Genomic DNA, 60,948 nt, shown 5'->3' on the forward strand with positions numbered 1-60,948 from the left:
ATCTGCCTTAATATTCAGTCTTAGTGAGTATTATGTTTACATTGTGTTTAATATTATCATTATATAAAGAAGTGAAAAACAGTGGAACAATATTATATTTACATGTAAAATTGGGAGAATATATAATTATTATTATTACATCTAGTGTTTAAGTGAAATAAAGGCTCTATATTTCATGTTCATGGACATTGCTCAATAAGATTTTTAACAAAAAATGAAATGTGGGCAAAATATTTAAGATATTTCGAAAATCTAAATTTTTGGCCAAACTATGTCGGCCATCTTGAATTGTGCCGGCCATTTTGAATATAGTCTTTCCAAATCTTGAATTTCCGAAAAGATAAAGATATAAATACCCATTCTGCTTACTGCCAACATAAAATATTACTTTATAGTCATTTTAATCAAGTCTAAGAAAATTGGCGGCCATCTTGGCGGCCATTTTGAATTTCAGACGCCATGTTGGTTTTGACGCTAGGGTCTCGATCAAAAATTTAGCGTATGGTTTCAAACAATTAACATGCAAAGTGATTTTTTTTGATTTTTTGTATTATCACTCTAACTAAGAGGAAGCTTAGTAGGTTAAGAGTAATGATAAACAAATTTTATTTATAGCACAGCTGTCATGTATCCGTGTTAATTGTCACCGGATTGAGATATAAAGGGCTCATTAACAAAAGATAAAATATCGCATATGTACTGATGATTATTTTATATAGGCACACGCCTAGATATCCGGTAACAGCAGCTCTATTTACTCTATTTATCCATGAACGTTTCATTCCCGTGTCAGTCAAATCTACAGGAAGACTCCTTGCATACCAAAATAGCATCCTAAAAATGTCCCAATGATCAGAAACTTTTGTCACTCAAAATAACTGATTTTGAGCTCCAAGTTGCATATAATAAAATTTTCTGAAAATCATCTTTTAGCTTTTAGGTTGTGACAGAGCAGGTTTTGACAGTATGATGAACTTCTACGTGAGGTTTAATATACAGAATTAGACAGATTAAAGCTGTCAAACAATTAATTTAAGATAAATTATAGCTACCTATTTTTGCAAAATGTAGGATTAGAGTAATGTATCCAAAATGACAATCGGCAATTTCCGTGCAATTTCGTTCTCTCGTCTGTGTTTTTGGCATTATTCGGTCGTAAATGTTGTTCATAATGTTGTTTCCGTAACAACCGGAGAATGCCGAAATCATATACGGAGAAAACATTATCAAACGGAAATTAACGAGTGTCATTACAAGTCCACAACTTCAAAGGTTTTACCACAGCGAACGTGGACTAACACACCACCGCCCTTCCTATTTATAACAGGACGTGTAATGTTTTACAACATGTCTGACGTTCGCGAGTGCAAACGAAACAAAAAAAAAAAAAACAAAAAAAACTCATAATAAACTTAATCATGGCATCAAATCTGGTAATAATATTTTGACGCTGTCTTTGTTTTAATTAAAAGAGACGTTGGCTGAATTGACTTTGTCTGGAATAGGTAAACGAATTTAAAATAGATGACTGGTAGAAAATTGATAGTTTGCTTTCGTAAAAATGTATGAGACATAAGACACTAATTTTATTGACCACGTAACGTAGTCAAATGGACTAAGAATGAGGCCTTCATTTATTCTCGTAGCATACGACCAGCGTTATAATGATTAATTCTGCTATACATATATTGGAAAATAAGTATGAGAAAGTGTATAGAAAAAGCAGCAAGTGATAAATTGGACGACAAAATGAATAACTAAATATCAAGTAAATTTCACTGACTGTATCAGTTGATTATAAAAAACATCCATAAAATAGTCTATATATTTAAAATTTTCATTCCAATGTTTTCCATTATTATCTTTTGATAAAGTCACTGCTATAATATTATATAGCCTACATCATGTTCAAAAGATTGTTAGCAGTGATTGAATAGACAACGACTGGCCATTGAAGGTTAATGAAATAATAATTAATGACCGCTGGGCAATAACATTATGATTCGATTTTCATGCATAAGACTGCAGTTTGCCTTAGTAATATGATGATTTTAAAGATATTTTAGACCAAAATTAATTCCCGAAAATACGAACAATTTCTTTATTGTATCACAGTAAACATGAAATTAAAATGTTTTTCTTTTGTGTACGTGCATAAACAGTACCGTGTGATGGGTTCAAAAATTGCACATCTGTACTGATGGGTTTAAAGATTGAACACCTGAGTCTTTATAGCTAAGCACAGTATACATGTGTATTACCACTAAAACCCGTCAGTTCCTTTAAACAAATGGCTGTCATACATGACATATAAAAATGTGAATGCAGCTTTACAGATGCAGTAGGTTTATGTATCTAGCAAAGTTTAATTCATTTGATACGGATTTTCTATATTTAAATATAAAAATAAATTACTAGTGATAGATGGACATTACATAGCTTTTAAAGAATTGAGAATAATATGAAGAACTCGTAGCTACGAAAGCTCTGGCTACTGTACATTAGCATTTATTTGCACACACGAAAAGTTTGCTTTTTCTTTGTCTTAAAAAAATAAAAAAAGTTATCAAAATTGGCGGTAACATAACACAGCCGTGACTGTATCTAAAGGTCGATACTTACTATAGATAAAGCAATGCGGGCTAAATTTATGTTTAATTCTGATATTCCCGTCAAAGGAAAAAATACTTTGCAATTACTTGAAAGTTTTACTGTACATGTAGGGGATAAATATTTCTTCCGCTAAGGGTTAAAATTATCAATCCAGAATAAGCATAATAGATTGACATTTTAAACTTTGATTAAAAACATATTTTTGCAACTTTATGTTGTAAAAAAATTGAAAGATTTAGTTTATATTTGAAATGAATGTTTGTATATTAAACTAAACGGTAATTTGCAAATATTTTTGTCAAAAGAAGCCAATATGTGTTCGTTCCTGGGCTATTATATTTAAAAACGTAAATACCGTTGATTGACTTAACACCGTTATGAAACGGATTTCTCTATAAAATGTGGTTGACTGTAAATAATCTAGAATTGATATTACTTTTACAATACTGATCATATTTAAATAAATAGTCATTAAATAACATACTAATTGCATAATTAAATTGGTAAATATCCAAGACTATTAACTTCACCAGGGTGAAATTTATCGCTGCCATTTGGCCTCGGAGAATATCATCTCGATCAAGTCAATAAACTTAGATATCCATCTCATAATCTTACAATAACTGTCTTTACTTCTTTTGGGACTACCTTTCATACATTCATATCTATTTGAAAACAGTTTCTTTTTGAACTTGATTTATACCAGTTAATATCATAGAGTAATAGCAGCGTTGGCCAGTGTGAGTATTTGAAAATTTCACTATCTTTAAGGCAAAGAATCCCGTCACTCTAAAATGATTTAGAAATCCATTTTGGTGAAATTTTGCACCATGGTATCGAAATATGTTGGTTGCCCGCAACTAAACACCGAGCTGTAGGCTTTCGGATATAACTCATCCGTACACTTTATGCAAAGAGGGCCATATACATGTAGGTGCAAGCGCATACGCGTATGTGCATGCACGTGTTATCTATCGACAACTGTGTCTGCTCTGGGCAATAAACAGTCCTACAAGGGAGGTAACTGTAATGCAACGAGTTAAAAAGAAAAGTATCAGTATTCTCCATTTAAAAAGTCTTATTAGTGTTTATAATTATTCCGTGTTTATGCCTTTCTTCAAATATAGCACCCAAAGAGCTTTATTGGTATATTCATAACTCTTGACGAGCTAACATGTGTTATTCAATAAAGTTTCATATACATATATATTAAAATGCTCTTTTATTATCATGGTGATACAAAATATGTTTTTCCCACACATTTTTGAATTTTTCGCTTGTGCAGGATTTGGAACCTTGTCGTGCTTAAGTCTAATGTGTCTAAGAAAATGATCTTGTGCGAAGCGGATCTTTATGTTTTAGTGCGATGGTACTAGTTGTGTCTAATTTCAAGGAGTAGCAATTCTGCTAACACTGAACTGAACTGTCATATGTTTTGTTTCCGTCTCAATCTATGAAATGAATGTTTCAGCTACTTTAGAGAAATTTACTTAAAGATGTCATGTAAATGAGAATTAGATTCACGACTTATGAGTTTCAAAAGGAAAATATTAATTCATAGTTTTACTCAGTTATGATTAATCAGTTGCTCAAAAATCATTGTTCGGGAAATATAGAAACGGAGAAATTCATCTAAAATCTTTTAAATAGTTCTCCAATCCATTGTGTATTATTACTTTTTACTCAGGACTTAGATTATAGATTTTATTATAGAACGATATGTATTGTTTGGTTTTGTTGGGTTTAACGTCGCACCGACAAAGTTATAGGTCATATGACGACTTTCCAGCTTTGATGGTAGAGGAAGCTTCCAGGTGCCCATCCGTACATTATTTCATCACGAGCGGACACCTGCGTAGAACCACCGACCTTCCGTAAGCCAGCTGGATGACTTCCTCACATGAAGAATTCAACACCCCGAGGGAGGTTCGAATCCACATCGGTGAGGGGTAAATGATTTGAAGTCAGCGACCTTAACCACTCGGCCACGGAGGCCCCAGAACGATATGTAATATTTTATTTTGTTATGCCATATCTCGTTGCTGTTATTGTATGTTTGATATTTATATTCAATACTTCGTTATTATTATCGAATGGTCGTGATCTTTATTCAGTGGTTCGTAATATTGTAGCAATACATTGCTTGCAGTTATTACATGAGTACCTATAAACAGTAACAATTTTTTACTGAAAACGCTCCTATTTTCGTATTGCTTTATTGCTTCATGCATTATCTCATTATCATAATTGGCCCGGGGTCATTATCTATGATGGCCCTGACGTTAGAGTTTGAAATTAACGTCCATAAAATGTAATGACGCCATGACGTTTCATAGAAGCAAAACAGTGAGTACACTAAACCTCGCTTATAAGGAAAAGCTTGGGACCTCTAAAAATTGTTCCTTATAACCGAGGTTCCTTATATCCGTATAGCAAACTAGTTCCTTGTAACCGAGGTTTGTATAACGAACACAATTTGTACAGCGAACATTATTTGACTGACGTTTGATAAAGGCCAAGTGTTCACACTCCGGGCCGACCTTTAATCTTTATGTGAGGAAGTTGCTTTTCTAGTACCGGTCCTATCCTGGAGAGATGGTAAGGTAAACTGCCTGCATGTATATGACTAAAATAGTGTTTAAACGCAGCGTTACACCTAAACCAAGCCAAAATGTTCGTCGGTAAGGATGACCGTAATTTATGTTTATTTTTCTGTCGGTTATTTCTATCTTCTTTTTGGAGAGCGCTACATGATGACTATAAGATATGTTGCAATTACTCCCCTTACCTTGCTTGGCAGCATGTTACGTGAATAGACATCGATACTAATATTAAACAAAAGTTGTTTTTTTTTTTTATTACAAAAATGTTAAGTTAGACTACCCATTAAAATTTAAGATGTTTATGACATACAGTGTATTACGACTAGACAACGGCGCCATACATATGGATTAAAGTGTAAATTATACCTATACTTTTGCTATTGTCCCTTTTAGCACCCGCTATAATTTTACAATTGGAGATTTGGTAAATTGGAGTGTTTGCCATTGTTAATCACGTGTAATTAGCACATTTATTTAGGATAGTATGACCATGATCGTCACTATTGTTAACATGAAATATCCAATACATGTAGCTGTCGAACATAATTTTGAGTAAATATTAATCTACTATCGTCTAGTATTTGGTAATTTGATGATATTATATATATTGTTTTATCGTATCCGTGAAGTAACAAACTAAAGATCATAGAAATGAAATAATTTGTGTTTATTCATGTGCATGAAAGCGCGTGATAGTGCCGACGTTACTCTGACGTCATCAGCGATTCTCATGTTTATATTCGGTTTTCAATATTTTTTATTCTTTATGTCTGTTCGCTATAACCGAGGGGTTTTCCATTGAATTTCGTACTTTGGGACTGGAAAAAGTGTTCCTTATAACCGAGTGTTCCTTATAACCGAGTTCCCTATAACCGAGGATTTTTACATTGAATAAAGAAGGAATTAGATCGGGGAATTGTAAACTGTTCCTTATAACCGAGTATTCCTTATATCCGAGTTCCTTATAAGTGAGGTTTACTGTAGATCAATTTAATTTTTATTATCTAGACCGCAACGTCGTTTATTTTTCATGTAATAACTTTTTCAATTTCAAATACAACAACAATACGGCATTCGATAATATACAGTATAAAACAGAAATAAAATAAAAACTGAAAAGCTCAGTAGATCCTAGTATCCATAAAATGGCACACTAAACTGTTCTTACTATATTATAGGTAAAAAAGTAATAAATAAAAAATGGGTCACCAAGCTTTGAACATACCCACTGTTGCTGAAACTGCTAGCGATTTTTCAACATTTTCATAATTTACTGCTTTTTTATAAATACCATCAAAAACATGAATCAAGACAGCACAATAAGGTTTTTATAATTATTTCATATTATAGTAATATTTGTAATAAAATAGCATTACAATGATGGGTTCAAATGAAAAAGAAAATTTTGTTTTATATTCACATTTGTGAACTTTTTTCAATGCAAAATACTCAAAGTAAAGAATATATTTTTTAATTTGAAAAAAACAAATTTTTCATAGAATTTTTTTCTGTTTTCCTTGTGTATAGATAATTGAATTATGAACATAAAAACGGCCAAAAATGTATGGGTCACAAGGCTTAATTGTATGTTAAGACCGCTTGAATACAACACCTGTTCAGACGAAACAAATTGATTATATCTGCTAGAAGTTAAAAGATTTTTTTAACCCTTTCTATAATTGAATACTAAATGATTTGAAAGGAGATATTGTCTTATCAATACAAAGTTAAGTGTCTAACATTATATGAACAATACTGTCTTTGTACTAAAATGCGCTGTCAAAACACAGCCACAAATTGCAAGTTACATGATACATGTCAATACAAAATAGACCAGTATCAACATTTGATAAAAGATAAAACTTATTGAAAAAATGTAATCTTTTAAATATAAGATTCCTCATATTTAAGATTGTCTATCACATGCTTCAACAAATGTTGACTTCACTTCTCTTTTTCCATAGATAGTATTATGACTCAAAGGCATCGCTCTCCCATTTATTAACCGAGAGCTTCTATTGTATAACATAACATAGTAAATTACATACAGATATCTCTATGGACGTTATACTATGAAAAATATATAATGTCGTCGTGATTTCACATTCCACAACTTAAAACATGAAATCGTTCAGTATGAAAGTATGAAAAGGTTAAACTTTATATGCTTTACCGCTTCGCAACAGCTAATTAAACAAACTTATGTTGAATTTTTAACCGTATGACGTTTTTACTATCGACAGACATTTACTTTTTGGTGTGGATGTGTAAACTTCTAAACGGTATTATGGATAGCTGTCCGTAACCTACTCTTGTAGCAACTAATAAAAGTGGAAATGTATTAACCTTCCGTAAATGTAAAACCCATCATCGAGATAATGCAGATTACATTGTTGGGAAACTAACTGCTGAATGTTCGACTTCGTTGTTTCGCCTCGTTAATCATATCTTGTTTTCCAAAAAAGATTCTATGTAAAAATCAATTAATATTTTTACGAAATGGACATACCGAAAGGTAATATGTAAGTGACCGGAGTCTCACTCTGTCAAATTTTATTAAAACGGAGACAAAAACACTAAGAAAAAAAACTTGTTTTCGAGATAACCAGGATTTCGATACAAATTTTTACAAGAAACCGAGTTTGTACTGAATCGTTACACTGTATATTTCTTAATGTTCCGTTTCCATAAAACCACACATTATACGACATGCCACTCGAGTATTTCTATGTGTGTATTGACATATTTAAATAAATTTAAAGTAAAACAGGATATATTCAGTTCTATTTACTACCATATAAAATCAAAATTTCGTGGCAATACTTCACGTTAATAGAAAAATTTAATATACATGTAACGTTTTTGTTTTCAATATACAGAAGCAATTATTGTTATACATGATGATAATAATATACATCGACAAATGCTATCGCCTTGAAAAGATTTTGTCAGAGGCTTTCTTCTGACTGTTACGCCCTATTTCAAATTGTATACTAGCAATTGATTTGATTTATAACAAGAGACCAATACTCTCGAATGCTTTCTGTCATAGAAAATAGCTATAGGCTTTTTGACACCATCTTTCTCTCCAAGGATCACGTCTATCTTCTGTTGTCTAGGTTCCAATTGAACAACTGTGTTACTTTTCTTACCACAGACAAACACTTGACCTTGACCATCTGTACATATGCCTCTACATTTTTTTAATTCCCTGTTGCTGTACGTGTTGACAACTTTACCAGTCAGATCCATCATAGTAATGTTATCACTGCGAAAGCTGGTAACAAGAAGATGCTGACCATCATCTGTGATCGTGATGCGTTCTGGAATCGAAGATAATCTATCTATGGAATGACGTAGCTGACCAAGGCTGTTATAAATTTCTACAGAACCGGACAGTGAATCACGTCTACTACCACAACAGACATACAATTTGTCATCAACATAAACCATTCCTCTACAGTAATTACCTGTACAAAATGACCTCGTCAATCTCAGTTCCTTTTCTACAGATATAAACTGCACTTTCTTCACTTCACACAAAGACAAAGCGATCTCATGAGAACCAGCGTTACAAATGTTTTGTGGTTTATCAGCCAGCCGTAAAGAATCGACATGTTTATAGGAATGGTCTAGCCTCTTCAGTTTTGTGTTGGTGCAGTCAGTAATAATATATTTGCCGTCTGGCAACTGACATATGTCTAATATTTCACAATATGCAGTGTCTTGCTTTTCCACTATACTGACATTCCTATGTATTTGAGTTTCATACATATGATGCGGATAATGATTATCTGGAGACGTCTGTGAGGATGACGTAGATACACGTGGCTGGCTCACATGCGTGTCTATGGCTGCTGATGAAAGTTGACTTGCGTTCCTAGGGATATCTGTAAAGGTGCCCAACGCTTTAATTGAACTAAGGTTTCGGTCGATTTTCGGGTCTACTCTAAAGTTAATAGCTTCTCTTTTTACAGTCTTTGATATATCAAGAACTTCCTGCGTAGCAGTACCTAAGAACTTTTTGCCCGTTTTGACTTGTACAAAGAGATCGCACTCATTATCTCCCTTGAATGATTCCAGCTGCTTCAACATATCCTCAGCTTTTGATTTCATGACAGCAAGATCTTTTTTGTCTTTTCTGCAACTATTTACGATAACTTCCGATTTATCATTCAAAGCATCGAGACTTCTTTGCTCCAGGTCATCAAAGTATTTATTTACTTTCTTTCTAATATCAGCAATAATTTGCTTGACATCTTGTTTTTCTGTTTTAATACGAGACATATCAGCTGTACGATCTGCAAGAACTCTGACGGCATTGTTCAGGAGGGCACGTGTTTCTTGTTTGATAGTTTGGTACTCTTCGCTTTTCTTTATACCTTTAGCCGCGTCTATCAAATGCCTAGTTTTAGCACAGTTGCTGCAATTTTAAATGGCAAAGCGTTAAACGTTTGACCCAGAAAGTAATGAGGACTGATAACATGAGATAATAAAGGAAAGTTGCAATAATGTATATACTCTAAAGTCAGCGTGCAAGTTAGGTATTACTTGATGAACTAGGTAATTCGTGGTTTTATACACAAGAAAAACACGGCAAAGAGGATTTATTTTCAAGTTTGTGTTAAAAGTATCCCTCCAATGACATATAAATTGTCAGGTTTATTTCGACGTCACATCAGAGGCAAACGATTTAGGTACACAAAACAAGTAAAACTGACGTCAAGTTTTACCCAAAATTTTGTGTAAAGACGACTATATTTAAGAATCGGCCTGATCGTGTTTTTCATAAATTTTACCAAGTGTATAAAATTTAAATCTAAATTTTCATTGATTACTTAAAAGAAAAATGGGGGTCACCGTTTTAGATTTCGCTCTATTTGCCGTAGCGCTCCCCCTACCCTCAGTAAATATAACAACGTTTTAATTCTTATTTCGTAAATTTCCATTAATTAAAATTCAATTTCTGTTTGTTTTGGTGGATATAATGATATCAAATCCCTATTATGATAAAACGAAGATGTATTTTAGTGAAATTCTTGAAATAGATTCCTTTTATATCTTATTTCATTATGTCATTCATTCTACTACTGTTCTTCAATATTTGTCAATATCCGTCAAAAACCTGTCAAACCATAAAAGTTTAACCTGATTAAAATGGTTGTTTTCTAAATTGTTACAGACTACACCGATGAAAGTTTGCGTCTGATATCAGAAGAACCATACAAATACATCAGTTTTAAAATTCTCAGTTTAAAGATGTTGAAAGCATGTGCATAGCAGATAGTTTAATTAAGCAAATTTGTCAGAAAATAAAACATGCCTGCAGTATAAAATTGACTTAATAAATATATTAATATATAAAGTCGCGCTCACGTTTTTGAGTAATTTATTTATTTGACTGCATAATTTTAAATAGACGTTTATTATTTAGGGATATATATCCCATGTAAAAACTTATGTCTTCTGAGATCAGACGCAAACTGTCATCGGTGTAATTTTGTAACGTTTTTTTTTTGTAACGGAAAGGTGTTTTGTTAAAGTTCTCAGTAATAATCAAAAGTTTGAAATCGTTTTATTATCATTCACTCAAAACAAAATATAACACGTATGCATTTTTAAACGTGTTGCAGACTGTTATGTCGACACTTTGGCTAGTGGTCATGAGTCAATGTATTTGCACGTCAAGTACCACAAATGAAACCATGCAGTGTGAACGTAATGCCTATAATACGGCCTGTTTGTACTTGTTTGCCATGTTTCTCGAAAACATTCATCTGTTTGAAGATAGAAATGAAATATTATTGTGATATTGTTACATTATATCCACCAAAAATAATAGGTTTTGAATTTATATTTATGGAAATTTACAAGGTAAGAACAAAAATGTAATTAATTTTACAGTGGTTAGAAGCGCCACGGTAAATAGAGCGAAATCTTAAACGTACGGTGACCCCAATTTTTCTTTTAAGGAATCGATAACAATTTAAATTTTGTACACTTGTTCAAATTTATTTAAAAAAAAAACTATCTGGCTGATTCTTAAACACAGGCGTCTTTAGCAAAATTTTGGGTAAAACTCGATATCGATTTTACGTGTTTTGCGTTCATAAATCGTTTGCCCCCAATGTGACTTCAAAATAATGAAAAATTGAAAATCATTGGAGACATAATTTTAACATAAACTTTAAGATAACAAAATTTGTCGTGTTTTGTTAGGTATAAAAGCGCTACTTGAAAATTGTGAAGTAAGCCATTTTGCGCTCTGCTGAAAAAATAGATAAATAAATAAATAAAAGAACTTAGTGGGCATGTTTGAAGATTTACAGGAACAAAAAAGAGAAAAACAGAGAATTGAAAAAAAAAGACCAGTCTGTCCGAAATATTTCCAATTTTAATTTGTGAAAATTTCATAACAGTCCTTTGAAAATCGGTAGGTGGCGTATATAACCTCAAACATTGGACACGTTTTATTCCATGAAATACATTTCTAAAGTCTGGTCCAATGCAAAGTGTATCTTCATATAGTGCTATTTCAACTTTTCACTTCAAACTTGAAAAATGTTTACATTCATGTACTGGCGCAATAATTTAGAGCATTAGAAAGCCATTGAACCCTTTTTAGCTCACCTGAGCACAAAGTGCTCAGGGTGAGGTATTGTGATCGCTCACCGTCCGGCGTCCGTCCGTCCGTCCGTCCGTCGTACGTCCGTCCACACTTTCCTTTAAACAACATCTCCTCCTAAACCAACAGGCCAATTTTGATGAAACTTCACAGGGATGTTCCTTGGATGGCCCCCTTTCAAAATTATTCAAACAATTGAATTCCATGCAGAACACTGGTTGCCATGGCAACCGAAAGGAAAAACTTTAAAAATCTTCTTCTCAAAAACCAGAAGCCAGAGAGCTTAGATATTTGGTGTGAAGCATTGCCTAGTGGACCTCTACCAAATTTGTTCAAATCATGACCCCGGGGTCAAAATTGACCCCGCCCCAGGGGTCACTTGATTTTACATAAGAAAATCTTAAAAAATCTTCTTCCCAAAAACCAGAAGCCTTAGAGCTTAGATATTTGACATGTAGCATTGCCTAGAGGACCTCTACTAAAATTGTTCAAATCATGACCCCGGGGTCAAAGTTGACCTTGCCCCAGGGGTCACTTGATTTTACATAGGAAAATCTTCAAAAAATTTCTAAAAATAAACCAGAAGGCCTAGAGCTTAGATATTTCACATGTAGCATTGCCTAATGGACCTCTACAAAATTTGTTCAAATCATGGCCCCCGGGGTCAAAATTGACCCCGCCCCAGAGGTCACTTGATTTTACATAAGAAAATCTTAAAAAATCTTCTTCTCAAAAACCAGAAGCCTTAGAGCTTAGATATTTGACATGTAGCATTGCCTAGTAGACCTCTACTAAAATTGTTCAAATCATGACCCCGGGGTCAAAGTTGACCTTGCCCCAGGGGTCACTTGATTTTACATAGGAATATCTTCAAAAAATTTCTAAAAATAAACCAGAAGGCCTAGAGCTTAGATATTTCACATGTAGCATTACCTAGTGGACCTCTACAAAATTTGTTCATATCATGATCCCCTGGGTCAAAATTGACCCCGCCCCAGGGGTCATTTGATTTTACATAGGAAAATATTTAAAAAATCTTCTTCTCAAAACCCAGAAGCCCTAGAGCTTAGATATTTGACATGTAGCATTGCCTAGTGGACCTCTACTAAAGTTGTTCAAATTATGACCCGGGGGTCAAAATTGACCCCGCCCTAGGGGTCACTTGACTTTACATAGGAAAATCTTCAAATGTTTTCTAAAAATAAACCAGAAGGTCTAGAGCTTAGATGTTTCACATGTAGCATTATCTAGTGGACCTCTACAAAATTTGTTCATATCATGACCCCTGGGTCAAAATTGACCCCGCCCCAGGGGTCACTTGATTTTACATAGGAAAATCTTCAAAAATTTTCTAAAAATAAACTAGAAGGCCTAGAGACTAGATATTTGACATGTGGCATTGCCTAGTGGACCTCTACAAAATTTGTTCAAACCTTGTCCCCCGGGATCAAAATTGACTCCGCATTAGGGGTGACTTGATTTTACATAGGAAAATCTTAGAAAAAAAATCTAAAAATAAACCAGAAGGCCTAGATCTTAGATATTTGACATGTAGCATTGCCTATTAGACTTTTACAAAATTTATTCAAATCATGACCCCTGGGGTCAAATTGACCCTGCCCCATGGGGTTACTTGATTGTACATAGAAAAATCTTCAAAATTTTCTAAAAATAAACCAGAAGAGCTTAGATATTTAACATGTAGCATTGCCTAGTGGACCTCTACAAAAAGTTTTCAAATCTTGTTTTTAAAGTTACTTAAAGAAAATTTCAACTATATTTTCTCATAATTCTTTTGATTGATTTCTATTATGATCTTTTGACCTTGAAGACTTGTCCTTAAGTGCAATGATAACAGGTGAGCGATATAGGGCCATCATGACCCTCTTGTTTGTTTTAAACTTAGCATTAGAACATTTGATTTTGGACTTCAAAAATTCTGCGTCATAAAAATCTGAAAAAGGTAAATAATTCTACTAAAACTGAAAGCAACCATTAGTTATTATTTTAATTTTTATCATTTGTAATGCTTAATAAATAATGGTCCAAGTTTGAAAGAAATATCTTTAATACTTTCCAAGAAATATTAGCTTCTATGTCGAAAGCCCGATCGGGCAATGTTACCAGCCTGTTTAGTTGTCTTTACAGCTGTAACCTTTTCATTTTTACAGCTGTATTTTTTACAGCTGTATCTCATTTGCATAATTTGAAATGTTTTTAATAATCATTTTACAGCTGTAAATGGAATATAGAGCTGTAATATCAATGTTGATATATAAAATTTGCAGGTGTAAATTTGAAATAATCATGACTGTAATTCTGAATCAAGATACATATCTTTTGCAGCTGTAAAATTTCATACAGGTATAAATTGTAAAGGTATTCAACATAACTCTATACTTAAATAGAAAATTGATAAATTACAAAACTTACAAAATGTTCCATTGCATTGGCAGCAAGCTAAATTAGAGCCGACTGAGTTGTATTAAATGTGTCATCAGATTTAATTAAAAAAGTAACGCCTCCCAGCTGTTTAAGAACGTATATTTTAAAATAGTTAACCATGAAACTAAAACAAAACTATGAAATTCAAAATAAGAAATAGTTTGAAAGGGTATGTGTTCTTCCGGTCTTGGAATATGTCCATAAAAATCAATAATAGTTTCAATTAATGACAATAAACATACTTGTGGTCGAGAGCCCTGCACGAACCACAGCAGACGACATCATGATCTCCGCAATAAATAGTGATTAGTTCACCAGTATGTTTCAAACATCGCTTCGTCGGAAATGAAACAAGTTTCGACTTGGCCACTTTCACGAACTGACTTTGATCCAACAACTGGTGTCTCGTGTTTAGCGGAAATTTGTTGTGGTTCCTGACACAAGGTTCACACAAGTAAACGAAGCATTCTTCGCAATATCTGACAGCTTCAACGTGTCTTTCATCTGTTTCGCATAACGAACACGGGAAGTCATAAAAAGTTTCATGCCCTCCCTCTAATGTTCTAGATAATTCACCACCGGTAGCCATTTTGAATGTCCTTGATATATGTTTGAATACTAAATCTGTTTAGATCTTGAATTATGCGGAGTACGCGTGTAGTTTTGCGTTAAAATGTTGAAAGAGGTAGTGTATATTCCTGATAAATTGTTCTCTATACAGTCAAATAACAATTAAAAATCTAGTTTAAACTTCGTAAAAATGTATTGCACAATCACAATATCTCCATTCTTACTTCCTTCTTCATGACCTAGTACCCCGTTTATACACGCGCTGATATTGATCAACCTGATCTTATTATGTTTAAACTACTTTAACTACGTCAAAACATTTAAAGCCTACTTGGTTTTACACGCCCCATAATCAATGGGTATGTAGTTTATAAACTACGAACTATGGAAAATTCAGCGTATTGTTTATTGCGGATCAAGGATTTTAGGTTGGAGGCGAGTACTTTTAAAGTTTTTTTTTGCGTGGTACATAAAATGAGTGTTTGCGCTGTTCACTCCCTGTGGTATAAAAAACACTATCTGAAGCGGACCAGTTTTGATTTGAATTTGAATATCCATGCCCCCCCCCCCCCCCCCCCACCCAATAACGATTATGTTTTGTTTTCATTTGTTGCATACATTTTTACCCAAGGTCGTTAGATGTAATTATGAGTTGCGAGCAGAGATAGCAAACATTGATGGAATATCACTACTGTGATGTGAGATTTAACGAATGATCATGTGCTATTGAATTTCGTCTTTTAATGTTCACAAGGAATATGTGATGCAAAACGAGCAGAAAATTTTCAATATACATAGGATTATCAAATCCCGTAATACATGTATCAAGAATAACTATTGGTGAATTGCGAACGAAGCGAGGAGAAAACTATTCATGCCTTCAGTCTTTAATTACATAGCGAAAAGTAGAAACGTATGCTTGACAAATGCAGGAAGCGGAGGGGTGAGGGCAGTGGGGGTAGGGGTTGTGAGGCTGGGAATCGTCTCCTGGCACTTACACCGAATCCGCTAGTGGATACAATGCGATATTTATTAAGCACATTGCAAGTTTGTTGACTGACTCATCAACAGTTAAATGCTATACTTTTCCAGTTGATGGTGCGATGTCTAGATCTAGTCTTGTATATATATCGGTCAAAGAGTTGTTTATTACGTCTTCTTGTAAGGTTTTATATATGCCGAAACTATAAACTTAATTTATCTTTCAAATATTCCTTATTTCGCTCTGTGAGGCGATACGAATAATTTACCGTTGATTCTGTCAGATATTTGTTTAATAATATAACATTTAAGGTCTCACAAATACGTTAAATCTATATCTTTTGGTAAGACGGCATGATAAAAAATCCACTTACTCAAAAATTCGAAAAAATCAATGTTTGCTAATGCGATTAAGAAAAGTCTTTCTTTGACAGACATTTTTCATTCAATAACAACTCGTATTTGAGGTATCGCTCCGTCTTACGTCGCAACTTAGATAAGAGATATCCAAGGGCGAGCTTTCACAAAAATATTTTATCTATAGATATATATTTCAAATGTTTAAAATCCTCAACAAGTGTATTTAAATATTAAATATGAATAAATTGTAATTGTATTGTAATGTCTTGCTGTTTTCAGTGTATTATTGTGACTTATGTTCAATGTTTCGTTACTTTTGCTTTTAAACTTGTAATTCATGTTCTTAAATCGTGTGATTATTTTTTTACACCTCGTGATTTTAATTGTATTCTTTTGTATATTTCAATCCAACGGAATTCTGCTTTGTAACAAGGCTTTTCATTGACTCGTGATAGACCGTTCTTCCTTCTGGAACATTCTCGCCACGAAAATACAATGTACCATACATTAATGTAGCAACGTCAACATTCGGAACACATCCAGTGTGTGTGTTCGATCATTCCGGGAAGGGGAAGGTTAAAGTAGAGAAGCTGGTATTATTCAAGCCAGATGTTATGAGATTTCATACTATGTATCATCTTGCACGACGTCTGTGCTTCAACAACTTGTGATAATATATACACTTAGAGCTGTAGGCTATCAGTCAGCCACCGGCTTGAATTTCGGGATGTAGTCAATGGATAAGGGATAGTATAAATATAATATAAGCGGTTTCTGCAGTAGCGAGTGATTTTATGAACATCAGTTAGACTTACTGGCATGTGTACATGATATTTTTATGTTAATGCAGCATTGTATAAACAAACAACGACCATATTTAACCTATTCGTTCGTATTGGTTAACCCGACTAAAAACGTTAACAGTCATAAATCATTTTATTCTCAGAACTAGATAAAAACAACAAATGCGGACAAGAAAATGTTCTTTATTTCACATTTCTATTCATTTTGGTATTCTGTTTGCTACATATTAAAATGAGTTAAACCAAAGTCTGATACATGTATTCAGACATAAATCTGTATTCGAAATCATAATCAATAATGAAAGATCGGCCTTAGGCGTCAAAAAAAAATTGTTTGTTTCCGGTATCCCGACCTATCCTAAATTTTTGGCCCGACCCTAAATGTTTTTATGGCCTTGGAGGATAATTTTTTCAACTTTTTGACAAAAAGTTGTAAAACTGCACTTTTTATGCTTTAAACATGGTCAGTGATGTTAGAAATCAACTTACTGGTGCTCTAAAGGCATAACCCCCTTATTTGTATTCATTTTTTGACACAAAAATAATTTCCAAAAAGTCTCCCTTAATAAAAAAAAATTCCAAAAAAAAAAAAAAAAATTCCGACCTACCTACCCTAATTTTTGGAGCATGTTATCGGAAACAAAGAATTTTTTTAGGCCTTATTGTATTGATCAAAAACATTGACGATAAATATACGAAATAAACTGACATTTTGGTTGTGACGTCATCTACTAGATTAACATGCCCTCTTTGTCATTGACACGATTTCTTCAGCAATATCGCTTAACCCTTACCCTGCTAAATTTCTATAATGAACTAGTCCATCTTTCAATTTAGATAGTACAATTATTTGTTATAAGGGGTGCATACCGAAAACTTACTGACTAAACAGCGAACAGTGCAGATCCTGATCATGATCTACACTGGTCGCAGAGGCAGAATCAGTCGTGCCTAGCATGATAATGGTTAAATATGCTTTAATCGGAGTTCATAATCATTTTGTAAATAGGTGTAGGAACGTCCAACGAGTATATACTGAACAATTAATTTGCTTTGACCTTGCATTAAACACGGGAAAAACGTGAAATATGATGACATAATCAGTACTTTATCGACAAATTAGATAAAAAATAAACAAATACTGAAAGTAAAAAATTAAATTTAATGTACATAGCTGTTCACTTTTTATTTACTTGGTAATTATCTTTATTCATTTTCACATAACATAGCATTAGAAATCAAAATCAAGGAAACAAGCTTACACTTATTTCTCGGAGATTTTACAACATAAGCACTAGCTCGAATTTTACGTGTACATAATACTTCATCGAGCAGAAGGTGTCAATGATGAACGGATGCATGAGACATCGGTAGCTCGATAGTTAATTATATAATTACGGGTGAAACAAGATGGAATGTCACGCTTAACGGACAAATAAATATATATTCTACATTCTTAAGATATGTTACATGTATACCTGAATATCTAATGAGAGATTTCAATATAATATTAGACAGGAATACACTACTTCGTCTATACTAAGACACAAGAAAAAGAAAACTGAGATATAACAACGGTAATAACCAAACTAGTCAACAACGAGAGAGTTATGAAGAACACTGTTTAATGACTGCCAAGTTTTGTATGTGATAACAGACATAAGATGTTACAAATTTTATATAAGAATCAAGTTTATCTATCTACATATGCGGTGGATTATTATCATATCCAAACTTTTTAAAATCAACCTCATATAATTTTTGAATTCCTTTTATTGTGTCTTCTTTGATATTTGCGTAACCTTCAACCAGAGCTTTATGTCGTTGATATTTTCGTTCTAGTAACGTCGTAGGATATCTACTTGTATAGTCTGTCGTTGATATTTTCGTTCTAGTGACGTCATAGGATATCTACTTGTATAGTCCATTACAACATCTTTGACGGTTTGGCTTCTTAACAATTTATGCTCGAATTCTTTATCCGGAAATGGTAACTCATCCTTTAGAAACCCTTGAATTCGTAAGGACTTCCATAATCTTTTAGTAATGCTGTAAGTATCTATACAACTTCTTTTAACTTTATCATACAACGTGTCAATTATGCCAGGAACTGTATCTTCTATTCTTTTTTCGTGAAGTGCGGGCAATATCATATCCAACTTTTCATCATCAACCCCAAACGCTCGCAACGTATATTCAACATCAGCGGAGAAGCTTTCTTGTTTTACAAGTATATGAGCGTTTACCTCGCACGGACGACAGAGATTAAAGATTGGTGTCCAGTGTCTATCTAGCGTCTTTCCCTCTTTTGCATTTGCAATGATAAAGTCTAAAAATTCTTGAAAGGAAACATTTGTCGGACAAACAGTATTGCTGGCGTTAAATACCGAAAACTGCTTTCGAATATTATCGTTTATCCAATTTTGCATAAATAAAAAAGACTTGTCGATATAAGCCGGATACAATCGATTATACGGTCTCGAGAAACTAAAACTGATCGTGACTGTTTCCGCCTTTTGCTTTTGAAGCGGACTTTAAGTGGTGATGTCTGCTGATGAACATTTTTCCTCTCTAATTTGAATATATCATCTCCCTGCTTACCATTCTTAAGAATTTCAAACGCTTGAGTCCAGAATGTAGATCCTGCTTTTGGCACTTTACAGTATGAAACATTGTATTGTTTTGAATAATAATACTTGGCATTGTACTTTTTATATAAAGAATTAGACAAAAAACTTTCATTGTTACAGATATCGAAAACTTGTTTAATTCTCTCTGCTTGAATGCTTGATATAACCCTGTCCATGCCAATCACATTAATCATTTTTCTTATGTTTTCTCTTGCTTCTACCAATGTGGCATCTGACGACACCATTTTGTGTGCAAACTGTTTGTCTGGGACGTTTACTTTCTCTTTGGCAGTTGTTGTTACAGTTGATGAAGTTGTTATTCTTTCTGATGAGGCATATATTGTAGGTTCTTCAGGATAAGCTCTAGAATGGGCTTTTTCAAGTAGTTGTGTTCTTAAACCTGGACGTAGTTGTCTTAAACCTAGATGTTGAGGCCTTATTCCTGGATGATGAAGGGAAACATTTGGTTTGAGAGTAGTACCAGCTCTTTGATCGTTAAAATTTGTCACTGAAACAAAAAAATGAAATAGTTCATGAAACGCTTTGCAATATAAAACACTCACATCATTTTTTGATTACTTGCATTCCATTTCTGTTGCAATGGAGAAAGTCTCAATGAACACAGGTCTCTTCTACGTACCACGGTCGAAAGGGTTGAATATGATACATCTACGGAAAAGTTATTTCATAGTGATCCTAACTTTAACACGCTTTCAAGCAACGAGAAGGAAATAGCTAACGGACAGCTTTTTAGATCACCGCTGAAATTCAATTTAATAGTTGGTAATACAGGTTGCCATAAAGGGTCATAAGTTTTATCCCAAGGTCTCTCCAAAGTAGGGACTTTTAAGACACCGTTCTTTCTTCATTGGAAGCAACTTGCATCCTTTTAAATAGATTTCATTTATTTCATTTTAGGAGCAATCAGCCTTCTTTTCTTCGTTCAGATTCTAAGAATTGCCGAATAACTCAAACGAATCTACTTGCAACGATGTGTTCTTAAACACCATTCTACTAAGTTCAACTTTGTCCAATGCAGGCTTCGTGTAATAAACCCTTGATCTTGTACTTGAATAAAAGTCATATAGATGGTATATTTTTGCTAATCGAGTTAGTATAATTAGGTGTAAGATTTTATTTAAATATATTTGTTTCATTTTTCATTCTCTATCATTCCAAAAGTGTGTTTTCTGGATCACACATGTAAAAGTGATTGCTTCAAGAGTAAATAAACAGACCTATGTGCTCAAAATTCGCGTCTTTTAAAGTTTATCCGGTAAATTATTCGTGTGCCTAGCAACACAAAAATGAATGGAAAAATAGGTTGTTCACGTGTTTATGAATGTGTGAGTTTTAATTTAACCAAAACAATTAGCTTAAAGACATTTTTGCTAACACCACAATTAAATAGATAGCAACATTTGTATAAGTACATATTTACTATTATTATTGGGGTTTGTAACTGACTCGCTACGGAAATTTTGGGTGTATGATAAATGCGGGAAGGCGTTAGTCGAGTTCAAATATTCATCATACTGACTCTATATATTTCTTGGAGGGTCACTAACAAACCTGATACCTGATTTGTTTTACAGACCGCTTATTGCTAGCCTAACCTGACATGAAAATCTTCTGACCCTCTTGAAAAACACAGGGGGTCGACCATGTGACTACCATTTTTCCAGTGAAAATACTAGAAACCTGTGGAAGGTAATACAAAATATAGAATATTACATTTATATTTATATAAAAAAAAAGCGAAAAATAAGCTAACCAGACTTGTTCTTATTTCCACACATCGACAGCTATTCTCATTAAGCTTATGTGTAGTTTACGTTGAATTGTTACTCTCCTTTAAGACTGTTACATTTGTGAACTTAAAAAAATCTTAATGTGTGAAAATACTTACCAGGCATGTAGACGAGACGCCTGTATCCTGTTGAGAAAATGTAAGTTGTTATGACACTTAACAGAACCATACATGGGACAACGACACACCGCAACACACCGCAACTTGAAGATGCTTTGATCTGAAAACTGCATAGTTGATATCTACCTGAAAGATATGATATGTAGCATATTATGTAATATAATATGAAACGAAACAACACCACTCTATCAAATAAAACGGTACATTTTAATACGATATTCAGATTCTACTTCAAATCGAATCGATACGAAACAATACGGTAGGTAAAGAAATGTACAGTATAGAATGACGTACTGTTAGATTCAATTTAGTTCGACCAAGGTTCGGACATATTCTATTTAGTATGACCCAGGATCGGATATATTCTATTTAGAATGACCCTGAGATCAAGCTCCATCGACTAAGTACGACCCTGAATTAAGAAAAATCAATTTAGCTTTAAGACTATTCAAATAAGTACAACCATAGAATCATACTATTTGAAATAATATGACTCTGGTTAGAATCATACTATTTAAAATGGCCATTCAAAATAGTATAACTCTGGTTGAGACATAATCCAATTAGCTTTAAAATAATTCTTAATTAGTATGACCGTCAATTGCAACACCAATCTTTAGTACGACACTGCGTCCAACAAATTCTAGTATTACCCTGTGTCGGACGTATTCAAATTAGTATGAATCTGGAATGAGCAAATTTAATATATCTTTTCCTGGGTCGTTCTAAATACAAAATAGATTTAAGCTAATTCCAAGGTAGGGTCATAATGAATAGATTATGTCCGACCATGTGTCGTACAAAATGAAGCAGCTTGAAGCTAATTCCCAACCAGAGCCATACTAAATAGAATATGTCCGACCCTGGGTCAAACTAAACCAAATTGTCTGAAAGCTAAATCGACATTTTCAACCCTAACGGTTCGTCATAGTATGGTATGATGATATATTATGAAAGATATAATATGATATATGATATGTTGTAGAAAGACATATACTAAATGAAACTACTGGTTCGAGTCGTAAATTCGGCCACTTTTGCGGTTTTTCATAAATATTTCTATCTTTATACAATTGATTGGTACAAAATTTCTACCATATGTGCTTTAATACAAGCAACATTGATTGTTATCATTAACGGCCGTTTACAGTATGGTAAACATTAAAATAGCACTTAAAGTAACGGACGGGTTTAGCCTCCACATTTTACCTTCTAGAGGTTGTAAATATTCGGCCAATTTTTAAACATAAAGTTGGTTATATTTTCAAATTCGTCTTGGAAATAAATCGATGCTACAGCCAAAATCGTTCTTTTATTCAACAAACTGTAATCAATTTTCAGTAGTATACCTCGTGGGAAATATTTGCCATCAGAGATTTAAAAAGTGCCTGACATCCTTCTCACAGCAGCATGATGTAGTTCAATTTTTACGTCACTTTTTATCACACATTCTAGCATAAAACTGCTGTTCTTGCCACTTTTGAGAGGTGTTTTAACAGGAGAGTAAAGAGATTCTCGCGTTCATGTGCTGTTATAACACCTTTTTATATATCGCGTTCCGTGGCAGAGCATAAACGTATTCGGCCCTGAAATGGATAATTCAAAAGGAAATGACGTCAACGTGAAAAGGAAACCAACGTAGACATGGAAATTCAATGAAGTTGAGGGACTATATATTCATTTATTTTGTTTTAAACACGTTTTATGCTAGTTAGCGCATGTTCTTTCCGTGTTATAAAGTTTAGATTTGGATTAACCCTTGCCGGGCCTCAGAATAAACGAGCGCGTGCGATGACGTCACGCGACCCGCGAGACAAAATATTTGCTATTTAGAGTACACAACTTTAGACTTTGGGGAACGACAACTTTTTTTCTACTCACCTCAACTTGTTGTTTTTTGCCGACTTTGTTGCTAACACAATTGCTTGTGATGACACCGATGCGTTCTCGATCATCTGGCGCGAAAAAAAGCTTTAAAGTGGGTGGCCGAATATTTACGACCTGGCCGAATTTACGACTCGAACCAGTATGCGATACTCTGTGGTACTGTACGACCGAAAACGATATACGATGCTTTATGATATATATCATCATGAACAAAACATGAATCCAACAGGTCTTATAACCATAAAAAAAAATCATTATTATCCTGCAAAAAGTACATAACACAAAGCTTGTCAGTATCCCCAAAACATACAAAAAGTTAGCCTTTGTCCATTTAACTCGTTAAAGCGCGAAATTTACTCTGACAGAAAATATTAGCTAATGATCTGACAAAAATGTTACGACAGCCTAGTTGTACCTTAATAGAGAAATACAGTAATTGTTGTTATTAACAGTATGTCATCTGCATATATATATATATATATATATATATATATATATAAATGTAAAAGAAGAAAAAAAGAAAAACGAAAACAATTTACCTGCCATTTAAACATTTCCAGTAATAGATAAATGTTTGTTTCGTAAGTGCCAAAATGCTTATTTTGCCTTGCTCGGTGTCGGAAAAGCTGAAGCTATACATATATCTGTCAAAAAACTGCTTATTTTGTCTTGTAAAATGTCAGAACTTCTCAAACTTAAAATATATCAGTCAAACAATCACTTATTTTGCGTAATTAATTCAGCCAAATAATTGCTTATTCCGTCATCCGTTGTCAGATATTCAAATATACCGAAACTATAGTTATCTGTTAAATAATGTTTATTTCCACTGTCAAATGCCAAAAATACACAATGAATATATCTTTACCACTGAAACACTCAGATATTTAATTGTGATGGAGAATACATAAATCTATACCTTTCGGTAAGACTGTATTATAAAAGGTCTACAAATTTCAATATTCGAAACATCAGTGTTTGCTTATACGATTTTCCTTGACAGCATTAAAATCAACTTGTATTAACTCTTATAAAGTACAGGTAACATTGGGTTTTAAGTCATGGGTTGGTACAAAAACAGTTGTTTCATTAACCTGTACTATAGTTTTCAATTATTTAAAGACAATGCCACTAAAAGTTAAAATAATTCCGAGGGTTTTAAGTCCTGTCATTTTTAGTTATGACATATCTCGCTTATCTTTTGATTCACTGTTAAAATGTGTTTGAATATAAATTTCAGCTATTTCGAAAAATAAAAAAAAACAGTTTTAACATTTCAAACATTACAATTTTGATATCATTTGTTGTAATTTCCTCTTAAATATTTATTAATAGTTAATATAAAAGAAGCATACAAAAATCTTAAAAATAAAAACATGAAAAACCTTTTCTAGTATTCTTGTTAGACCTAATTATACAGGTATTATCCTATGAGAGTTGTACTTTTTCGGGAGAGCTATTTCGCTCGGTATAGTTTCAATAGATAAATCAGGACTACTTACATCTTTTACTCTATAAATATAACATAATGTGTAGTAAATGCCTCTTATTCTCAGCACTTTTAATGTGTAGGGACTTTCTAAATCTTTAAATACATATGTGTCTTTGAAAACCTACTAGCTAAGCCTGGATCATATTGCCTGAATTCATTAATTTACAATTTTTTCGTTTAAAGCTTCACTTTAAATGTTCAATGTCTGGTTAATGCATTTGCAGCGTTTTCATTCAAACATGTTCTCGAAAGATAACCCTTTTTTGTGAAAATGTGTAAAATGTAAGACTTTTTAGTCATAATCCGCATTTAATTTCATGTTTTGGTTAATACTTTCCCTTTACTTAGTAGATAACAAAATATTTAACTAAGATCTCATATAATACCGATTAACGTTTAAAGTGCTACAATAGATATTCATTTAAGTTAAACTATAACGTATTGAAAAATCTAAATATTAGTGTAAATATAGAATTATACATTTCAAGAATGAGTTCTACGGACGTAAAGAAAGAAAAAAATGTGTACTTCCGTAACCTACAACTATGACAGAATGATGTTTAGCTAAACGTATTTTACTTAGCTTGGATTTTGAGAAGTGAAGGTAAATCATTTATGGATCTCTGAATATAATAGCCGGAGGAGTTATTTTCCTTGTTAATATACGCTCTTCTTTATCTGTGTACTAGGGTTATTTTTGAAAGTAACATCACAGGGAGATGATTTTAATAAGTTCGGCCTCAGTATGTAATTTTGCGGAATTTTATAATATTCCAACAACACTAGGTTTAATCTTCGTGTGCGTCGTAATTTGTGTACCATTAAAAATTATAGTTCAAGATTTCGATAGGACCAATCTCCCCTAAATTATAAAAAAAATACGAAATTAGCACTTCAACCACCTAAAGACTTTTTTTTACGACTATCAAGGGCCATGAGTCAACTAAGGTTTATTTCACAATTGTGATGTAATCTACTGTACAATTCGTCAAACTGACTGCGTGCATCACTCAGCAGATACGTTAAATATATTGGCCATTCCAAAAGAAAACCTGTATCAGTGGTATGATATGATTATTGTTTAAGAAATAGTTTAAACTACTTCAGTACCGTTGATTTTCTTATATTCATGCAGTAATTAGAATCTAGTGTATTGTAAATCAGCTACAAATGAAATTCTATCGTATTTTACAAACAAATGTCATTTGTGTTATCATGAAATAATAAAATCTTATACATAAACAAACCCTATACACAACGAAACCATATACATAACAAAGCATTACGCCTTATGAAGCCATAAAGCCATATACATAACAAGTTGATGTAAAATCTCCCCGCGTTTAGTAACTCTAATACATTTCAAACAAAACGTTCTGTGTTCCCTTCAAAATAGACTATTGGCATTAGAGTTATATCTGAGCACAAATGTGCAAATTGCAACATTATGGCTTTGCGAGAAGCATATATCTAGATCAGTGCATATACATACTGTTCGTTTATCGCCACATTTATACTGTTTGTTTATCAATTTCAGCACTTCAATGCAACTGATACGCGAACAGTATTGGTCTAGATCAGACTGTGCAGTCCGATCTGAACCCATTCTGGTCTCCGCCTATGAACCAATAACTTATTTATGGGATACGAACTGGTCCAAAACTTCTATTAACCACATCTTGTGGTATTTAAAGTGCATTTCCACGATATTCATTTGATAAAACTGAATAGGAATAATGTATAGGAAGTAAAGCCGTTTTTAAATACTTAATGCGTTAAAAAGTGTTTTATTATTCAAATTTGAATATTCATTTAGCGCAAAAAATAGTCAAAGATATCAAAGTTGTTGCCCGAAACTTGTTTGATGTTAAAGTATCGTTAAAAAGGACCATAACAAAATTATTGTCTCAAAGCCTAGCTTGAACAGTTTTATCAAGCCAAAAATTCCTTTTATGTTTTTGCTAGAATACCAGTATAATTTTACCATACTGGGGGAATACTTAAAATAATAAACTTTTAGTCTGAAGCATTGCAATTCTTTTCGCGAAAATGTTTATTTCAGTCTTTTCCGTGAAAAAGAGACGTTTTACTATTTTTGCGTGAAAGGGTCCTAACCGTTTTTTTTTCAGAAATACCAGTGTGAACAAGACAGTAAATATTTTACAGTAGTATCGTCAAGCTATTCTTAGTAAATCTGCATAAAGGTAACATTAACGAGTACTTTTATCAGCGTTAAGGAAGCTACTGTCTGTATACGCAGATTAAACCATGTGTCTAAGGAACTTTTGTCTTTTTGTTTCACCCCAGTTCTTAATAAATATATGCAAATACTGTTGTTTGCTACGAATCTGCATTGGTCGAATACGTAACAAATGGGACGAGAAGCTGAACTCTGCAGGACTTTTTTAAACGAGGAACAAACATCATAAATGTTATGAGTCGTATTAATTGAGAACAACAACAACAAGTATGCCATAAAATAAATATTATCAACATAAACAAGTTTTACGTCATATTTTTTACGATCGTAAAGCTCACATATGTTTGTTTGACAACGAACATTTTTATCGCAGTATAAAGCTTTTGCCTATAGTCTGTATTGACATAAATATAAGCACATTTATATAGTGTTCAAAGGTAAAGCTCAAATTCATCAACTCGTTCAAGTGCCTTAACATATGTCATAAAAAACCACTCTACTTTACCTGAATGAATAGAATTAATTTCATAATACTTGCAATATAACCAAATGCCGTTTATATAAGTATGTCTGCTAATAAAAGAAACTAAATGTATTTCAAATTATGTTTTTCTTTGGTGGGTGTATACCATCCATTTGTTTCCTTACGATTATCATGAAAGCCATATGGAATTGTTCGCGAATTTCAATCTTCACCAAAAGTATAGAAAAGATAAACAAATTTGAATTGGAAACCGCAGTTTCTGACGATTTGCGAATATTTCTGTTCGAAAGTCATCTAGAATCGGGAATTCGCCGACTTTACAAACCGCGAATGTATCCACTTAATATACATTATCACATGTTGTAGTGTCATCATGACATTAGATAATATTATATTTCTATCATTAAGTGCACCTTTAAGACACAGGGGCTTCCAGTTACTGTAACTTCATACGACCACATGGACGTGCAAAACTAAAGAGAAATTTCAATCGATTTTGAATTGTATTTAGGGAACAATGCTACCAGTAAAATTTCTTGGAAACAAGGTATCACTTTATAAATATCACATGTATTTGTGAGAAATGTTTGCGGAAATTTTAAACACGAGGAATATAATGTCAGTCAAGGCAACAACAGAGGCTGACATTCACTTTCAAGGGTTCACAACACCTGCTAACATAATCAAATGCATGTAAAACCTTTTTATACTGATATGATTAAAATAATAAGACAACGCAAGATTGCAACGCGTTTCGTATTAAAATACTTCTTCATGCAAACACACAATGTAGACAAACATATGTATGACGTCATTTATTATGACGTCATTTATATTTATACTGAGGAATATATTGATGACAAAATATAGAAATAACTTTCACGATATTACCTTGGTAAAATCAATATTGTCTAATGTCTCTTTTTAGAGGTGTCTCAGCATGATATGAAACATGGCTTACATCAAGAATTTTAAACCGCTGCGAAAAATAACTTTACACAGGGAAATATACAAGGCCTCTGTGGTGACATCTTTAACCGTTATTTTACATATCACGTTTCTTAACTCTTACCCTTCTAAATTCCTATAATGAACTTGTCCATATTTAAATATGTAAAGTACTGTTGACTGTTAAAGGGGTGCTTACCAAAACGATACTGACTAAATGGCGAACAGTGCAGATCTTAATCAGACTGCACTGGTCGCAAAGGCAGAATTCGTCGCGTTCAGTATGAGGACGGTTAAAGTTTTATTTCACAAGAACGAAATATTCCAAAAATATGATTTATTATTATTATTATATACCACATTTATAAAGCACACTTTTCAAATAAAATATGTTCAAAGGTGCTTTACATAAAAGTATCTATATATAGTTCAATAAATTGTTGTAATTGAACTATTATAAAATGAATTTAAAATTAAATTACAGTAATAAGAAACATAGCGTTTTAAATTCAATATGAGCAGATCAAAACATGAAACAAAATACAATTGAGGAAAACAAATAACTGACATATCAAAGACACAGGTTAGAGCAGAATAGAACAGAAGATATCTTACATTTTGAAGAAACAGAATTTACCAGCATGATGCCTGCGAAATGCATCACAGCATGCAAACCGGAGAATTGGTTCAATTCCCACCTAAACGGTCCGGAGAACATCTATGATACATCCATCCCACAGTATATTATTCTGTCACACTAGAGTTCTTGATTAGAGCTATTGATTGGCCGGCAGAGTACCTACATTATTCTACCAGGTAGAGAAATTAGTTCAATAATGCGTCTTTAGCGCTTTTTTGAAACATTGCAAGGTCTTGCGGTCTCTTATGCCAGGTGGGAGGGCATTTCATAACCTTCCAGCTGCTGTCTGAAAGCTCCTGTCACCAAATGTCCAACATTTGGGCACCACTATTTTTAATGCATTTTTCTGCGATATCAGAATTTTGGATGACGTATATATTTCTAACATGTTCACTACATAAGCTGGTGCTCGATCTTCGAGTGCCTTTTATGTATGTGTTCGAATTTTGTATTCTACCCTATACTACACAGGAAACCAATGAAGTTCACGCAGAACAGGTGTTATATGGTCGTATCTGGATGTTCTGGTTACGATTCTAGCTGCCGTATTTTGGACATATTGTAATTTGTTCATTGACTGTTTTGGAATCCCATAAAGAAGAGAGATACAATAATCCAAACGGGATGTAACAAGAGAGTAAATTAGATATTTGGTTGCGGTTATAAATTGTCTGATGTAACTAATTTGCCGCAGCTGCGCTTATGAATTCCTACACACACTATTCACGTGTTGCTCCATCCTCATGTTCGAGTCCAGGAAAGCACCGAGGTTCCTGACACTGCCTTATTGTTTGATTTCAGAGTCGTCCACTTTCACAGATATGTTTGAAACAGATTGTGCTTTGTGTTCAGATGAAGATATGGTTAATTCATTGTGCTTTTACAGCATTGAGTTTCAACATGTTGGTATTCATCCAATTTACTCTATCGTTTAAACAACTTCCAACGCGATGGATGGTCTCTTCAATAGGCGTCCTGTTTATTGATTTGAAGAATTTATATAATTGCGAATCCCATGAACGAGGAATTCCCAGTAAGCGCGATTCATCAGCTCGCGTTGATTACGTCCCTGCCATTTGTACACACCGCCAGTCGCTACTACCGATCGCTCAAGTTAATGAGCTCTTCGGATTGGTCCTGTAGGCCGCTTTACGGGGTGGCTCTCGGCGTGCCGAGAAGATGCACAAATTGACCGGAGTAGAGGAAGTTAAACTCGTAACAAAGTATCCGTAGGTGAACCTGCGGATGGATCATTACAGAGAAACAAGACTGCTGCCTTCTATAAAGTAGCGAAACGCATACTGAAGAATCGGAGCGTCCCTAGGGCGATTCACGCAGAAAACGTCCCGGCAAGGGAGTGCGCATGTGCCCATGCCCAGCCTCTTGCCCGCCGCCAGACTTGGTTCCGTTCCTGATCAAAACGGGACAGGCCGACCCACACGGACGGCGCTCGTACGGCGCAATCGCGGGTCTTCCCAGCCTGAGACAGTCCGAGCAGTGGGGTACCGATTCCCCTCCTGGAGCCACACGACCGGGGCTTCCGAGGCGACGGCTTTGCGGGTCGGACAACGGGAAAGGCGAATCCGGTTTAAAGTGAAATAGAAATGATTGTTCAGTTCGTGCTTTCTGCAGATAGCTCCCACTGGTTTTGTGTATATTGTGTAGTTCTTTGGCCCCAGGACAGACCCTTGGGGTACACTGTTCTTCATGAGCACTGGTTGTGATAGCTCATTGTCTATGCATATGGTCTGGTAGCGGTCACTACGGTATGACATCATCCATGCGAGTGGCTTGCCTGTAATACCAAAGTGACGTTCTAGGCGATGAATCCACGTCCCGTTGTCGGTAGTGTCAAATGCTGCAGAGAGGTCGAGCATTACAAGAATAGTCACATTGTTCTTATCTAAATATTGAAGAATGTCAATTTGGACTTTTAATAGGGCGGTTTCCGCCGAGTGGAATTTCTTATAAGCAGATTAATTGACTTTATGGAGTTCATTGGTCCTCAGATGATATTTTATTCGAACATCTATCACTTTCTCTAAGATTTTAGACAGAAAAGGCATATTTGACACAAGTCTATAGTTTTTCTAAAAAATTAGAATCTTGGTTTGGCTTTTGTAGAAGAGGTCTTATTCGTGAATGTGAATGTTTTTTTGGGCATATACGCAGCGTCTAGAGATGAATTTATAAATTTTTGTTATCGCTGGTGTTAGTTCGTCAAGACACTATTTTAATAACCATGTTGGAATAGGATCTAGGTAACAAGATTTGTTTGCTGACTTGTTATTCATAGATTTCACTTCGTCTTCTAAGGTTTGAGTTGAGTAAACTCAACATACCTGACACCACATTATTCAGTTTTCATGTCATCTGAATCAGATACAGACTGTGTTTGCGATGTTATATTGTTTCTGATTGTTCCGATCTTTCTTGAAATCTTGTGCGAGATGCTGTGGAGATGAATGTGATGGTAAAATCACCTTATTTTTATCGCGAAGAAGATTTTTGGTAATCTTAGATAAACTCTTATGGTCACTCCCACATGAGTCAATTTAGCTTGTATAATATTCATCACGAGCTTGTTTTAACATCTTATTCACTTCAGCACACTGTGTTCGGTAAATTTGGTGATCGATTGTGAGTTAACTTACACATCATTTCCGCTCTAATTTTCGTTTCTGATGTTTCGCTTCATGGAGTTGCTCGGTTTACCAAGGGCATTAAGGTCTTAACACAATAGTCTTGGTAGTCAAAAGGGGCGTGTCTGTCTACTATTATAGAAGTTAACTGATTTGAATATCCCGCAACAAATTCGATTAGATTGAGTACTAAAGAAATCTATTCTTCGTAATCTTCTCGGAATGGGTCAATGTCGATGGAACGTAATTTCCTATACGACACAGTTTTTCCTACTGGGGTGGTTTGGAAGCTTTAGCGTTGAATATCACAGCAAAATGATCACGTAACACCTCTCCATTGGAATCAGAGGGTCTATGACCTATGACTTCTATATTCGAAACCATGACATCATTATCTCTCTTTCTTTTCTGTTATGTTGCAAAAAAAAAAAAAAAACAGGAAAAAAAAAAAAAAAAAACAAAAAAAAAAAACAAACAAAAAATCATAACGAAATAGTATTTCGTTTAAAAGTTTTTTCGCAATATTGAGACGCATTCCGTTTTTTCCAAGGAAGTATCCCGTAAAAAACGTTGAAGTTTTATTTTAAATATTTAATCCTTTTCATGCTCGGAGCAAAGTGATATTTCGACGTGATGTTAATATTGTCGTTTTTTAATGACAATATGCATATGTGTTTTTATTTATGCAATGGTTCATTGTCTTTTATTACCTTGAGTTCGGCTTATACCGACACAATTTAACTCGTATAGTGAGGTGGTCAGCTTTTAATGCTTGAGGATGACCCCAAATGTCCCTCTGATAAGTGTTTCAGGAATAGACGGAAATGCTGGTAGAAACACTTACCTTCCATAAGACAACTGAATGGCCTCCTTACTTGAACAAGTCTTAACCCCAAGCGAGGATTCGTACACATATCGATAGCAAGTGATTCGAAGTCAGCGAACTGAACCACTAAGTAACAGAGGCCACTTACCATAGGCAGTTAATCTAACCCATTCCGCACCAGCACTAACTTGATCGCAAGTAACATATAAAATCCGGTCGTACCTGGCCTCTCGTGACACGTGTATACATAAATTCATAAATACGTCAAAAGACATCCAGAACGAACCTCTCTTGACAGCTTCTCCTGCTTTACCTGCATAAGTTAAAACAACACAGATTTATTTAAAGGGATGTAAGTAAAAGCAGCACATACGTCAATTTTCGGGGACAAAAAAAGATATATGTCCTCCATAAACACGCAAATTTTGTATTTTACATATACTGTATCTATGGTTCACTCTGTAAGCGGTATTTCAATTTTAAGCACAACAGTTAAACTAGTAATTTATTTAGTCATACATCGACGGTTCAACGCAATAAGGGCGTATCTACATATGATTATTATATGTAGATACGCCCTTATTGCGTTGAACCCTCGATATAGCAAACTTATTACCAAGACGATAATTTTTCTGCTTGGCTATACTGTACATCCGCGCCATTAAAAGTTTTATTCGTATACAAGCACGTACTATTTGCCAGTTTTATGTGAGTATTGATCCTTTATATTATCTTCTCTAAGCTTTATATGCACCTGGGGACTGGTATAATTTTACATCTTTAGTCATAAATACCTGCAGGACGTGACAAAAATGCCAGTTTCTTTAAATGTATAATGAAAGCGAATACTTGACTCTTTAGTTCAGAAGAAGGCGGAAAAATGTTTGCATCATTCAAGAATGGCTGTTTATATTGTTTGTGAATTACTTTATATTATTAAATCTTCGTAGCGTGTAAGAGAACAAAGGGTTATGTTTCAGCTGGAAACGCTAACAGCGATAAAAAAGAATACATGTGTATCTCATTTTTGTCATTCCACATTGATAATATTAATATCGTTGAAATGATACAATGTTCAGCAGAACATCGCATTTTGTGTTTTAGTCAACGCTTTAGACCGTGTAAATATTTCTTGTTATTCAAGCAGATTGCAAGGGCCGCCCCCAAAGTTTGAGGAAACACACAGTGTTGTTCCCCTAAACGCCTGACCCTCTATTTTTTATATTCGAAAGTGAACAGCAGCACTGGTAAATAAAATACTTTAAAGAGCATAATGATGTTTTTATTACAGTGCATACAGTCTTCTTGGTAATAGAGAAAATATTCCTCTGTGTTTATGAATATACTGCATTCTAAGTAATAGAGCGTTATGAGCACAATGTATGCAATGTTTTTTAAGTATTTACTTATTTTGTCGGGTTTAACATAACACCAACACAATTATAGATCATATGGCGACTTTCCAGCTTTAAAGGTGGATGAAGAACCCAGGTGTCCCTCCGTGCATTATTTTATCACGAGCGGACACCTGGGTAGAACCATCAATCTTCCGTTAGCCAGCTTGATTAGTTTTCTAAGTAACAGAGGTATAAATTGTATACATTCTCTGTAATTATGAACACCCTGCATTCTATGTCTTCTGGCTGATGCAGGTATAAATCCTCTATGTTTATGAGCACAGTGCGTGTAATGTGTTCTACGCAAAAAAGGTATAACTCCTTTGTGTAAATTAACAATTGTGTTTATTAGCAGGCAAAGTCTTCTAGGTAAATAAATACTAAAATGAACCATCTATGTTAAGAAGCACACTGCATGCTATCTCTTCTTGGATTTAATATAGGAATAAATCATCTGTGGTTATGGGCACACTGCATTTATGCGTTCTAGGTCATACTGGAAAATTTTTTATGCTCCAGTGACTTATTAGTTTATGGATGTATACATATATAAATCTTACGTCACTCTAACAAGATAATATTTACAACGGACATGATAGCATGTTACTTTGACAAAATAAAATGGTCGTTTAACAAAATAGCACGCCACTCTGACAAGACAACCTATAAACTGGACATGATAGCATGTTACTTTAAGAAAATAGGATGGTCGTTTAACAATGTAGTACGTCACTCTGGCAAGATAGCATATACGGCGGACATGATAGCATGTTACTTTAAGAAAATAGGATGGTCGTTTAACAAAGTAGTACGTCACTCTGGCAAGAAAGCATATACGGCGGACATGATAGCATGTTACTTTAAGAAAATAGGATGGCCGTTTAACAATGTAGTACGTCACTCTGGCAAGATAGCATATACGGCGGACATGATAGCATGTTACTTTAAGAAAATAGGATGGTCGTTTAACAATGTAGTACGTCACTCTGGTAAGATAGCATATACGGCGGACATGATAGCATGTTATTTTAAGAAAATAGGATGGTTGCTAAACAAAATAGTATGTTTCAAGGATGATATTGTACAGCCTTGGCGACACCCACCAAATATTGGTCAGTTTTTAGTGAATTTCTTTTTCTCGCCGCAATGACTTTGATGCTCTAACGTTATAATAAAAAAATTAAAATAATAATATCAACATAGATATATTATATAAATATAAATGCTGATCTTAATTTTTTACAAGAAGAAAATAAATATATACTTACATTAATTAGGACGTTAATTGGTGTAAAAATCCCTTCAAAATGTAAATCTCTCCATGGCTTACATGATAAATATGTAATATGTACCTGTCGCGGAAAAATGGAGAATCTGTTTAAGCTGTTTTTGAGGAGCTCGCCTGAAGATGAAAATTAAAATTTAGAAAAAATGTTTTGAATGTTAAGTATACTGTGTATCAAAACGTTATTTTTAAGTTGGTTTGTACGGGTAAGAAATAAAAAAAAAAAGCACAGGCAAATAAATTTATTTCATACCATATTTATATTGCAAGACTTTTACAATAGTTGCTTGTATTGCATAGACTTCACAAGAGTTTTTACAAAATATGTATTGCCTATGACTCACTTTAACACATTATTCCTACTTGAAATCTAATTACAATTACTTTTAAATTTTGGATGATATTAATTAACTATAGGACAAATAGATATATGATTGGTGGTATCCATGCATTTGTTTTAACGGAAGAGTACTAGTGTCCCTTTTTCCAACAGCTTATATAGTTCCTGTTTAATTTAAGATATCAAATGAGTTAATGATATATACATTTAATTTAAGACGTCAAGTAAGTTAATGATACATAAATTTTGATTTTCAAACAAATTGTCGATGAATAAAAATATTAACAACAATGGACAATTCTTTTGATTGAAGATGTTTATTTTATGCTACATGTTATATAAAACATATAATAAGGTTGACTGAGCGTTTCAGATTACTGAACTTTTACGGCGATAATAATTGCATGTTTAAGGCACATAGTTATATTCCTGTAAATCAAGTCTGGCGTGTCAAAATGTTTGTTGGTGGTAATTTGCTGTATCCAAACATCTCAAAATCTTGTTTATAAAGGTCCTGTACTCTTCGTAAGGTCTCGGGTTTTACTGATCTGTAGGCGCAATAAAGATATTCCTGTCCTTGAATGTTACTTTGTGAGGAGCTCATAGGATAATCACGTAGTGTTTGTAACACTATCTCGGTGAAATAAGTTCCATTTGAAAACTGATCTTTGCTAAATTTTTCAACAGGAAATTCAATCTTTTCGTCGATAAAACCTTGTATTTGAAGAGATATCCAGATACGACGTGTAAACTTTACAAATCCGAGGCAACTCTGTACAGCCGGCTTTATTGCAATATGAAATAATGTTACTATTATACTAGGAAGGCTTAATTCAGCCCTGTGGTCATAAAGTGCTAGAGTGATATAATCATATGTCGACCTTTCAACACCAAGCTGCTGTAAGGCGAATTCAACATCGTGGGCAAATGTCTCTTGTTTGACTAATATGAAAGGATTGATTGCACAAGGATAACAGAGGGAGAATATAGGCACCCAATGACGATTCAATGTCTTTTCCACTTTGACCTTCTTTAACGATCCAATCCAAAAATTCTTGAAAAGTTACATCTGTCAGACATACGTTACTTTTGTACAATTCGTCAATGGCAATATTTCTTATAAAATAATTTAAATTAAATATTAGTTGGAGAAAAGATTTATTGATGCATGCTGAAAACAGTCTTGAATACGGATCTCGTGACACTATAATTGTCCTTGATTTATCTTTTATAACGCTGCTTACACTCGTTATATACTCGAGCATAGATTTATGCACCGATGTTCTTATCATAGACTCCAAAAACTTTCGTCCAGAAAGTACTTCCGCTTTTTGGAACTTTACAATAAGTAAAATTGTAATCTTCTGAACGATACATTACTGGTCTTGTACGGCCTCTATACATTTTATTCCTAAACAGTTCCTCCCTATTACCACACGCATATCTTATTCGTTGAATTCTATCTCTGTGAAGCTGATCACTGCTTGAAACATTTTGCTCTGTTTCATTCAACACATTATTATTTTCTTGTATTTTGATATCATTTTCACCTTCTCGGCAAACTCATTCAAATCTTTAACTACTCTTACTGGATTAAAATCTACCAATGCATCCAATATGTAACTCTTGTAAATCATTGATAATCCGATGTCATTGTTACTCTGCGTGTGTCCGGATGTTAAACTGTTAGACTGAGATATTTCAGAGCTATATGCCGAACCGGATTTTCTTCTATATTTAGAAACGGATGCAGCTGAAGGTCGTGATGAAGGCGATAGGTTTTTTGTTGACAAATAAGACGAAGGTCTTGTTAAAGATGAGGTGTATACGGAAGCAGTCGACCTGCGAGATAATCCAAGTCTGTTTTGTCCCTCGTCAACGGACAAATTAGCGATTGATACTTTCCAGTCTCCCGATAAAGACTGTCCTCCTATAGTTATAATACTGTCACTAAAATTGTGGCTCTCATCTCTAGGTCGGTTCCCTGAAACGACAATAAATGGAATTGTATTTTTATGATAATTGTGCATCTCTGAAATACATTCATTCTCATGTATGTGATTGAGCTCAGGAATCATATGCAATATTTGCAATGCTCTACACAGTTTTGACAATAGAGAGTTTGAGATTTCAGCCTTCGCCTTCCCCTTCAACGTCTCTCATATATATTTAGGGTAAAACGTCACCGATATGCGTGTATTTTATATCAGACGTTGCTACTTAAGTTTTCCATGTAATATGAAGTAAGCCTAAGACTTCGCTTCATTACTATGTGAAATAAAAAGCTTAGTTTCAGGATTTCTGCTTATTAAGTTATTTGATTATCCATATGTATAACTGGACTAAATTTGATGCTAACACTATCAATAAATATAAGAATAATGACGTTTTGTTTGGCTAATGATTTTAACTAAATACATTGAATTGAACCTGGAAGTATGAAGTTATCAACTGATTTTGAGAAACTTTGAGATTTTGTTCAGACTTTAACTTCTACAGCATATTTGTGTCCTCAGGCGGTATTGATTATACCAGAAACTTTTAAGGCCTTTTTGTCGTAAGCAGTGCAGCAGTGAAGTTTTGAACGTCCGAAGATGTGATATCACGAAAGGCAAAACTTAAGTCTTTGTACATCTACTCTGTCCACATACTCGGCATCAAAGACTGAAATCTGGATGGAGGCACATGGCATGGCAGTCATTTTACTTGAAAAATTAATGATAACGCGCGATTATCACTTGGTGGAACATTTTATTTTAACTTCGAAAAAACAATCAATCCGTTTCTTCTGTCGGACACTCAAGACAATTGCGTTTTAATTATAAACATAAAATGGTACTAGTAAGACGGAAAAGAAATTCTTAAGTATCAGACAATTTCAGATCTATGATATCATGATGCGAGAAGTTTCCTGTTAGCCGTATGGGATAACTCCATTTTTTACATGCTCGGACCCAGAGCCTGGCAGAAGGGCATTGTGGGTCAATCCCCCTTTGATTCTTACATTTTACAAAGGAAATCGGTCTTGAAACATGGTGTGACTAAGCCTTACCCACCCCCACCCGCCCCCCCCACATGGATGGGTGACCCCTCTTTAAAGTTGGTGTCCTTCTAATCAAAGTCCTTGATCTGCACGTGCTTTACTTATGAAATAGTATATTCAAACAAATACGTGTATATGCCCACATGTTATTTCGTGCGACAATTTTCGTCTCCACCTATCAGTTCTTGACTGTTTCGCTAAACATATGGTGACGTGGTACGATTATATTGTGCTGTCTGAGAGTTTGACATTATACAGAGTCAAACTGAATGCCACGATGCCAAAACGTTTGATATCACGAGAGTATTTTACATTTGTTTCAAATCGCTTGTTAAATGTATTCATAAATTGTGTATATTGGCTCATGTTATCTACATATCTTTTAAAAGGTTAGATTTTCAACAGGTACAGTCTACAAGTAAAACGCGTATTTTAAGGAATTCGATGTACAAAGTACCAATTTAAAAATTTAAAGTAAAAATAAAATTTTAAGAAAAACTATGAATGCTAGTCAACAGCCTTTTGTGTTTGCTTTATCTCATACATTTAACTTAACTTCAAAGTATATCGAGAAATGTATTTGCAGTAGTTGGTGTCTCGTGTTTTTGTTTAAAAATATTAACTGTAATATCTTTCAAGAACACCATCAACAATACGTTGATAGGATTATCATTTTTATTTCCTCCCATATATAATTTACAATCGTGCATTATATACTGACATCATTTTATATAAAATGTTATTTTTTGTAATGGCACTAATATCCATGCGATGATTACGTTAACTGAAATGTTTTTATTCAATTTTCATTTTTAAAACCTCTTGTAAAAGTCATGCACTTTCGGACAATTGATATCAAAATGCAGGGGAAAAACGATCATAATTACAGATAAATTGAATGGGCGTATTAAAAGAAGTAAGGTTCATTGTAATGTTTGAAATCTCAATGAATTTTATTCGAACGTCAGCTTCATACGTTAACTTCGCAAGAGACGTTGAAGGGGAAGGCGAAGGTTGAAATCTCAAACTATCTAATATCAGATCACAACTTGACTTGTTTAGTAATATATTGACCGTCCAATAAATAGAAATTTTATTGCGATGCATGGCAAATCACAGCTTGATTACAGATTTTATCTACTATCACAACAGCAATCTTTAAGTTCCGTATGGCGGCTGTAAAAATTCCTCCCGTACTTGGATTCAGTGTTGTTATATTTTCTGATCCTTTTGGACCATTGTGTCCATTTAACATATGTGAAACAAAGTTCCCAATAAGCCGATGCTAGGGGGCGTGAAAGGTGTTGCACATTTCATTATCCCTCATGAACAGACTCAATCAAACCGAATCTGCTATCATTCTTAGTTGCATGTTTTGCTCCCAAAGGATCATTTACAGATTGTCTTTATATGCGGTAACTAATGTATCAGTCTTCTAGTAATTACGAAAAAACGGGTTGTGATGGCAACTCTAAACTTGATTTAAGGTTTAAGTAGACAAAACATACGTTATTTTAGATATACTTAATGAAATCGTTATTAAGTACGTGTTTGTAGAATATCGGTATTATAATTACATATGTCATGTCACCTGAGAGTTGGCATCTTAACAATAGTTATTATACGTATTTATATTTTTGAGTTTTTTTATTAAACCAATGAATATATTATAAAAATATGATTTGTATTTTACTAGCTTAAACGAACTTATATTAATCAAAATCTGCATTTATTATGCGACCAGGACTTCCGTCATTAATATTCATGACTTGGTATGTTTTGCTTCAGATGAGGTCACATTTGGATGAAACAAAAGAAATCAAAGTGTGGAGGTATACAATAAAAATGATTCTTGTACCCCTCGATTGATACTAGCCTGCCAGAATCGCTGAAGTTCGTCTTTCATTTTTACACTCACCTGCTTGCATACTACACATGTCATTTTTATCAGCTATTCTATGTCTTTGTCTTTTTAATTTTCTAAACAATAGCTTTCAAAACTAATATTTTTTTGTAATATCAAGCGGTATTTAAACGGAAACATGCCGGAACAAACGTTGTATAGATCTAACGAAACAAAACCTCAAATATATTTGTGATAAAAAGATTTAATCACCTTTAAAAAAAGTCAATATCTAAATGGCTATGCATTGAGACCTAAACTATTAAGAGGTATCCTGGTATATCTAGAGGTCGTTAATCCAATACTCAAACCATTATTTTTTGTTACGACTTCACAACGTACTTTTAACTATTATTATGCCAATCAGATCTTCAAATCGTTAATCCAAAATAATATTTTCTGAACTCTTTCTGGTGTACAATTTAGCATACTTTTGGCTATACTGGTTGTGTTAAAAAGAAAATACGGACGTACAGTAAAATACCTTAGGTGCAATCACCTGTCGTTTGAATTAACCATTGGACGTACTACTCTTATTGAGCATACTAAAAGCTGCGTACGAAAGAGTATGTTTGCATGCGTGCGTACGTATGTGCGTGTGCATGTATTTGTGAGCACATGTATTATTGTCCGCCTAGCTTAGTCGGATGAGCACAGATCTACGAATCTTGAGTTCGATCCCCGGTCGAGGCGTTTCCTCGCCGTGACGATTTTATAAAAGAAATTGTTTCTGAAATCATTTGTCCTCCACCTTTTATTCTTGTAAGGGAGTAGGGAAATTGTCAGTTACTTGTGGAGGGAGAGCCAGTTTGTACTGGTACAGAATCCGGGAACACTGGTCAAGTTAACTGCCAGCCGTTACATAACTGAAACACTGTTTAAAAACGACAAAACAAACAAACTTGGGACAACATTAAACCCAAAAGTAAAGAAACTTGTCTATTGTTACATTGCCATTGTTATCCTGTCATTTTAATACCCATTATAATGCCCATCAACATAAGACACTCTTTATAACATTAGCACATTTACCATTCCCATTATAACATTCACGTAGTATTTATTCCCATTATCACATTAACACTAGTACTGTAATTGTATCTATTGTCTAAAAAGTACATTCATCATGAGCTCACTAACATTTACATAGTATTAATATCATTATTACATTAACGTATTAGCATGCCGTTTATGTGATATACATAGTACTATCATGTCAAGTATTGCATTTATATAGTAAATAATGTGCATTATAAACAGAACACAAAAATCAAGTCCAACTTTCCATTAACATTGTATTATCCCATTTTTACATAAACAAAACAATGAAGTTCACAATACAGTAGCATGGAAATCAAACCCGATATTACAGTAACGTAAAGAGGATTCCAACATTAACCAAGCCCTTTATTACATTTCAATAGTTATCAAGCCCTTAATACATTAACATAGTAATCAAGTGTATTATACATCAACATCGTAAATAACTAGTTAATACATTAACAAGGTAATCATGCCCATTACCACATTAACATGCTAATCATGGCTTAGCCCAATATAAATGATACTTTTCATTGTTAAACAAAATATTATCAATTTTTATACATTTTTGACAACGTACCAATCGAAAAAAGATTAAATTACGCCTCAGACCAAATCTCTTAGAACTGTCAGTTATATAAATACTACCAAGTGCAACAAAATTATAAACTTAGAATTTATGTTCACATACGACGATCAGTCAAAATATAAAACAGTCGTTGCTATTGATTCTGAACATTCTAGAACACGGTAAATGAATATAAACTGTTTCCTGAAAAAGTGTCAAAATATTATTAAAACTGTAATTTGAAGTATCATCGATGTTCATCGATGTTCATTCGAACATTGGACGTCGTACACAGGTTAGTGGTAAACATTGTCAACAGATACCCTTAAACAAGAGCTTATCCAGCACATGCTGATGTCGAAACACAGGGTCAGGGTGTTGTCTTCCGTAGACTTCACAAACACTCTTAACATTTTCCAAAATAAACTATTTCATCTTCCGCTGAGATTACAAACAGCCATTCCGCTTACAACATTCTGATGATACTTCATTTATTAGGCTTTGATAGTTCTAGTTACTTTTAAATAGCCTGAGCTGGGTCTATGAACCTTGCCGTTGCAGAATCATGATTAAATTGTATCACCAACAGTCTGGTCGGCAATACATAATAACTAATATGAATTAAACTAAAAGTGCATACTCCGATTTCATGTTAGGAATCTGAATATATGGATCTTACATACTTTTTTGTGAAGGACAATGTGATCCCAATCAAAGTGATAGCAAAGAATGCAAAAGCGAGCGCTAGCAAGGTTTCTCATCCACGATGTACTAATTTTATTTGTTTGTTTTGGGTTTAAAGCTGTTTTTCAACACTATTTCAGTTATTAAATGATGGGCAGTTAACTAGTGTTCATTGATCCTGTACCAGTACAAACTTATTCTGCGCAACTCACTGCCAACTTCCCCACATGAATTACCAAAGGTGGAGGCCGAGTGATTTAAGACACAACGCCTTTTATCAAGTGCTGTCCCAAGTGTTTGGAAAACATCTGTCTGGCACAGACCAACATTTGCTTGTCTGCGATTTTCAAAGGATATTATAAATAAAAAAATCTTGCATGTAGTTTATGACGTCAAAATTATACTTTCTAAATACGTACGTGTAGTTTGTTTCTTCCGCTTAATGTGAGATACACCCAGGATATTATAGTCTTACCCCGTTGTGTAAGGCTAAAAAATATTTTTACATTTCGCGCCATATGCTTGATGTTAGTTACATCAAGTAATATTACTAAAGGCAACCTACTAAATACAGTTCTTTTTAATCTAAACATAATTATATTCGCCATATTTAGAGGTAAATGCGTTGTTTGTTTCTCATTTTAAGCTCTTACATTACTGGCGCAAATATGTATATACTGTTTTTCTAGTTGTATGGTTTACCTTCTCACAAACACAATAATATGTCATAATTATGGCGAATGTCAAGTTTTTCATTATATACGAAGACACAAGATGCCCCAACAGGCGCTGTTTAAGAAAAGGACAGGCGTCTGGGTAGAACCACTGACATTACGGTATAAAATCTAGAATTAAATAATAATAAATCACGAGGATCTTTTCAAACCGACGGAGATTTGCCTAGTTAAAGATGGGCATTTGTACGTTTTAACACTTACACTGCTGTTAGAAAATGCAGGTAGTACTTACAACTTTATATAAGCACTTTTTAATACCTAAAATATAACGTATTGACAACGGTTTTCGGGAAGGGTTTCATTTTATTTATTTTATGTTACTTATTTGATTTATCTTCTCTGAGTACCAACAGGTGAATCTGTGGAATAACCAAACATTTCAAAATCTATTTTATACACTTCTCTAATGCCTTCAATCGTTTCTTCCTTAATTTCATTGTAAGCGTCTGCTAATGCTTTATGACGCTGATTTTTCATTTCTAATGACGTCATTTTATGTCTATTAATAGAATTTAATATAACCTGTGATACGTAGGCTACATTGTTGTATAGCAATTCGTTCTTAAACATTTGACTTGGAAATTTTGATGTCTCTTTCAGGTATCCTTGTATTTTCAATGACGTCCACAGTCTCAATGCAATGTTCCTTCCGTCCACGCAAGCTCGTAATTTACTGTGCTGGAGTCTATTATAAACAGTTTCTATAATACCAGGGACTGTCGTTTCAACTTTGTGATCTTGAAGCGCTGACTTTATAACGTTAAAGGTGCTATTCTCAACACCAAACGCTTGCAATGCTAGCTCTGTGTCCTTTGAAAAGCTTTCTTGTTTAACTAGTATGTAAGCGTTTACATCACATGGACGACAAAGACTATAAATAGGTGCCCAGTGACGATTTAATGTTCGATTTTGTCTTGCAGTAAGTATTACAAAATCGAGAAATTCTTGAAATGTTACATCTACTGGACACTGCCTATGATGTACCGTTGGTCGAACGAGTCTAATACGAAAGTTTGTTTCATAGTTCAAAAGCAAGTATGATTTATCGATATATGCTGAATATAACCGACTAAATGGGTCACGTGACACCAAAATGGACAACGAAGTCTTTCGTGAATAACTAGAAAACTTAACCAAAAAAGTTCCCATTGAACCATGCACACTTGACCTCTTTTTCGAAAACACTTTATCTGAAACCTTATCTCCATATTTAAGAATTTGAAAAACTTGAGTCCAAAATGTTGACCCAGATTTCGGAACCTTACAATATGAGAAATTATATTTGGAAGAATAATAAAACCTAGTGCTATTATGACCGAAATATCCATTGTCAAGTAATAAATCCCCGTCGCTGCAAGTTCTTCTTATTCTATCTATCCTTTCCTTTTGTTCAGGCGGATAATTTTCATTGGGGGAAAAACTTTTCTGTATTTTACTAGCATAACTTTGCGTCTGTTCAGATGTTCTATTTCTATTATTCCTTGAGAAATTCTCTGACCCACTTTTGCTTTTCTTTTTGTATTTTGTTATTAATTCTAACATATCATTCTTAGGAATAAGGTCAGTCGAAGCATAGTTTTGGGTTGTCATTGACAGCTTGGAATAATCACGTGACTGCACTGTTCGTATTTTTGAACTGACGTAGATTCGTTGATTCACTGCGGGTATCTTGTTTGTCCTCGTTGTATTTGTTTTGACAGAAAGTTTGAATTCAGCACCTAGAAGGGAAGAAAAATCTTTAAATGACATTTTTATATGAAGCTGTAATACATTCTCTACGTACGAATAAACAGAATATAGTTTATTCAGAGACAGATATAGATACGCTTAACATAGGACAATTTATCCCTCATTTACCATTTTGAGGGTCATTTTTAATATAAAATTTGTTACTGATTGGACAAGAATTTCTCATATTCTGTTGAGATTACATTCCCTATTAAAAATGTTACTTGCATTGTTACTAAATTTCTGAAAAGTGTCCTTATATCTTTATTATATTCATGGTTATCTTGTAAAGTATCTCTAATTAATATTTATATTTTGACCCAAAAGTGGCTGCCAGTTTTGTTATTGCATAATCGGCAACTATCTATATTGCTTCCTTCTGTACTTCCTTTTAGAGCAAACCATTTCCTTTTTCGGCGGTATTGCTATGCAGACGTTATATGAATTATCAGATAAACATCTCCCATAATGTAATAAACCATTTACGACAATCGGCAATTTCCGTTCATTTACGTATTCTGCGAATGCGATTTCGGCATTCTTCGGTCGTTATGGAAACAGATTTTTGGTAAAGCTGAAAGATACCGAAATCGGTTATAAAGAAAAGGCCCTTATTACTGTATCTGATTTAATTTACACACAAAAAATAATGATATGAGATTTTGAAATACCTGAAATGCCTGGACAGATGAATAGCTATTCCATGCAGGTTTTAAATAAGAAAGTGAGGCCAACAGTAGTCACAGATGTTTAGATATTGACACAGTACTCAAAGAAGTTGATAAGCGTGCAGGAGTAACAAATGTGAAATAAGTGCAGACGACAGAAATTACCTTCAGAAGTCAGTTGTTATACTTTCAAGAGTCATAAGTCTGGTGATAGACATACAAGTTTCACAATATATGCAGGATCCAAATATCTGTTTAAAGGCATGCTAGGTTCAAAGTATGAAGGATTCATAGGTCTGTTGATAGACATGCACGATTCAAATGATGGAGGATCCATACGGCTGTTGATAGCTTTACAGGTGCAGGATACATAGATCAGCCATTACACTTGCGACTTCATTGATAATTTTCTACACATGGTGGAATCATACATCACTTGCTACATGTGCAGTCTTGTTCGTAGATCATCTGTCATTACACATTTTGTAGTCACATATCTCTTACCATATATGAAGTATTCACTGTTCCGGCATTACACATACTGGAATCACAAATCACTTACTACATGTGCAATATTCTTATTCGTAGATCATTTGTCATTACACATTTTGTAGTCACATATCTCTTACCCTATATGAAGCATTTACTGTTCTGGCATTACACATGTTGGAATTTCAATCATTTCCTACATGTGCAGTATTCATAGATCTGTCATTACACATGTAGGAATTATACATCACGTACTAAATATGCAGTATTTTATAGATCATTTGTTACACTTGCAGGACTTATACATTACATGCTACATGTGCACGATCCATAGATAAGTTGCTATATCCGTTGACGTCATAGATCAGTGGCTACATTTGCAAAATTCATGGATCATTTGTTACATATGTTGGAGTCATACATCAGTTGATATATGTGGAGAATTCATTGATGTAGAACTATAATTCAGTTGGTACACATATATGATTCGTAGATGCAGGATTCATAGAAGAGTTGCTTGAATCACAGTTCAGTTGAAATATGTGCTGGATTCACAAATCAGCCGCTATATACACATACAGGATTCACAGATCAGCTGTTATACAATGTAGTTGCAAGTTAAGTTGTAAGGTGTGCAGTAAAATCCGAAATGTAAGCCAAAACTTTGTAAGGCTTGTGAAAGTCACGGATGAATTGATTAGTATTTAGAAACCAAAAGCAATATAGAAATAACAGATGAGATATGAGCCGTGCCATGGGAAAACCAACATAGTGGGTGTGCGACCAGCATGGATCCAGACCAGCCTGCGCATCCGCGCAGTCTGGTCAGGATCCATGCTGTTCGCTAACAGTTTCTCCAATTCCAATAGGCTTTAAAAGCGACCAGCATGGATCCTGACCAGACTGCGCGGATGCGCAGGCTGGTCTGGATCCATGCTGGTCGCACACCCACTATGTTGGTTTTCCCATGGCACGGCTCATATTGAATATACAAATGTCATGTAATATAAGTTGTTAAGCATGCAGAAATAACAAATGAGTTGTACTAATAATAATCAAGAAATCATTGGTAAGTTTTAAGCATAAGTTGATAGATATAAATAAATCGCAGTAACCTGTTAAACAGGCAGACGCCAAAGTTGACTTGTTAAATATACAGACATCACATCACACAAATATATGGGGGGCTGGGGAGCGGTGCGTTTACGTAGCAGCGACACAAGTATAGGTTACAACTTTGATAGCGAAAGAAGACCCCAGGTGCCGTACCATGTATCATTTCATCACGTGCGGGCGTCTGGGTAGAACCATCAAACACCCGTATGCCAACTGAATCGTTTCCTCAGATGAAGAATTCAACGACCCAAGCACGGCTTGTAAGGTTTCGTTTTGGGGAGGCTGCGATTTTGGTACGTGGCATTCCCTGTTTGATATTTGTCTTTGTTTTTTGTACTCATACCGGAGAGTGCAAGTGATTCGTTGTCAGCGACCTTAACCACTTGGCTGGCCATGTAATCCTCTTAAAATAACCTATGTTTGTCCCATGCAGAACTCACATAGACACGTTAGAAGTAAGAAACAACTACATCTGACAGAAGAGTTGTTTTTCATACAGAAATCAGCAACGAAATTGCTAATTAAGCATATGTCACAGTAACTGCAGTAAATTTCGTAATATACGCGCTACATATGAATACTTGTATAAACATGCTAAGCTTACATCACAGACGAAGAAGAATTTCATTTCAGTTAAAATATCTATCGGACCTATTCAGTGTGTAACCCTATTAATTTTACATGTTTCCATGGAAAGCGTGATGGCAAAAGTAAAGCATTTCTGTTACTTAAACTGTTAATTGTCATGCATGTACTAGTTTAGTTCGGTTGTGTATTTATTTTTGGCGGCCTAGTCAATAAATATACCTATAATTGTGAAAACGCTTGATTTTAGATGAATTTATATCACGGTGACTGCGAAAACCAAATACATGTTAATCGAATTATGTACAATGTAACACGTATGAGATGAAGTGATTAACATTAGTGCTTTACTTAAGATTATCAGTTAGGATGAAATTGACATGATCAACCATTTTCCTGTTCAAATTTTCATCGTAAGCTTAATTTTTAGCAACAGTGTACATTTTTCGCTGTTAGCTATTTTCTAGACTGGCTCCCGTCCTTATGTTTATTCTTATTTACATAAATCAGTTTTGTTGATTAAGAGGGAAGTAACTCCAGAAGGTTGTTTCTACATCGACATTTTTATTGGCCCTGGCTCCAAACATAGTATGGTTCAGCCGTCAGAAAAAACTGTCCTATTTTAGAGGCTTAAAAGTAAATGTTTCCAGTATTAATATAAAAAATAACCATGCAGCCAGGGAGCCAGGCTAGCTATTTGCATTTAGATTAATTATTTGGAGCAATATTTAAAAAAGCTTATTTTCTCGCTGTATTTACGTTGGATGTCTACGACGCTGTTCATGTTAACTAGATTTTAGCCCTTCTAATGTTGGGAACTTATCGTAAGAATACGGCATAGGACTAATTCAGTAGCTTAGGTCTCATCATATGCATCACTTCTGTGCTATAGCTTAATATCAAGCGAACAATACTATTAATTGTAATAAGTCAATTTTAGCTTTTAACTCTAACTTATTAAATGCATGAAAATATCAAGAAAAATATAAAGCGAATTCTGGGCGGAATTTTTTACATTCAATACCATTGGCCATTTTTTTTAAATAAGATAACTCCAAAATGTTTCAATTGTGTCTCACCTTCTATCGTCTCAAGATAAAAGGTAAAATATATTGCTTTTTTAAATATAATTATTTTTGTATTACATATATTGATGCTTTACCACAGCTGGAACAGTATCAATACAGATCATAGAGAATGGACAGCAAAGCTTCATGTATGTTCGCAAAACTGTTTCGTCTGCGAACACCAGAGGAGAAGAATACTTTTATATGTCATCGATTGTAGACAGTTTATCTATTATTCAACAAATCGTTAATTAAATAGAGAAAATGTAATCTACAACTGGGGTATCCCTGTTTTTTTTTCACCGAGGTATTATTCGAAAATCATTAACATAGTTTGTGTTTTATTGCTCTTTGTTAGATCCATGAATACTTTGAACAGCTTTTACTTATTCAAAGCTTACCTTTTCTTTGAACAGTTTTGCTTTTTAAATAAATGAGAACGTTCTTATTTATCAAAGTAGTATTTTTCAATATCGACAAAGGCTGGTGGAGGTCGTATTTTCAAATATGTGACCACTTACTCGGTAATTGAAGTCAGTCGGAAATGCAGACAATATTTTTTTAAAGTTAATACCTTTGTTATTTCGTTTTGCATCTGTCTTATCTCCAAAAAAGCTTCCTTTCTTATTTAAGATAATTCTATTTCTTTATCTACGTCTGTATTTTTACATGATTACAGTTTATCTCTGCATTCTGCTTTTCAGATGCAGTACTTATATTGTTTGTAAAAATACTTGAAATAATCATAAAGTTAACGTATGTTCAAATTTTCTCTCCCTTTGTTTGTTTTAAGAATATTGTTTCTAAAATTTGATCCAAAATTACCATAGGTTTATCATGGACTGGATTAACTAAAACAAAGCAATTATGATGATCAAGTATTTTCTGCAGAAACACGTAATTTCTGGTCTTCGTTTTTCTATATAACACAAAAACGATTTACCTTTTAGAGCTTAATCATTTATCTTTTACATCTTGATATTTTGCAATGGTTACCTCTACCGATAATTACGTTAAAATAATTTTATCAAAAGCAATGAAGTAAATAGATATTTTAATACTCATTAAATAGTAACTTCGTTTTATTAAAATCATGAAATTTGCAGATAAAAGCCTGTTTAAATCGTACACTCAATTTTTATCCCATTTATCAATGAATATATATTCTACTTTAAACGATGAAACTCTTACCTGGAGCATAATAAACCATTTCCTTTCTTTCAGAGACAATATAAAATGTTAGTATCAAAAGCAACAAAAGGCACACAAGAGACACACTCGACCTTTTCACGTTCAGGTAAGTCATTACATTCATCTTGGCCTCTTCGCGTCCTGTAATACATATGGTAATTTCATATTTTTTATAGAATAATTATAGATTGTTAAATTAATAATTTAACACAAAGTCATCAAGAAAGGAAGCCGAATTATAACTATTAAATTAAACTGTATGACCTATACAACGATGCTTTGTACAACATAACTGCAACACAAGAGATTGTGTGAAATTCATTGCTAACGAATATCGAGTTATCGATACCGAGTATCAAATATATCGCATACAGGTATCAAATAATTGGCTACAGTTGCACATGAAATAATGTAACAGCATACAGGTAACATGACTCCTTGACGCATTAAAGAGAGTGTATCGACAGACTGACAACATTATGTCCGTGCCATTGTCTCACTTATATATTACTGTTTTGCTTAATGAACATGTACTGTTTCAATGCAATGTTGAGTTCTGCTGGACCAGGTGCTAGAGGGCTTTGGCGGTAGCATGCATTTCCACTACCGCCTTCGAACAGACTAAATCAAACCGAGCCTGCAACATTTTTGTTTTCGTCGTGTTCAGCGACCTTCGGAGTTTCCACCTTTTCTGTTTTACTTAATAATTTTAAAGTGTTTTGTTTGTTTGTTAAATTTCTGCTCAATTATGTCTACCACAGAAGACAAAAACAAAAAATAGTTTTTATCATTTTATATCCATTTCTTAGTTTCCTTTTTATTGCAATAATTATATATAATATTATAACATGAATCAACTGCCGGAGTAAAGATTTTTAGAATATTATATAACATTGCGGAAACATTGCACATTATTTCAAAGATACTTTACAAAACTTGTATGCATTGTGTGGTTAAAAGTAACGTTTTATTATACAATATGTAAATATTCACATCTGTATTTAGACGACCACTTACATAATAAATAGGAACATTTAAATATAAAAAAAACAACTTTTGAAGTCATTCCTCTAAACTGAATTGTTGGAAGCAGTAATCACCTATTCATGTAGTATAATTTTATTAATTTGTTTGTTTTGAAGAAAAATGTTGAACATCAAAATTGACATGAAATACTATCACACACATATAGCCTCATTTTGCAAAGCCTTCTTCAAACATTCCGTCCTTTATATTTGCTTACAAATCTCTTCTACATTTAAGTTAACTTTTATTTGAAATAACACATTTATTCCAGTGCCTGAAATATCTTTAATTTCCAATAACTACAATTCAGAACAATATACACTGTCAAAGACTCATTCAGTTGAAAATTTTAAAATTGCAGTAAAATGTCATCAATCCAGTTTACTTTACTTTACTTATACGAAAAAATTGCTATCTTTAATCTTAATATTATTCAAATGAGTTGGTCTACTGAAACAAACAATTAGAAAATGTAAATTTATGCATTTTGCCAGATCAATATCGCCTACGACTATACAAGCTTTTCAATAAAAACGCTATTTTGTACCATCGGGCATTTGACAAGCTAGAATTAATACCTTAAAAGGTTTTAAATGTTTCTGTTTTATCAGCCATCAAATACGTTCAACAAATATTGAGAATTTTATTTCTGTTCCATTACTGGGGTTTTTCTAACCTTATTGACTGCTCTCTAACATCATCGCATGACTTGAAAGTCATATTTATTTCATTGGTCGGTAACTGGTCAAAAATAGATCTGTAGAAAGTGATTTCCATCTCATGGAGTGATATATTTGTAAAGTACCTTGATTACCATATGTATAGAAGTTCTGTTTTTATTAATATTCTAATTGCAGTTAATCTAAAGTCAATATAACAATTTCATATTCTGTACATTATTTTTATTTTAGATAATCTTCACCCATCTTCGATCGCCCTATGGAAACAGAACATAAACTCATGCAATACTTTATTTCTGTTCGAAATGACTGTAGATATTTTTAGATTGTAAGAAGCTGAACTTCTTTATATACACATAGAGTACATGGATATAGGTCAGTTTAAGGTAGTTCTGCACTTTGATAAACCGGAAGTGATGGCATAACGTCATTTATCCAGAAAACGTAGAATAATGCCTGGATTCGGAGTACGGAAACGAAAATCAGTTTGTGAATTAAGGACAGCCTGTGAGTAAATGTATTAAAATGTCACTGTTACTATCTTTCTAAAGTTAAAATATGATATTAAAACATTTTACACGCTGAATAATTCAAAATAATGTCTTAAAATTAGCTTGAAATAGGTGGTTCACTTTAATCATAGCCAAATATCTCAAAAGTAAGCACACGGACCATTTTATTTCACCATATTATAGGCCATGTGCTTATTTACGACTGTGAGAAGTTTCATAAAAATCTACTTTGTAGAAACATTTCTATTCGCGAAAATATTATGAAAACTGCGAAATTTTTCAAATCAGTCTAGCAAAAAATCAAGCACACGACCCTATATTCTTTCTCTGTTGAATTTTCTTAGTATATTCCGAAGTTTTGAAAAATCAGAGTTTAATCAAATTCTACATTGTAGAAAATATTTCGATATTTCGATCCTAACGTGCAGAAGTACCTTAAATCATGTGTACATGTGTAAAATATAAATAGTTCAATTAACAGAAAATAAAAACAGTAGATGTCTGAACTGTTTATTATAATCTTAACTTTTGCATATCACAAATAAACTTTTGTATTTGAAACTGTATAACGGATATTGCATCACTTAAAGCTGTAATTTACACTGGTGTCGAATCATGTATAATTTTCGTTTCGCAAATGTAAAGAATGAACATATATGCCACTAATAGTAAATAGTATTGACTTCTTGTTTCCAAAAGACAGGAATTATAACAAAACTGATTTCAGCTTCGGAAATTCTTCTACAAGTACTGCCTCAAAGCGGCACTGTAAGGTTGTAGTTGAAGTTAACGGTCCTCTAGATGCTTAAATCCAGACCTAGATAAACTCGGTTGAACTGAGTCCTTAAAATCAGAGATAATTAACTGTGCAACATCCCTAGTTAAGCCACAATATATGAGCCGCGCCATGAGAAAACCAACATAGTGGCTTTGTAACCAGCATGGATCCAGACCAGCCTGCGCATCCGCGCAGTCTGGTCAGGATCCATGATGTTCGCTTTCAAAGCCTATTGCAATTAGAGAAACTTTTAGCGGACAGCATGGATCCTGACCAGACTGCGCGGATGCGCAGGCTGGTCTGGATCTTTGCTGGTTGCAAAGCCACTACGTTGGTTTTCTCATGTCGCGGCACATATAGTTTAGATTATATGATGACCCGCAAGATGACAGAAAAAGACACCATGTGAACTTTTTTTCTAGCACCATTTGGCCAATGTAATGCTTTTATATTATAGAATTCCCCTTTGGCCGAAGCAAGGGACGTAAGAGATATTGCACACTCAGTCAATTATTTGAATTTGTTGTTTTTTATGCCCACATAGGATTCAAAGCTTATATGTGTCTTCTCATGTTTTATTTTCGTAACGATTTGAAAATCACTATTGACAATAACATTAATGAATCAAAAACACCAAACTTTTAACTTCAAAATCGATAAAGAAAACCTATTACAACATACGTTGCGCCGTTTTTATCCCTAAAATTTGAATAAATCGAGACAATTATTGTAAAACAAGCTTGTCAAAGCTCCTAAAAATAACCGAAATTCTCTCTCTCTCACACACACACACACACACACGCGCGCGCGCGCGCGCACACACACACGCGCACTCACTTTCTCTCTCGCTTACTATACTAAGATTTTAAGTACATAAGCACGTGAAACATGTTCTCTTGTTATAATAATACTTTTAAGTAATGAGTCTTTTGTGCACATGACAATATCATGATAATAATGATAATCGATGACATTTGGATCAATAATATTGCAAACAGTCACACCTGCGTTAATGTGCACACACATGCTTTTGGTATAAACAAAAGAGGAATAATTTCTTCCCAAAATTCAATTCAAAATATTATAGGTAAGACTTGTATATTAATGCGCACGTTATTTATTATGGTTTATAAATTCTAAATACCGAAAAATGTCTGAAAATATGTCGTTATTCACATTAGGCAAATCAAGTTGTAGACCTTTCGTATAATAATTTAAAGGTTTTATGCTAAATGATTGCGCTCGTATCTTCTTTTTGGTTTTATCAATTAGTCATCAGGTAAAAAAGCAACCTACAATTTATAACTGAACAACATTTTATTAACGATTGATGTATACGTTTGCATAAAACTTTCTTTCAAGTGTCAATTAATTTTCAACATAAACTTTTTTAACTCTTGTTTCCATATCATTCTATAAATTTAGTTACAAGAATGAATTTTAATTCCTGCAAATTCTATTCGTAATCAGTACGTGAAAACAAAATTGTATATGTGTATATGCTTTCAGAATGTTAATAATTTTCTGACTGCATTTCATTAATATTGCTGTAATTTAATACGATTGATTTTAATAACAGGTATAGTGTTACAATTAAAAGTTACCTTACAACTTACCGGTACCTAGCAAGATGTATAGACAATTAACTATTGTTTCTAACTTTATCATCATCAAATTACCTCATATCAATAAGAAAAGCAGTTATTGCTAAATATATTTCTAAAAACAGACAGACTGCAGCTTCCGTATCTTTCCCTCGTGCTTCGTAAATAAACCTGATTTCATTTTAATGATTTTGTTGATAATAACTTATGCCAAAATGTCAACTTTGAAACAAATTAGATTTTATTCTATCTAACTGAATCAGAGAAGGGTTTATGCAAGATAAGAAACAACATAGTAGAAAATCGCCCGGTGCAGTTTCTAATAAGAGCACTTATATTCAAACTAGCTCACATGAAATTGTTCTCTGGAGTATCATTGGAAGTTTCATGTACATCGCTGTATAAAAACATCCTCAGCTCTTTCTTAATTACATTTAAATAATTGTAACAAGTTCAAATGTTAAATCCGGGTCTATAGAACGTGGACAGTAGCATGAATGTAAACATGGTTAAAAAAACAAGCCTGCGACATTATCAGTTTTGCCGTGTTGAGCAACCTGTGGAGTTTCAACTTTGTTAATCTAATATCGTAACTGCGTTGTAATGTCATGTGATGGCCGTAAAATTCTCTCTATACATTTAGAGCATTTTTATTTCAGTATTTTCAAATTCGTCGGCATGATATATATGTTAAGATTGTATTACTGTTTAGTTTTTCTTTTATGCTTTGGTGGTTCCATTTCACCCGCTTGCAGCGTTTTATGGTGTTTTTTTGTATTGTTAATCACCCTTTTAATATCATGCATGCCTTTTAATTTTGTCTTTTGACAGTTTCTGTGATATGTAAGCTCGATAATCTCGGATCTCCTCTATAAATTCTAGTTTATTTAGTTCTGTTCATTGTTTTCTCGTTTAGGGCTAGTGGTTAACATGCGCGGCTTTTCATGGAAGGTTCAATGTACACCGCCGTGTGTACACATTTGAAATGATGGGATTTTTTCATTGCAGCGGCAATCCGAGTTTCCTGATCTCGCATTTTGAAATTGGCTAAGAAACGAAAGCGCATGTTCTGATATTCATGATATAACCAAACTTTTCAAAGGCAAATATCATATATCGCTGAAGTATTGAGTCTAGGCATTTTAAAAGTATTCCTTTTGACTCACATAAGTGGAGAAAATGGACTAAATATTGTTTTCAAATTGGAAAATCAACGGACAACATATGGAAGATATTTTACTGAAACCCCAGTCCTTTCTCACTGGGATAACATTTACGAAAATACATAATCATTTTTTATTGTACATAATCATGTCAACAAGTACGTTAAGTGCAATTGAATCAATCTCAAATAGATGCAGCTGTTGGAAGGGCCATATGGAGGCAAATTTATCATTTTATAAGCGGTGCTGTAAAGCATTTATATTAACTGGTATTTAAAGGTGATTAGTCAGATTTTGATGAACCAATGGACATGTTCAAAACTCAACGAAGTCATAATTTACACGTCGGATTTTCTCTGGAAGTATTCTTAAAATTTAATTTCCCTATTCTTTTTTCCAACCAAGATAGCATTATTTTAGCATAAGTATAATTAAATGAACACTTTGTTTATTTCGATTGCGCAACCAAGACAGATTTACAAATGATTGATTCATAAGCTACACGCGTTTGAAAACTTGCCTTTTTCAGGTTGTTAAAATATCCTAATAATTATCAAATGCATATGTGAAGTTAGATATGTTATAGAAATCAAAAAAAAAATAGTCCACTTTTATTAAAAAATATTTTCTATTAAAGGGAGGTAATTACAAAATTTCATAAAAAGTAATAAAATACACGTTTCAAATTCTTTGTAATGGGTATTTTTGTTCTTTAAATAAATCTGTAACATAATATATGAAAACTTTAATATGTCATAAATTGTTGCTCAAATTTGATTGAACACCTTTAACTCGATTGCTGGAAAACCATTAACATGCAAGTATTATAAATAATATACATACTTAATCTTTCATATAGAATAAATCTTTATCACCCGATGACATTTAACGGTTCTATTTTAGCAATGTAGACAATGCAAATATTAAGTTTCTTTGCTGCTAGAAAAAATGTTTAAAAAAAGCTACAACACTGGCTTTACTGGATTTTATGATTGCTTTCCTTTAATGTCGTTCTCATTATCTATGTCCTATCAGTATTTTTGTATCCCAACGTTTGGTGTGGGTTCCTATTTTTAGAAGAAAAAATGCTATATGCTATGTGACTATGTTTTAGAATTTATTAAATGAACAATATCATTTATTGAATAAACAGGTGTCAATACATATTACAAATTTCATTTTCAATGCTGATATATGTTATGAATTATGTTACTAAATTCAAATTGTATGTGTGTGTGTTCGGGTTTAACGTATTTTCCAACAATTTTTCAGTCATATCAACTACGGTGTCTGCTTGTAGCAGTAAGCACAATGCCCAATTTTATAGTGCTGCCTCACTGGAATATCACGACGTAGACACGTGACATGATACCCCACCCAGTCACATTATACTGACACCGGGCTGACCAGTCCTAGCATTACCCTTTTAATGCTGAGCGCCAAGCGTTGTAGTTACAAGTACCATTTTTACGTCTTTGGTATGATGCTGTTGGGGATCGAACCAACGAATCCCCGCACTCGAAGCGGACGCTCTACTACTAGGCTACAGAGGCGGTTTAAATTCAATTTAATTTTTGGTTCAATAATTTAGTATTTCGAAAAAAATGAAATGATCTCACCAGATCGTTCATCTGCCATTTTTAAACAATGTGTGTTATTAACATCTTCATTCATCATGCTCATACTTCAGAATCTTTTACTTGCGTTAACATGAAATGATCTCATATTTGTTGCAATCAATTTGGCTTAAAAACTATTAAAAAAACTTAAAACGCAATATATTCTTAGGACTATAGGCGTATTTTTATACAATCGCGAAAGGCGTACTAGTATGTATGTTTTTGGCAACACAGAAAATGACTTCAGACGACCTTTAGCTCTTCCGGAAGTTAAGAAAATGAAAGTAAACAGGCTGAACTTGAAAATGAAAGTCGTACTTGTACTGGTCTAGAGTGAGGGGTCACGCGCAGGATTCATGCATCTAAATGTATGCGTGTGGAGTTCTTTTCTTTCTTTATTTATTTCATATCATTTTATTTTTGTTTGAACTCACAATAAACACAAATCCCACAGGTGTCCGTAACGGAGCTATTGAATTGAAATTTTTAACTTGACAAATCGTTCAAAAGGTCCCTTTTGATGTTGTCTAAAAGTGTCAGCATATGCCTCGGATGTCATATATTTCTGTATTTGAGAGCTGCAGACGCTATTAAGTTTTTTTTTGACGTTACAATCGAGGAAAGGAAAGCAAAACAACGATACAAGATTGCAGATGATGCACAAAATCTTTATTCTACGGTTTTAGAAAACATTTTGTTTTCAGAAAGCCTACCTCAGATTCATATTACCTTTTGAATAGACATTATTGTGAATAAGTATTCATGTGAAAGATAAAGATATTAAGTTAAAAGATGGAGATCTTGATGTACATAGATGAAGTAATAAGTAAAGATATAAAGTTAGTAGATAAAAATATTGAACTGAACACATATTGAACTAGAAAAAGTGGACACTCCACAGGTTGCCCAACACGACAAAAACGAATACCAATAACACGACATAAAAGTCGTGCTGAACGATCTGAGAAGATCGAAATATAACAGGCCTTACTGAATGTACGGGGAGACTTTTTACGGCCTCCACACGGCACAAACAACGCTGCTGTAATAATAAAATAGAAAAAGTGGAAACTCCACAGATCGAAATTTGCCAGGTTTTAAAGTTAATAGATGTAGATACAAAGTTAATAAATGATTTTATTTATTTATTCTGTTGGGTTTAACGTCTCATATGGTGACTTTCCAGCTTTGATGGTGGAGGAAGGCTCCAGGTGCTCCTTCGTGCATAATTTCATCACCAGCGGGCACCTGAGTAGGTCACCGACCTCCCGTTAGCCAGCTCGATGGCTTCCTCACATGAACAATTCAACACCCCGAGAGAGGCTTGAGCCCACATTGAAGAGGGGCAAGTGATTTGAAGTCAGTGACCTTAACGGAGCCCCTAACCGATAATAAATGAAGATATGAGGAGGATTTAAGGAGAGACTTTCAAATACGCTTTCAACTTCCTACTCAATCCTGTATGTCTTTTTAATATATGTACATGTTGTAAATGAATTGTGATTAATAAAATATTGTTTAAACCAAATGAAGATGTTACTGGTTTGATAGTTTGTAAGCTCGAAATAAAAAAAAAAAACAACAAAAAACACATGTAAACGCACTCAGTCTTATTTTTCTTTTGTTGTTCCATTATTTTGGGTATTTCTAATATTAAGCAAAATTGAATAATGTACTTTGTAAAATGCACACATTGCAATATGCAGTATCCCACTTAATATTATAGGACGCTTACTATTAATGTAAAATAACATCAGTAATTATAATAATAAGTTAGCATAAATATCACTGAAGATTTTCAATTAATCTTACATTTCGACATAAATACCCTGCATTGTTCTGCAGTGAGAAAACACCTTTCAATCTACACACAAATAAAAACTGCAATTAAGCTTTTAAAAAAAAATGCTGTTTTATGACATAGAACCATAGTTAAAATTGAAAGAAAAGGATTTGGTTCACTGTGCTTTTCAAGTATTTATTTAGAAAAAAAAAACCTGTAAAACCTGGCAAATTTTGAAATCTTTAGTTCTTTGCTTCGAATATTACTACCAAGATAATATGAAGTGCTCAGCTAAAAACATTTATTTTTATTGCAACTTTCTGTTATATAAATCAGTTACAAAAATATCAAAACAAGGTGCTTCCTCCTTAGATAGATATCTAAAACTACTCTCACTTAACTCGCTGTGCTGAAATGGTACATTTTAGTTATAATTTAATTATTTAGCATTTAGTTTTGGGAACGGTTTGACTGAAAGAAATATTCAAAAACACGTTTTTCGAAATGATGGGTTTCCTATATGAAAAGATCGTACACCCTTAAGATGAATAGATAAAGATATTAAAACGTGTAACTTCTCTGAAAAGTGTGCAAAAGAAAGCCTAATGGGTACACATGCTTAACTTAAACTAGTTATCTACATAACATTCTGATATCTTAAATATATATATATACCTGTTGGAAGTATATTCCGAAAGGACAAAAACAGCTTGTTCCTTCCCGTAATGCAACGACACCTTTGTCTCTTTAGTCCATAGTTCCTATACCCAAGAGTCTATAACATTATCCATGTAAAAATAATTACTGAATTGAAAAAAAATAGATATGTTGAAATTTTTAATTCAGTTGATATTGATGGATGCCTTTCCGCAAGATTAATTGATACTGTTGTTATAACAGAAACCAATAGGATATATTATTCCAGAAACCCAATACAGTTGTAAGAGACTGTACTGACAAAGCTGTTCTACAATCAAGTCGTATATACATTACTACAAATATGAATATAGTGCCTTAATCAAATATTTGTTAATCAATAAAGAAAACGTCTTTGTTAAAGTCTATGTGGATTTGTATTTTATCTGTTTGATATAAATTAGCCCTAATGCTCTTTTTTTTTAATCACATGTTTATTTCGTAACTATTGTTAAAAACTAGTTTTCTTATTCTAGAGAGTACAAGTGTTTTATAAACGAAATGCTATTTCTAATTCGTGAATGCAATTTTCAAATGTCTAAAGCTGACAAGCCAAATAGGAAATA

At 33.6% G+C, this 60,948-nt stretch overlaps 4 protein-coding genes across 5 annotated transcripts; all 4 read right to left on the reverse strand.

The window, feature by feature from the left end:
• Nucleotides 1-6,370: 6,370 nt before the first annotated feature.
• LOC123542980 (uncharacterized) lies at nt 6,371-15,133 on the reverse strand. The gene is made up of 2 exons (XM_053531795.1): nt 14,529-15,133; nt 6,371-9,639 (listed from the first exon to the last, which is right to left on the reverse strand). Exons 1-2 carry the CDS (start codon nt 14,873-14,875, stop codon nt 8,193-8,195), a joined length of 1,794 nt encoding a protein of 597 aa, XP_053387770.1. The 5' UTR covers nt 14,876-15,133; the 3' UTR covers nt 6,371-8,192.
• Nucleotides 15,134-18,701: 3,568 nt separating this feature from the next.
• Nucleotides 18,702-21,546, reverse strand: LOC128551028 (uncharacterized). The gene is made up of 4 exons (XM_053531299.1): nt 21,540-21,546; nt 19,476-20,138; nt 18,916-19,338; nt 18,702-18,871 (listed from the first exon to the last, which is right to left on the reverse strand). The coding sequence occupies exons 1-4, from the start codon at nt 21,544-21,546 to the stop codon at nt 18,702-18,704; spliced, it is 1,263 nt and encodes a 420-aa protein (XP_053387274.1).
• Nucleotides 21,547-35,668: 14,122 nt separating this feature from the next.
• On the reverse strand, nt 35,669-40,672 carry LOC128551029 (uncharacterized). Its single transcript, XM_053531300.1, has 3 exons — nt 40,663-40,672; nt 37,252-37,685; nt 35,669-36,755 (listed from the first exon to the last, which is right to left on the reverse strand). Exons 1-3 carry the CDS (start codon nt 40,670-40,672, stop codon nt 36,138-36,140), a joined length of 1,062 nt encoding a protein of 353 aa, XP_053387275.1. The 3' UTR covers nt 35,669-36,137.
• Nucleotides 40,673-41,929: 1,257 nt separating this feature from the next.
• Nucleotides 41,930-60,599, reverse strand: LOC123542525 (carbohydrate sulfotransferase 12-like). Of its 2 annotated transcripts, XM_045328427.2 has the most exons (3): nt 60,362-60,599; nt 50,522-50,662; nt 41,930-45,395 (listed from the first exon to the last, which is right to left on the reverse strand). In XM_045328427.2, the coding sequence occupies exons 2-3, from the start codon at nt 50,643-50,645 to the stop codon at nt 44,008-44,010; spliced, it is 1,512 nt and encodes a 503-aa protein (XP_045184362.2). In that variant the 5' UTR covers nt 50,646-50,662; nt 60,362-60,599; the 3' UTR covers nt 41,930-44,007. The 2 variants fall into 2 exon arrangements, with proteins under 2 accessions (XP_045184362.2, XP_045184363.2); XM_045328428.2 differs by lacking the exon at nt 60,362-60,599 and having other exon boundaries at nt 50,522-50,796.
• Between the last annotated feature and the right edge of the window lie 349 nt (nt 60,600-60,948).

This window comes from Mercenaria mercenaria, chromosome 19, assembly GCF_021730395.1.
Source record: "Mercenaria mercenaria strain notata chromosome 19, MADL_Memer_1, whole genome shotgun sequence".
Lineage (NCBI taxonomy): Eukaryota > Metazoa > Mollusca > Bivalvia > Venerida > Veneridae > Mercenaria > Mercenaria mercenaria.

Coding starts and splice junctions, on each gene's coding strand:
- LOC123542980 (XM_053531795.1), bottom strand. CDS start 14,875: ATGGCTACCGGTGGTGAATTATCTAGAACATTAGAGGGAGGGCATGAA. Junction 9,640..14,528: donor TGCAGGGCTCTCGACCACAA/GTATGTTTATTG, acceptor TTAAAATTGCAG/CAACTGTGCTAAAACTAGGC.
- LOC128551029 (XM_053531300.1), bottom strand. Junction 36,756..37,251: donor TGAATGAGTTTGCCGAGAAG/GTGAAAATGATA, acceptor TAACTTTTCAAG/AATTTTTGGATTGGATCGTT.
- LOC128551028 (XM_053531299.1), bottom strand. Junction 19,339..19,475: donor AGTTTTAGTTTCTCGAGACC/GTATAATCGATT, acceptor TTTCCTTTCAAG/AATTTTTAGACTTTATCATT. Junction 18,872..18,915: donor TGTTGTAATGGACTATACAA/GTAGATATCCTA, acceptor TATCAACGACAG/ACTATACAAGTAGATATCCT.
- LOC123542525 (XM_045328427.2), bottom strand. CDS start 50,645: ATGAATGTAATGACTTACCTGAACGTGAAAAGGTCGAGTGTGTCTCTT. Junction 45,396..50,521: donor AATGGTTTATTATGCTCCAG/GTAAGAGTTTCA, acceptor CTTCCCTTCTAG/GTGCTGAATTCAAACTTTCT.